Genomic DNA, 72,089 nt, shown 5'->3' with positions numbered 1-72,089 from the left:
ACAAAGGAGGCAAGAATATACAATGGGGAAAAGATAGTCTCTTCAGCAAGTGGTGTTTTGAAAGTTGGAGAGCCGTATGCAAATCAGTGAAGTCAGAACATACCCTCACACCATACACAAAAATAAACTCAAAACGGCTTATATGTTTAAATATAAGATAGGACACCTTATAACTCCTAGAAGAGAACATAAGCAAAACATTCTCTGACATAAGTCATACCAAAATTTTCCTAGGTAGTTCTCCTTAGGCAGTACAAATACAGTAAGTCACCTACATACGAACCTTCAAGTTGCAAACTTTCAAAGATGCAAACGTCCATTCGCGTGTCCAATCACGTAAGTTAGTTCACGTGTCTGGCATACATTGTCACGTGCGTGCTTCCTCTATATGTGGTTGTGCTTTTGTGTACTTTACAGTACTGTATAGAGTACAGTAGTACAGTACCTTTATTTCAAGCCCAAGATGCCTGGAAGCAAGCGTAAAAGCAGAGGTGATGTAGCTGGTACTGTTAAGAAGGGCCAAGCGATAATGACGGAAACAAAAGTGAAAGTAATTGAGAGAGTGGAGCGAGGCAAAAAGATGTTAGACATCGCTCATTCTTATAACATGAATCATTCAATCATTGGCATGAATCTAAAGAACAAGGACAAGATCATGGAACATGTGAAGTCTGCTGTGCCGACGATGTTGACAAAATATCCAAGAAGCATGGAAAAGTGATGGAGGAGATGGAGAAACTTCTCAGTGTGCGGATGCAGGATCAACATCAGCGCTGAGTCCTGCTCAACTTAACGCTGATTCAAGAGAAAGCTAAAAGCCTTTATGAAGACTTGAAGAAGAAACACGGCAAAGAATCAGAGGGCACATCTTTTAATGCCAGCCATGGCTGGTTTCATCGGTTCAAGGCTAGAGCCAGCCTTCACAATGTAAAAGTAAGTGGGGAGACAGCAAGTGCAGATAGGGTAGCTGTCCAGGAACTTCCAGAAACACTTTGAGAAATTATTGATGATGGCGTGTATTTACCCAACCAGGTTTTTAATGTGGATGAGACACAACTGTACTGGAAGAGGATGCCAGACCGAAGTTACATCAGTAAGGAGGAAAAGTTGATGCCGGGCTGTAAAGCAGTAAAGGATAGGCTAACTGTTGTTTGGTGGCAATGCTTCCGGTGAATTGAAGCTGAAACCTCTCTTAGTTTATCATTCACAGAACCCAAGAACCCTTAAAAACATAGCCAACGGCTCTCTTCCTGTTGTGTGGAAGCGTAACCCCAAATCCCGAATTACACAGGCCACGTTCCAGGACTGGTTTTGCCACCACTTTATCCCAGATGTAGAGAAATATTGCTTGGAGAAGGACGTTCCAGCAAAACATTCTTTTGCTGCTCGACTATGCTCTGGGCCACCTCCCATTCATGGATGACTTTCATCCCAACGTCAAAGTACTGCATCTGTCACCAAATACTACATTGCTCATCCAACCTATGGACCAGGGCGTTATAGCAACTTTCAAGAAATATTATTTATGTCACACTTTTTGTCAGGCAGTAAAGGTAAGTGACAAATCAGGAACAACCTAGGGACAACTTCGGAAGGACTATAACAGCTACAAGACCATAAAAAACATTGACTTTGCATGGTGTGAGGGTATGGCGGTCACCATGAATGGGGTTTGGAAGAACCTTTGCCCAAAGTTTGTTCATGATTTTTGTGGATTTGAGAAGGTAGATCAGAAGTCCAAAGAGGTCTTCAGCAACGTAGTGACCCTCAGCGAGAAGCTGGAGCTAAATCTGCAAGAGGACGATTTCGCTGAACTCCTTGCTGTGCAACATGAGGAGCTTACTGATGGAATTGGAGGACCAGAGAAAGGATGAAGAGGGACAGGAGGAAGAAAAAGTAACTGAAGAACTGAAGAGATTCACGACGCAGCAAATGGCAAGGGAATCTTCGTTATTTGAGGAAGCACTGTTAGTTTTTGAGGCACAGGACCCGAACCTAGAATGGGATCCAAAGGTGGCAGCAGCCATTCAGAATGCAATCCAGTGCTACCTTGTCATCCATGATGAGAAAAAAAGAGCTACTACCCAGACGTCAATGGATCATTCTTTCAAGAGGGTAGATAGAATTAAATCCAGCAAGGAACCAGAACCTTTGCCATCAACGTCAGGTATGAGTGAAATTGCAGCTTGCCCTCTGTCTCCTACAGCTGATAATCCTTCACCTCTACCATCTCCCACCTCCTCTCCCTCCTCCAATCAGTAACTCTTCTCGCCTGTTCCCTCGATGCCAGCCCGAGTATCCCAGCTGTTGTACTATATTACTGTACTTTTCAAGTTACTGTACTGTAAGATTAAAAAATGCTTTCTTTGTTTTTGTGCTTGTTTTTTATGTATTGTTTGCGTGAAAAGTATTATAAACCTATTACGGTACAATACCATATAGCCGACTGTGTAAGTTGGGTACCTAGCGAACTTTGTTGGACTTACAAACAAATTGGACTTACAAACGCACTCTTGGAACAGAACTTGTTCATATGTAGAGGACTTACTGTAAAAGCAAAACAGAAACAGGAACTAATCAAACTTATAAGCTTTTGCACAGCAAAGGAAACCATAATCAAAATGAAAATACAACCTATGGACTGGGAGAAAATATTAGCAAATGATGAGACTGACAAGGGCTTAATTTCCAAACTATACAAACAGCTCATACAACTCAATAACAAAATAACAAATAACTCAATGGAAAAATGGGTAGAAGACCTAAATAAACATTTCTCCAAAGAAGACATACAGAGAGCCAATAGGCACATGAAAAGATGCTCATCATCACTAATTATTAGATAAACGCAAATCCAAATTACAATGAGGTATCACTTCACCCTGATCAGAATGGCCATCATTTAAAAAAAATCTACAATTAACAAATGCTGGAGGGGGTATGGAGAAAAGGGAACCCTTCTACACTGTCGGTGGCCATGTAAGTTGGTGCAGCCACTATGGAAAACAGTATGGAGTTTCCTCAAAAAAAACTATAAAAGAGAGTTGCCATATGATCTAGCAATCCCACTTGTGGACACGTATCTAGACAAAACTATAATTCAAAAAGATACATGAAACCCTATGTTCATAGCAGCACTATTTATAACAGCCAAGACATGGAAACAACCTAAATGTTCATTGAAAAATGAGTGTATAAAGAAGGTGTGGTATACGTATACAATAGATATTACTCAGACATAAAAAAGAATGAAATAATGCCATTTGCAGCAACATGGATGGACCTAGAGATAATGATACTAAGTGAAGTAAGTCAAAGAGAGAAAGACAAATACCATATAATATCACTTATATGTGGAATCGAAAACAGGACACAAATGAGCATGTCAGTGAAACAGAAACAAACACACAGATATAGAAAAGAGAGTTGTGGTTGCCAAGGAGAGAGTGAAGGAAAGATTGGGAGTTTTGGAATAGCAGAAGCAAACTATTCTACATAGGATGGACAACCCACAAAGACCTACTGTATAGCACAGGAAACTATATTCAATATCCTGTGATAAAAAATAATGGAAAAGAATATATATAGATATAGATAGATAGATAGATAGATAGATAGATAGATATAAAACTGAATCACTTTGCTGCACAGCAGAAATTAATACAACAATGTATAAAGGCTGCAGAGGGTGTGGAGAAAAGAGAACCCTCCTGAACTGTTGGTGGGAATGTAAACTGATACAGCCACTATGGAGAACAGTATGGAGATTCCTTAAAAGCTAAAAAATAGAACTACCATATGACCCAGCAATCCCACTACTGGGCATATACCCGGAGAAAACCATAATTCAAAAAGATACATGTACCACAATGTTCACTGTAGCACTATTTACAATAGCCAGGATATAGAAGCAACCTAAATGTCCATCGACAGATGAATATATAAAGAAGATGTGGCACATCTATACAATGGAGTATTACTCAGGCATAAAAAGGAACAAAATTGAGTTATTTGCCGTGAGGTGGTTGGACCTAGAATCTGTCATACAGAGTGAAGTAAGTCAGAAAGAGAAAAACCAATACCGTACGCTAACACATATATATATGGAATCTAGAAAAATGGTACTGACGAACCTAGTGACAGGGCAGGAATAAAGACGCAGATGTAGAGAACGGACTTAAGGACACAGGGGGCAAGGGGAGACAGGGACGTAGTGAGAGAGTAGCACTGACATATATACACTACCAAATGTAAAATAGCTAGTGGTAAGCTGCCGCATAGCACAGGGAGATCAGCTCGGTGCTTTATGTCCCCCAGAGGGGTGGGATAGGGAGTGGGGGAGGGAGGCTCAAGAGGAGGGGGGATATGGGGAATATATGTATACATATAGCTGATTCACTTTGTTGTAAAGCAGAAACTAATACAGTGTTATAAAGTAAGTATACTCCAATAAACATGTATTTAAAAAACCCACAACATTGTAAATCAACTACACTTGAAAATATTTTTTAAGTGCAAACAATTTTCTGAATGTAAGTTTTACTGTGTGTGTGTACCACAGGTTCAATATATATGAATTATGTCAAATTGATTACATTGCTTTTCAAAATAAAGAATTTTTCATATTTTACATCAGCTTCATGTTATAAATGCAGAAAAACTATATTATTTTTTTCTAAAGTTCAGAAATAGCCATTTTGCTCATTCGGTATACTATAAACCATTAACTATTAAAAAGGGATTCGTGACCTCTTCCTTCCAAAGAAATATTTCTCCACTCACACAAGTTTAATAGAATGTTCCGCCATGAACTGACTTCCCACCTTAGAGACACGAGATTTGCATCCTGAAATCTCTTTCTTGCAAAAATGTCCAATTATCATCCTAGCATTACAGAAAAGAAATGCTTTTTTCCAGATCTCAAATTCCATACAACTTTAGTCAAGACATCATGTATGTTTTTTTTTCACACACACACAGACTGTATTTTATTTTTACAAGAGATAAATCAACTGACACCAAGCACTGTAACTGGATGACCACAACAAAAGCAACAATGATTGCAATTACCAAATACGAAACACACTCATACTATGTCATAATATTGACATTCAGTCCAGTAATCCTCCACTGTAACGGCTCCTTTACTTTGCAGTGAAAGACATCATGCATTTTTAAATAATCAGCACTCAACTGAGGTCTTTAAAAATCAACATAAACATAATTTTGTGTTCTCTTTCATTTACTCTGGTTCTAAGTGGTCATTTCTAAACGAAAGTATTTAAGTATGTTAACGTCATCTTATTTTTTTTTTTTATTTTTATTAACGTCATCTTATAACATCATATTTCAAATGACTACCGTGTCTCCAAAGATGAAATATGAGGAACTCACAATTAGGCTCTCCGAAGTTTTCATCTCTGAATGTGTATGACCCTTCTGCTGAACTCCACACTATTCATTATTCTCTGAGAATATTCTTTTTCTTGTATGGCCATCTCACATGCTCTTTCATTTCATGAAGTTTTTTCCTACAATGTTATGCCTAGTTTATTTCTGAGAATACGCATTATTTCAGAATGATATTTATAGACACAAAGACTTCTCTATAATTCCCTGAGAGTTTCAAGAACTCCTTCTTTTTTTTTTTTTTTTTTTTAATACCTAGAATCTGAAGCTCTCCACAAAGCATTACTAAACTTGCATTTACATAAGTATCTACATATTAATCACACATTAATGCATTCACAATTGTATTATGATTTATTGCTAATTTTGGAGCTGCCTTATTTACCACCCTCTTGGAAATCACTTTAATATTTGCACTTAGGACTTGAAAGAGAATGGATAAATAAAAACCTGAAGAATATGCAAATACAATTTATATATTTCTCATAAAATCAGGTGATTATCTAACCTTTATCCAGAAAAAAAGAAGAGCCCAGATACTCTGCAGGCATGATCCTCGAGAATGTGTGGTCTTCCAGCAGGAAAACATGCAGTAATCCATGTGGCAGAGTTTACCTGTGACCAGCTGGGGTTAGTGACCTATGCATTCCTTACATGCAACATATCAGGAGTGAAAAAAGGGAATTTGTCCGTTGTGGCAATAAGTATAATGAAGATTTGTAGCAGGTCATGCTTATATGTTCAACACAGGTACAATCAAAAGTTTGCTCAATTCTGGTAGATCTAAGTCTGTATCTGTTACCGTGTCTTTAACGAGGAAATGTCAGAACTGACTTACCAAAAAATAAGTGTTTTTTTTTTGTTTGTTTGTTTGTTTTAACTAGAGTCACGGTGAGTAAGGCAGAGTTCAGAACAGCTAATGTGACTTAGTGATTCTCTCATCAGGAAATACAGTTTCTACTTCCCTGTTTATTCTCCACATCCTGTAGTAAGTAAAGTTTCAATGAAAGATAAATCTACAGCGTGAAAAGAAAAGAAAACCTACATGTGTTGATAAGGTCATTTTGACAGGTTTTACCACGTATGTCAGTGTTTCTGGGGATGGACACAAGCCAGAGCGCCCTACTCTGACATTTTCACTGATGTCATTCCCCTTGATCCTCAATTTGAAAGTGGATAAAAATGTTTTCTATGTTTTCTTCTTTAAGAAATTAAATAAAGAATGCTTTCTAGACATGATCCTCTAATGATTTTCAGTCAGTGGTCATCAACAGAGGAAAAGCACAGAATCTCATCCCCATAGAAGGGTGACATTATTCAGTCAGGTAAGAAAATTCTCCCCGAAATCAGAGCTTCATCTTTAACATGCAATCAAAGGCTTTCACAGGTTCTTCATCACTCTGCACTCAGCCCTACCATATGGGATTGGCTCTGAGAATCTCACATCAGATGACTGACAAACATGTCATAGTACACTGATCTGGTACCAGATCCTGCCTCTCTTAATGATCTCCCACAGGGACATTGGAATATTCTAGGATATTTCCTGGAGCCCTCTATTCTACACAGGTACACTTCCAAGTAGAAGCAGAAGCTTGGATTCTCACTGGGACCCCTGCTCTGTCCAACCAACCTCTCTAGAAATATGATGTTCTAATCTCTCCTGATTAGAACATGTCAAGGTCTCTCCCTGTGCTAATTTAGTAAAGGTAAAAGAGAAACAAGAAAGAGCAAACTATGCAGGGAGCAATATATAAGATTCCTTTACTTAACGTATTTATCTGATATACCCAAATACTGAGAAATATAGATTCATTTCATAATGTTCAAGAAAAGAGGAGGAGGAACCTCCATGCCAACAGTATATATAAAATTGAATCAATATTGCATAAGCTCCAGCTTAAGCTTAGCTACGAGGTACTAACCCTTCTCATAAAGAAGCAATAGTTCTCCATCATTTGAAGCACACTGAGGACTCAGACAGCTGGACACTGAAGGTGTAGCCTCCTCACTCGAATTCTGTACCTGCATCACAGAGCAGTGAAATATTCCCAAAGAATTATTAAGGATGAGAGGGGGAGGCGAAATAAAAAAAAAGATGAATCCATAGTCTGTCCTACCGTCTGTTCTGTTGGATATTACCACCATCTTGGCCCAATATGACCTTCCCACTTTTCTCTGGGTCTCCCTACTTTCCACCTCCATCCTCTCATTATATCTTACCTACACTTGGGAACGACTCTAGTTTTTCCACTTATCTTTATCAACAAGTCATCCAAATAGCAACTGTGTATATAACTCCTTAGAAACCTCAGGTCTGACTCAGTAATAATACATGACCTTCAAAGTCCAAAGTTTTCCTAATTCCCTTTATTATTATTTTTTTCTAATTTCCATGTACTTACACTCTTAAGACCTCCACTGTTCTCAGGTTTGTCTTCCCTGCAAAATCTGTCAACCTAGACATAGACTTAAGTACCACCCTCTAATTATCTCCTAGGGAATCCAATTTTTAAAAAAGCCTCAGCAAGCCTTATGGACTTTATTAAAGACTCTTTAAGATAACCCATGGGAGATAGCAGCACACCCACAGATATCTATCTAATACACCGTCAGAGTAATTTTTTTTTTTTTTCTCTTTTATAAAGTCTCTTCTGACCAATGAAGACTCTCAGCTCTTCTTCTTCAACATATGCAGTGTCTCACCCTTCTGATTGCTCTCTGCTCTATCCCAGGTCCACTCCCTTTCCTGATATTACATTCTTTCCCAATTTTGTATGTTGGTAAATTCAAATAACATAAAATATAACATGTTAGTTATTATAAAGTGCACCGTTCAGTGATATTAAATGCATTCATATTATTGGGCGATCAACATCACCATTTATCTTTCTAATTCTTTTCTACGTTTTAAAACTGTAACTCTATATCCTTTAAATATAACTTTCCTTTTTGTTCCATAACCACCTGAAAAGCGTCATTACCCTCCCAATTTCTATGGTTTTGACTACACTAAGTACCCCCATATAATTGAAATAAGTAGTTGTATTGTTATGACTCACTAAAAGTCACAAAAATGGCATTTTTGGTAGCTAAATTTCCTCAAGATTCATCCATGTTGTAGCATATTCCTAGATCTTTTCCTTCTTAACACTGAATAATATTGTATTATATGGGTACACCACACTTTGCTTATCCAGGAACTAGTGGATGAACACTTAGGTTGCTTTCATATTTTAGCTACTGTGATTATTACTGCTCTAAACACTGGAGTACAAATATTTCTTTAAGACCCTGATTTCAATACCTTTGGGTATACCTCATAGTAAAATTCCTGGATCATGTAGTAATTCTATTTTTCAATATCTGAAAAATTGCCATACTCTTTTGCAAAGCAGCTGTATCATTCTGCATTCCCTCTGACATAGCACAATGGTTCCAACTCCCTCACATCCTCACCAATGGTTGTTTCCTGCTTGTGTATGTGTGTGCGTGCTTGTGTGTGTATGCATGCACACAAATATATAAACATGCATTTAGTGATATGGAGCATCTATTCAAGTGCTTAGTCATTTGTACATCTTTTTGAAGAACCATCTATTCAAGTCTTTTATCCATTTTTGAATCAGGGTGTTTGCTTTTTGTTCAGTTGTAGGAGTTCTCTGTATATTCTGAATAGAAATCTCTTGTCAGATAGATGGCTCTGAAATATTTTCTCCCATCTCGTGGGTTGCCATTTTATTCTGTTTACATTTCTTTGATACACATTTTTTTTTTAACTTATGTACTGCAAATTGTTTATTTTTTGTTAGCTGTACCTTTGTTGTTCCTTCGTTTCATATGGAGGAAAACACTGCCAAATCCAATATCATGAAGCTCTTGTCCTGTATCTTCTTCTAAGACTTTTTATATTATTAGGTCTTATATTTAGTTTCTTGATACGTTTTCATTAATTTTTGCATATGATGTTAGGTAAGGGTCCATCTTCCTTCTTTTGCATGTTGACCACAAGACTTCTCAGCACCATGCGTTGAAAATACTATCCTTTCTACTTTGAAAAGTCTTGGCAACTTGTCAAAAATCATTTGGCCATATATCAGGGTTTATTTCTGGGTGTTGTATTCTATTCTATTCTATTGGTCTTGAATAAGGGAGAAAATAGTATAATCTATCCATGTTGATGAAGAACATAAAGAAAGACCAGGACTGAGAATTAGGAGGGCAATATAAAACAGCAGGGAGTAAAAGACAGTGTGAGAGAAGATCTTGTATTTGCGAGTTCATGGAAAGAGGATCATGCTAAAACCACTAAACGCCTGACTTTGAACAATACGGTAAATGTGCCAGCAAGAAACATAACACTTACCCATCTCTGGGAAATATAGTATGGGCATAAAGATAAACTACACACAAATATATGAAAAAGGGAAGGGTTTTCATGGTGTGAGAATATTGTGGCATTTGAAATACAATTTACTTCTGTTCTACCATTGTCTCTAAAATTTATCAAAGTGTATATACAAGCAATTCCAATTCTGGTAATGTGCTTGACAGGTTTATATATGAACTTCAGTAGAGCAGTAAATGTACATTCATAGTAGGACTGTTCCCTAAACCAAAAAACAAAACACAAAAACTGCAAAGACTAGAGTTCACCTTGTCAACACACATACAGATGCAATGATGGTTAACGGTCCGAAAACAGAAGGTGAGCATGGGTGCAAGAGGTTAATCCCCAGGCTGGGGTGGGGTGCAGAGTTTGAGGGTAACACAAGTAGAAAAGGCTTTTGTCCTATCCTTGATTTTTGAGGTATGGAAATCACAGGTCACTACCTTCATTTCAAACTGAATGAATGCACTATTCAATTTTTTTAAACAGGCGAAGTAAACATGAGTGATAATAAATTTCAAACTGTCGCTAATCAAATAAGATACTAAGAAAACTTAAATAATATAATTTAAGAATGAAGTAGAGAGATTGTCCAACATGGTAGCATTCAAAGACCCAGAGCTTGATGCCTCTCATGGGCACACCAAAGTCACAACAGTTTACAGAACAGCAATTGATGAAAAAGGCCGGGACCTACCATAAAAGATGTTTTACAGCTAAAGATATAAGGAAGGCACCTCGACAAGACAGAAAGGAAGGGCAAAATCTCAATAGAGTCAAGACCCATACCACCAAGTGGGTGGCCCACAAATGGGAGAATAATTACAATTTCAGAGGCGCTCCCAGGTAGCAAGGGGTATGAAGCCAACATCAGGCTCCCAAGCCCAGGGATCCTGTTGTGGAAAGAAGAGTTCCTAGAAAGTTGGGCTTTGAAGACCAGTAGTGCTTATTTTCCAGAGAGCCAGAGGGTTGTGGGAAATAGAGATTCCACTCTTAAAAGATGCTCACAAAATCCCACATGATCTGAGAATCAGAACAGAAGCAGTCATTTGAAAGGATCCCGGGTCACACCTACCTCCTGATCTTGGAGAGTCTCCCAGAGAGGCAAGAGGCAACTACAGCACACAGCCTCAGGGACAGAGACACTGGCAGCAGCCATTCGGGGGAGCTCCTTCTACCTCGTGGACGCCGGTACCAGCAAGCATAATTTCAGAATCCTCCCTGTAGCTTATCAGCCTCAGGACCGAGCCCCACCCATTTCCACCAGACTACAGACACAAGTACTAGGATGCTGCAGGCCAAGCAACTAACTGAGCAGGGGCATAGCCTCATCCACCAGCAAACAGGCTGCCTTCAGATCCTCTCAGTGCACAGCTGCCCCTGGACATGGGTCCAGCCACCAAAAGCCCCAGGACCAGCCTCCACACCTCAGTGGACAGGCACCAGCCCCAGAGTCCCTGGCCCCTCTGACAAGTGAGCCTGCTCTGGCCTTGGAGTCAGCCTCACCATCGGCAGGTGGTAACTGCACAGGGACTGGATGGAGCTTGGACCTACCCAACAGCAAACCTGCTTTAGCAGTGGGATCAGCCTCATACACCAACAGGCACACACCAGCTCCAGGAATACCACAGCCCAGCAGCCTGTGTAACCAGGCCACTTAATTGCAGGCCAGAAGCAGCCATGGACTGAGCTGGGTCCTGACCCTGCCCATCAGAATGCCAACACAAGATTAGGGATACCCCCGACCCTGCAGAGAGCTGTGTCAGGAACAGTGATCCAACACCAACTCTGTGGCTCCTGGGCCCTGCAGCCAGAACGCAGAACCTGTCTCTTCCTCCCAGTAGCCAGCATAGCCCCAGAACCAGTGACTGGACACTAGCCCTGATATCACCTGGACTGCAATTCTACCCATAAGTGAACCAGCACCAGATTTGGTGTCCCCCCGAGTTGTGCAGCCAGCTGCCTTATGATTTAGTCTCACCAAGCAGCACAGACAGCCTCCATACAAGGCAGAGACTGGCAAACAAGCAGTCTGGGGGCAGCCAAGGCTACCAGACTACCCACAGTAGTCAGCCCACCACAGCAGAAGAGCCCAAGCAGCCCACATAGGGGGTACACCTAGAATATATAGCTCTAGTGACCAGGGGAGAGGGGGCTGCTGGGACCCATAGGACAGCTCCTACAAAAGGCCACTTCCCCAAGGTCAGGAAATGTAACGAACCTACTACACACATAGCAATAAAAACAGGAAGTTAAGAAAAATGAGGTGACACAGAAACACGATCCAAATGAAGGACCAAGATAAGAATTCAGAAGAAGATCTAAGTGAAGTGGAGATAGCCAATCTCCTCAACAAAGGGTTCAAGGTAATGACTGTAAAGATGATCAAAGAACTCAGGAGAAGAATGGACGACCAGAGCAAGAAGTTAGAATTTTTTTTAAAAAGAGTTAGACCATTAAAGAACAACAAAACAGAGATGAGGAATACAATAACTGAAATGAAAAATACATTAAAGGAAACTACTGTAGACTAAATGATACAGAGGAATGAATCAGAAAACTGAAGGACAGAGTACTGGCAATCACTGAAGATGAACGGTAAAACAATAGATTAAAATGAAATGAGGAAAGTTGAACAGACTTGTGAAACAACATCAAGTGTACTAATATTTGCATTATACTGGTCCCAGAAGCAAAAAGGAAAGACAAAGCAGTGTAGAACATACCTGAAGACATAAGAGTTGAAAACTTCCCTAACCCGGGAAAGAAAACAGACATCCAAGTCCAGTAAACACAGTAAGGCCAAAACAGGATCAACCCAAAGAGGACCACACCAAGACTCATTGTAATTAAAATGGAAAAAATAAATAAAGATAAAAAGACACTATTAAAAGGAGCAAAGGAAAAGCAACAAGTTACAAACATGGGAAATTGCATAGAGTTATCTGCTGACTTTTCAGGATAACCTCTGCATGCCAGAAGGGAGTGGCATGGTATATTTAAAGTCATGAAAGGGAAAAGCCTATAAGCACAAACACTCTACCCAGCAAGGCTCTCCTTCTGATTTGATGGTGAGATCTAAAGTTTTACAGAGAAGCAAAACTAAAAGAGCTCAGCATCGCCAAACCAGCTTTATGAGAAATCTTAAAGGGGCTTTTCTAAGTGAAAAAGAAAAGGTCACGATTAAAACATAAAAATTAGGAAAGGAAACTTACTAAAGGAAAAACCTCATTGGTTAAGGCAAATATTCAACAAAGGTAGTAAATCAACCATGGACACAGCTAATAGGAAGGATGAAAAAAAAACAGTAATAAAATCCTCTATATTCACAATAAGAAGTTAAGGGACACACAAAACAAGTAGATGTAAAATATAAGGTCAAATTCAGTAACTGTGGGGGAGCAGAGTAACAATGCAGGGTTGTTAGTGTCCATGTGAAATTAAGAGCTCAGCAACTTAAATAATCACACACACAGACACACACACACACACACACACACACACACACATAAACAAAACTGAAAGAAATCCAAACATAGTATTAAAGATAGTCCTCACATCACAGATGAAGGGAATAAAAGGGGAAGAAAGGAACACTGAAGAAATTAAAGAGGGATTGTAAAAATACCCAAGACAAATGAAAATGAACACACAATGATCCAAAATCTATGGGACACAGCCAACGCAGTTCACAGGGGGAAGTTATAGTGATACAAGCTTATTCTTAGGAATCAAGAAAAATATCAAATAAACAACCTAACATTACACCTGAAGGAATTAGAAAAAGAAGAAAAAACAAAACTCAAAGCTGTCAGAAAGAAAAATTAAGAAAACTATACCATATGCAATGACATCAAAACGAATAAGATACCTAGGAATAAACACACCTAAGCAGGTAAAAGACATGTGCTCAGAAATCTATCAGCCATTGGTGAAAGAAGTTGAAGACAACACAAAAAGATGGAAAAATATAGCATGTGCATCGACTGGAAGAATTAATACTGTTAAAATAACCATACTACCAAAGACAATCTACAGATTTAATGCAATCCCTATCAGAATGCCAAAGCATTTTCACAGAACTTGAAAAAGTAATTTTAAAATTTGTATAGAAACACAAAGATCCCAAATAGCCAAACATCTTGAGAAAGAACACAGCTGGAGGCATCACGCACCTTGACTTCAGACTATACTGCAAAGCGACAGTAATCAAAGAGAAAGGTACCAGAGCAAAAACAGACACAAAGATCACTGGAATAGAATAGAGATCCCAGAAATAAGCCCACACACTTATATTTAATTGATTTATGACAAAGCAGGCAATATGGAGAAAAAAACTGTCTCTTCAATAAGTGGTACTGGGAAAACTGGTCAGCTACATGGAAAATAATAAAATTAGATTATTTTAGCACACCATATATAAAATAAATGCAAAACTGAATAAAGACCTAAATGTAGGACCAGAAACCATAAAACCCCTAGAGGAAAGTATAGAACATTCTTCAACATAAATGATAGCAACAGTTTTAGGTTCAGTCTACTAAGGCAAATGAAACAAAAGCAAAAATAAACAAATGGGACTTCACTAAACTTAAAAGATTTTGCACAGCAAAGGAAACCAAAGACAAAATGAAAAGACAACCTGCTGAGGGAGAGACAATATTTGCACATGATAAGAGGTTAACATGAAAAAAGATGACCAAACAAGGGTTCATACCTAAACTACAGAAACAGCACATACAACTCAATATCAAAAAAACACCCAAAATCTTTTTTTAAAAAATGAGAAGACCTAAATAGACATTTTTTCCAAGGAAAAACTACATATAGACAGCCAGAACTCACAAAGATGCTAAACATAGCTAATCGGCAGTAAAATGCAAATCAAAACTATGAGATATATCACCTCAGTCTTGTCAGAATGGCTGTCATCCAAAAGATCACAAATAACAAAGGTTAGTGAGGATGTGGAGAAAGGGAAACTCTTGTACACTCTTGATGTGAATGTGAAGTAGTGCAGCTACTGTGGAAAGCAGAATGGAGGTTCCACAAAAAACTAAAAATAGAACTACCATAATATCCAGCAATTTCACTGTTGGGTATATCAGAAGAAAACAAAAACACTATTTCAAAAAAAAAAAAAATAACTGCACACCAATGTTCATAGCAGTGTTATTTGCCATAGACAAGATATAGAGTCAAACTAAGTGTTCATCAACAGCTTGGTGGATAAAAAAGATTTTTTATGATGACTTCGGCAAAAAATGAAATTTTGTCATTTGCAAGAACATGGATGGATTTGGAGGGTATTATGCTTAGTAAAATAAGCCACAGAGAAAACAAGCATGGCATGTTATGAGAAAAAAAGCATGGTATGGTATGAGAAAACAAGCATGGTATGTTATCACTTACACGTGGCATCTAAAAAATTGAATACAATAACAACAAAAAAACATACTCACAGATTAAAGAACAGACTAGTGGTTACCAGCAGGGAGAGATAGGGTGGAGGAGCAAAATAGTGGTAGGAGATTTTGAGGTACAATCCACTATGTATAAAATCAATAATCTACAGTGATGTGCTGTATAGCATGGGGAATATAGCCACTCTTTTATAATAACTATAAATGGAGAAGAACCTAAACATTTATGAATCACTATGCTGTACCTCTGAAACTAGTATAATAATGTAAATTAACTATAGATCAATAAAATATAAAGTAAGAAACAATAAAGAGGAGACACAGATTATTAGATAGAAATCAATTAAATAAACACAAGTTTTGGAAATCAAGGAATTAAAAAACAACACGTAAGACACAACATTGGCATTTAAAGTGTACAATCTATTCATTTAAAAGAAATCATTTAAGTGGTAAAAAATGGTACCCATTCTCACAATTTTGTATATCTAGGATAAATTATTATCTACAAAAATATGTTACAAATATTCACTCAAAAAGAAAGAGAAAATTGGGATAAACCCATTTTAGTATACAAATTTAATATCAAAGTCTCTAGGCAAAATTGATTTGAATAAGTTCTGTTAGCCACTTCTAGTTTCTTTGTGATGTAAAATCTTTTAAAGCATAAACATCAGCCTTTCTACATTATTCCATTAGACATACATAGAAGTTAAAAGAAATGAGAAGACAGAACAATCAACCAGGAAGGTGAATTTACTGAGAAACAGTCATTCATTCTCCCTCCTCCTTTTCTTTTCCTCCTTTTCCAGGTCTCTTTCGGTTCCGATCAAGAGAAATCTTGAGAGTTCTGAGAATATTTCTTTGAGGGCTTCAAATCACCATACCTACATCCTCTGCCACAACTACACACACGGGAACAAAAATAAACCTCTGCTATCTACTCACGTAGGAGGGATTCATGCAAAATAAACTCCTACATGGAGACCAACAGGTGAGTTTTCTACCTGTTCTTTCTAATGTCCTTCCATTATAGTAAATCCCACACATTAGGAGGAAGAAACGGTTATGTGAGCTTTTCCTTGAAGTCAAAAAACTTGCATTCATTTCAAGTACCTGGTGATCATAGGGTACAGCCAGGGAAGGTGCCATCCCCCTTGGGGGGAGGGGCGGTGGATGGGCTCCCGCCCCCATGCACCTCCTGATGCACAGATTCTGGAGAAACAAAGGACGGTCACACCGCAGTCAGCCTGTCAGGCTGTCGGGCCACTGGGCAACCCGACCAGCCTGGAAGTGCCCCATCAGTTTGCTGAAAGCAAAACCCTGTCCCCCCTGTGAAGCCAGGCAATTTGGGTCAGAGAGTCAGAGGAGACCGGTAATCAACTCCTCCTCTCTGCTCACCTCCTTGGGGTTACAGCAACCCCATCTCCAAACCCAAATCTGACCCTGGAGTGCCAAACTGGGAGTGGCAGGTGGGCTCTGCCGGTGCTTCAGCGCCCTCTGGAGGTTGTCTGCTCTAATGGCAACTCTCAGCCCTTCCTCCTCCTCCTTCCCTAGTCCTGGGGGCTGCCTTGGCCTCGAGCAGCTGCTGGCCTGAATTCATTCTTCTTTTTTCTCCAATTACAATGAAGTGTCTTACAGAGGTTTGGAATCTCTTGAAGAAGGAAGATCTTTTAGCCAATACACCTTAACCGTGAGAAGTTGGTTTCAAGAATGGACCTGAAATACTGTATTTTTCTCCTGATGATTCCAAGGAGAGACAGCTCAAGTTTTCTAAATCATAAGAAAAACCAAGGTAAATATGATATTCTGAGCCAGAGATGAAAAAGCAGTTTTTAGCACCCCCTCCTCATGTCATATGACCGGGATTTAAATCAATCAACTGCCACTGGTTTTTAAATCAAGTGACCCAACTTTAAATCCATCAGCTGCTTCCCTGTAACTCACGTGACTTGGCTTTGAATAGTAAGAAATGCAGAGGTATAAAAATGATGTTCTGAACAATAAATGGAAAGACAACATTTTAGAAAGTTTTTTCCTTTTCGAATGGACCATTCATTGCCTACAGAATAAAGGATTCCCTTGTGGATTTCTTGAACTGTAAACACATACATTGTCTCCGTTGGCTTGATTGACATCTACATTGTCTCCGTTGGCTTGATTGAACTGTAAACACATACATTGTCTCCGTTGGCTTGATTGACATCTTGATTGACATCCGTTGGCTTGATTGACATCTCCGTTGGCTTGATTGACATTTGGGTTTTTTGTTGTTGTTGTTGTTAACATCTTTATTGGAGTATAATTGCTTTACCTTGTTGTGTTAGCTTCTGCTGTATAACAAAGTGAATCAACTATTCGTATACATATATCCCCATATCCTCTCCCTCTTGTATCTCCCTCCCACCTTCCCTATCCCACCCCTCTAGGTGGTCACAAAGCACTGAGCTGATCTCCCTGTGCTATATGCAGCTGCTTCCCAATAGCTATCTATTTCACCTTTGGTAGTGTATATATGTCCATGCCACTCTCTAACGTCATCCCAGCTTACCCTTCCCCCTCCCTGTGTCCTCACGTCCGTTCTCTACATCTACGTCTTTATTCCTCTGCAGCGACTCCTGCTAGGGACGGATACTTCCTTTTATGCTCAGGGAAATCCCCTAGTTTGAATATGATTTGAGTTTGATCCTGTGAAACCATCAGAACTTCCCACCAGAGATAAATGAGGAGATTCTGGCCTTTATTAGTATGCACGATGAACACGGGTGTCCTGGCTGTACTTGCCAACCCTCCTATTTTACCCACCTATTTTTATCCATCTTCCTCCCTGTGAGTACCTTTGACAAACCCTGAGTTCAGACTCCTGACCTATTACAGTGACTTTGTCAGCCTTTCTTTAAAAATGGACAGGTAATAAAACGAATTTAACCTAGAAGCAGCAGCTCAGTAAGGGAAAGAAAATCATCAGAAGTTATCTAATCACAGCCACAGCCATCCAGGGCTCTGTCTTACCTGCTGGGTCATAAGAATGGGACCTTCCTAAACTTGAAGGGCATCCAATCAAATAAGTAAAGGTCTGCTCACCTCTGGCTCTTGGAGGGATTGCTAGGCACTCTACCCAGTGTATACTAACTGCAAAACACTGTCATGGTTGTGAAACACTTATGTTCCAGGAAAGCTTTTTGGGGTGCATGGGGAAGGTTTCTTTTTGACATCAAGCAAAACATAAATCACCAAGCTCTTTGAGCACAGGGGTTCTTAAGAGGGCAGTAGAAGGAAGGAATGGGCAGAAAAGACGATCTCCAGTGAAGTGAAGGCCGTTTTTCCAAAAGAGTAGGATTTAGTCTGTTTAAGGAGAACACTTTTAAATAGCTGGGACAGCTCCAAACTGCAGTTTAGGGAACGAGTGCTTCAAAAGAACAGTGCTTTAAAAGTCCTGGCAAGGCAGCAAGAGGATGAAGAGTTGGTTTTGCATAGTTTTGAACACAGGAGTAAAGAAGCAGAGGCATCTCTGACTAAAAGGCCCTGAGATCCTATGGCATCAATGGGTCAGTTGCAGGGGCAGGGGGTGTGGGGGGAGATATTTCTCTCTCAACGTCTCCCAGGGCAGCCACCCCTCCCGACCCCACCCCCCACTCCCTTCACCCTTGCTCCCTCCACTGTTGGGTCCCCAGGGACAGCACTTTTCAAGCTGGAACCCTCAGGCACCATCTCTGCTGTCTGGATTCTTCCTGGAGCCTGGCAAGTTCTGGGACAGGAAGGCGGGTCTGCAAGGCCGCTGCGGTGCAGTCGGACCTGGAGGCCTGGAGGGGAACTGGACTTCTGAAGCCCACCCACGTCCTTGAAGCCGAGGGAGGAACACATCCTCCTAACAGTACTTCTCAGGGGTCAGCGTGCTCCCCACCCGACGGTGATCCATACTCACTTGAGGCAGCAAGGACTGCCTCTAACTGGCCCCCTCGATTCCGCCTTAAGGGTCTTCGCACATGCGTGATAGCGCAGGCCCCGGATCTCTTTAGTCAGCTGAGGCCAGTGCTGCCGGCATCCCTCCAGTCCCATCCCCCAGCCCCTCCCTCTGGGACTGTATCTAATAGAAGAAAGAGCACAGAGGAATTGGCTGAATCAAGGGACCTGGGAGCCTGGGGATGAGTTTGAAGACCGAGAACCTAAGGCGCAATTACATATTATTGGAAACTCTTGTGGAGTGTGTGGGGGGGGGAGGTTAGGAGGCTGAGAGGCTGAGTCGACCTGGTGAGTCCAGCCCCAGGACACCACACAGCCCTGTCCCCCTTTCCCTGCCATCAGACAAGCGGTGCCGCAACTCCAGCCGGGACTCTGCACTTCCCCCTCCCTGATTCTCCAGAAGAGCAGGTGGCCCCCCTCTGAGGGCAGGGGCAAGACAACGGACCAAGTCCCCCTGCACTAAGGCGCTACTGGAATCTCTTCCTGAACAGCAGTGCTGGCTTGGAGCGAACCCGTGCACCGCCAAAGTTGGTCTCGTCCTGCAGCTGAGGGACGCAGGCTTTAAGTCAGCTGCCTTGGCTTTAAATCAATCAGTCCCCCCTTTAAGTCAGGTGACCCGACTTTAAATCACTGTGTGCCCCTCAAGCCTGCCACTTCAAAAGTTGGGAACTTCACCTTGATCCCAGCACCTCACACAGCTGAATGCACACTGTAGTCACCCCCAAGCCTGGCTTAGAGGCAGGCTATAAGGTAAGGGGATGGGCTGCACACATGGTGAGGAGGGTGCACTTCATGTACCAGAAGGGTCCAGGTACTCTGGGTACAGCAAGCAGTGCACGATACAGCAGCTCCCTGGCAAAGCAGGTGATGCACAGGGGGAGCAGGCACACCCAGGCACGCAGAGGTTCCAGGCCGGGAGCTGGGCACAGCCAGCCGGGAGGGTGTGAAAGCCAAGGATCTGAGCCTTCTTGAGAAAGGCAGACACAGAGGATGGATGAGAAACAAAGACCAGATGAAACATGGATTTGAAAAGCACACCCTGCTCTTGAAATTGGGGTGGGGGTCACCACAGATTTGAGTCTTCTTACGCCCCGGTACCTAGTGCTTTGGCATTTGCCCAATTACTTATAAAATGTGACTGATAATATCTAAACCATAGAATACTGCATTTGGAGTGGTTTTGCGTGTTTATGTTTCTATAGTGGAATAATCTTTTCTACAAGAAAAATGTACACAATCTGAAATAAATTCAAACCCCTCTTTAAAAAGTACTATATCGGACTTCCCTGGTGGCGCAGTGGTTAGGAATCTGCCTGCCAAGGCAGGAGACATGGGTTCGAGCCCTGGTCAGGGAAGATCCCACATGCTGCGGAGCAGCTAAGCCCATGGGCCACAACGACTGAGCCTGCAGACCACAACTACTGAAACCCGCGCGCCTAGAACCGGTGCTCCACAACAAGCGCAGCAAGAGAAGCCACCGCAATGAGAAGCCCGCGCACCACAACAAAGAGTAGCCCCCGCTTGCCGCAACTAGAGAAAGCCTGCGCATAGCAACGAAGACCCAACGCAGCCAAAAACAAATTAATTAATTAATTAGTTAACTATTTTTTAAAAAAGTACTATATCCTTCTGTACAGCTTCTCTGGGAAGAACAGAGAGATGGCGTAGGAGAGTGAGAAAGACCAATATTTAGTGCACATCTCTCATGCAGGTGCTCTGCTGGCTCAGATAGATTTATCCCCACTTTACAAAGGAGGAAATAATCTCAGAGAGGTTTAGTAATTTTCCCAAAGCCAAACAGCTATGGAGTGGCAGAACCAAGATCTGAACCAAGTCTGTTACCTTCAAAGCCTAAGTCCTCATCACAACAAAACTCAATTAATATTTACATTTATCGTATTACATTGCAACCTGGGGAGTTCTTGGCACAATCCTGAATAAGAGTGAGAAAGAAAGAAACAGCATTGTTCCTACAGTCAACCCAAATTTTTGGAGCAGCTGGTACATGCCTGGCCCTTGTTGGGGTTCAGCAGTGATCAAGACAGGAAGAGTCCTGCTTTCATGAACCACGTAGTGGGGAGGAGAGACGGTTGCAACTTGGGTGAGGGATTTCACCTTGCTGGACCTCTGGTTTGTCATCTGGAAAATGGGATGGGTGTTCCTCATTTTCTGGGGTTGTCCAGCCCTCACATTCTCTGATTCCATAAGAAGCATTTGTTTTCCTGTTTCTTTAAAATTCATTCAGGCAGTGAGCTGTGATGAAGGTTGTTAGCTGCTCCCCAAAGCACTCTATTCCCACCCTTTTCCTGTGATCAGGTCTTTCCCGAAACATGACTCACAGTCAGTCAGTCAAGTCACAGAACCTAAGGGGCACCCAGCAGAAAAATCCCAACCCTTGCTTCCCAGGAGCTCTGCGGTCTACCTGCCAGGTAAACTGAACTCACCTGGCACAAGGTGGCCATCCCTGGTTTCACATCAACATGATCTCAGGCACAAACCTCCTTGTTTTTCCATTTTGTCTCTAAGTTACTTGTTGAAGCAACTGCACAAATATGGCAAAGGCATAAAATCAGGCATCTTCTGCCCCCAGTGCCTACTAATAAATGATTTTCTGCCACTTTAATGATAAAGAAAGAACATTTCAACATTCTGCTACCCTTATTATTTGTCATTTTTGTTGATATTTCTATTGAATACATCTTTCAATATTTTAACAATGGAACATTTATTTAGGTTGTTCCAGACCCAGCCTTTAGTGGTAAAGGTTTTGTTGTTATATTTCTATTATGTTTCCTTTAAAAAATCATTATCCTATTTAAATGGATTAAGTCAATTCTATAGGCATTTATCTTATGATATTGATGAAATTGATACATAGAGGGCAGTAGTACAAGTTGATTGGACTTGAGAACCTCTATTAGCACAGTTAAGTATAAATATTGTCTATATGTAAACCAAAGTACATGACGAGTGAGATTCTCTGACGTTTTTTCACTGTCTGCCCCTCAAGCCTGTGAGAAATGGAATATTTCTTGCCCTATCAGTAAACAAAGGATGTCACAGTCTTCAGCACTTGCAGCCCTCCGATGTGAGCCGGCGGGCCCTGAGGCACTCAGGATATGCAAATACAGAATGCAGGCCCCAGAGAGCTGAGGTGCATATCAAAGGAAGGATTTCAGTGAGCCCAGGCAAAGAAAAGCGCTGCATTCCTCACCTTGGGAGAGCTGGTTTTCCTTAGTTAACAATCACCTTTGGATGTTCCCCATTACCTGAGCCAGTCCCCTGCCGTGTCCCCTCCCCCCAGTACTTTAGCTCAGGGAGGAAGGAGCGCAGAGGGACTTGGCTGAATAAGGGGCCTGCGCGCCTCGGGAGGAGTTTTCAGCCGCTTTCCCCGCAGTCGGGAGGAGGGGCGCTGACGCCGCAGCCGGACCCTGCGCCTCCCTTGCCCCGTTTCCCCTCAGGACGCTCAGGCCGACCCCCTCCCCACGCCCACCAGGCCTCGCGAGCCAGGCCGAGGGCAGGGGCGAGAGGAGGGACCGAAGTTCCCGGGGACCAGACGCTGGAGGCCGCTCTTTCTGCACAGCAGCGGCGGGTGGCAGCGAACCCCTGCCCCTCAGAAGCTGGTCTTGTGCTGCCGCCCGGGCACCGGACCAGGCGGAGGGTCGGCGCCCACTTACCCGGCCCGCCGTCCCCGCGACTGTCACGGCTTCGGCCGCCGGGGCGCCTCCAGAGCCGGCAGCCTCAGTGAGGTCGCCCTCCCCTCGGGCTCCGGGGCAGTTCCGTGAAGGCGGAGGGAAGAGACCCCGCCCGAGCGGGGAGTTCCAGCTCTGAGGAAACGCGGGCTCTTTTCAGCGCGCAGTGGGTGGGACCGCTCTGCCCCGAGGCCTTCCGGGAGGGAGCGGGGCGGCGGGGGAGGGAGCCGCCAGGAGCGCAGGGCCCCGTCGGGGGTCCTGGAGGGGCGGCCCGGCCTGGGGGCCACGCCCACTGTGGCCGCAGCCCAGGTCTTTTTCCTGGAATCCTACACGAAAAAGTTAGAAAGATACACAGTCTATAGTAAATATTCACAAATGATTGTTGCTGCTGTGCTCACTATTCTATTAAAGGTGTAAAATCCATAAAACACTTTAAGTTCAAAATTAAATATGAATTTTTACCTTTCTAATTATGTCTCTGATATTCACAGTTGTGGTTAATGAATCAGAGACTGTGGCATCACTAATTAAAAATGAGCTTGTTAAAAAAATAGAACTCAGGCCCACCGGACCTACTGAATCACAATCTGCACTTTTACAATCTCCCCAGTGTACTTGTGTACCCATGAAGAGTTGAAAGGTCCATTTCTACGTCGACATGTCTTTACTGTATGAGAAATACACATTTTATCCAGTTTGATATAAAGAAAACACTCAAAAATGCATATGCCTGTGTTGAAACCATCATTTTATCATTTCTTTTCCAGACAAGTATAGTCTCCATACTGGTTTTGTGGATCACATGCCATACTCTTTTCTTGTAGTTAGAAATAAGGTAGAGAAAGTTACTTTGTAAAAAAAAATATATATATATATATATGTGTGTGTGTGTGTGTGTGTGTGTGTGTGTGTGTGTGTGGATAATTGAAGACACTCTTCTAAATGAAAGGCGGTTCTCTTAACTTGCTGTTTTCTTCTTGGGTCACATTATGAACTCTTCCCGTGGCCACATGGCGTGTGTACTTTTAATTTCAGGGACTGCTGACATTCCAGGAAGTGGCCATAGATTTCTCTCAAGAGGAGTGAGAATGCCTGGACCAAGATCAATGGGAATTGTACAGGGATGTGATGTTAGAGAAGTATAGGAACCTGCTCTCCTTGGGTGAGGATACCTTCCTTCCAGAATTCCTTATCCAACCACAGGGTTTGGAGTCCTTCATTTGTAGAATGTCTCCTGAAATCGTCTGCTTCCTACAATAGGGTTTCAGATTGCAACGTTTCAGGAAAGATTGGGAGTTTGTGGGTATAATTTTTCTTATTCTTTTAAAATTGCAGCCTCCCTTTTCATATACTTTGTAACTGCTTGGGATGTGTCTATATGAACTGTGTACTATATGCTTCTGTTATAGTCCTTACAATATTTTATTGTCTTATTTTCTGTTAACCATTTTCCATGGATTCTTTGGGCTTAAGGTATATTAAAAGGGAGACTGCGATTCTGGGACTTCCCTGGTGATGCAGTGATTAAGAATTCGCCTGCCAATGCAGGGGACCCGGTTCGATCCCCGGTCCGGGAAGATCTCACGTGCCACGGAACAACTAAGCCAGTGGGCCACAACTACTGAGTCTGCACGCCACAACTACTGAAGCCGGTGTGTCTTGAGCCCGTGCGCCATTTATTTTTTGGAGAATAAAACCACTTCTGAGTGATTACAATTTAGGCCAGCTAGTCAAAATGCTTTATCACCTGTTCTTCTAAAACACTGATCAATGGAACAAGTTTTACTAGGGATAACAGTGTAATTGTATTCTGGAGTTCATATGGGCAATATGGTTTATGACCTTGATGCTGGATCACGACATTTCAATGGTATAACTGCTATTAATTGTCTGTTTGTTCAACGATTAAAGTCTCACGTGATCTGAGTTCAGACTGGAGTCATCCTGGTTGGTTTCTGTCTATTGCAGATTTCTTCCAGTATGAAAGAAAGGACAAGAGCAATAGGGCTTACTTTACAAAATGTCTTCAAAGTAAATGATGATATAATCTACATTCAATTAATTTATACATACCCTACTGTAGAACAGGGTTCGTTACGGTGGCAGAGCCCGGTAATTATGTAAAACTGAAACTTTTTCTGCACTGGTTCAAGTCCTCTTCCTAAGAATATGTTTATAATCAACATTCTTTCACAAATTACCCAATTTAATTCACCATAGCCTTCCTCATATTAACTAAATGGAAAATCCTAGGCTATATACAAATCCAGAAAGGGCCAAAAATCATCAGCCCCCATGGATTATTACAACCCATTGCTGAGGCATTCAAATTACTTATTAAAGAACCACTATGTCCATCAACATCATCAATTTATATATTATTGCCCCAATGCTAGCCTTAACCCTGGCTCTCACAACATGAATTCCTCTTCCCATATCTTATCCACTAATTAGTAAAAATGTAGGCATATTATTTATATTAGCCATATCACACCTAGCCATTTATTCCATCCTCAGATCTGGATGAACTTCACATTCAAAATACTCACTCACTGGAGCTCTAGGAACAATAGCACAGACAATCATCTCATATGAAGTAATGTAGCAGTTATTCTATTCTCAGTCTTACTGATAAATGGATCATTTACACTTTCAACAGTAATTATTACACAAGAACACCTATGACTAATTTTCTCCTGACCCCTACCCAGAATTTGATTATCTCCGCAGTAGCAGAAATCCAATGAAGCCCCACTTGATTTAACAGAAGTAGCATCAAAACCTGTATATGTCCTCAATGTAGAAAATGTAGCAGGCCCATTCACCCCGTCCCTCCTAGAGAATATGTCAATTTCCCTATAATAAACATTTCCACAGCAATCTATTTTTAGGAGCATTCGACAATCCCTAGGTGCCAGAATTATAGATTCTTTCATCTTGTAAATATAGTTTTTTTTTGAAAAAATAATTTTTATAGTTTTACTACCTTTAAACATAATGTACTCCATTGCTGTGGAATATTCCTTCATAGGAGCGTGCATGGTTCGTTTCTGCATCCACCTGTGATGGCCTTCAGGTTCTTTCAGGTTTGGCTCCTGTGGCTGCGAGTCCATGTCCGTGTGTCCTGGTGCAGGGCTGGTGGGTTTGTGTTCAACTGGGAGGAGCACTGTGGGTCTCTGTGCAAGGACTTCGCTATCTGAGGCCCGATAGTTTCAGAAGTGGTTGCATTCCCCCGTTGCCTACCAGGCTTTCCATTGCTCCACATCCTGCTGATATTTGATACTATGTCTTTCATGTCTGCCATTCTGGTAGGTGTATGCACGGTATTTTTCTTATGGCTTTAATCCCTCTGTTGTTAGTGAAGTTGTGCATCTTGTGGTATTCATGGACTATTTCCTGTTGTTTTTTAAAAAGTTTTAAAAATTGTGGTCAGGTATACATAACATAAAATTTACTATCTTAACCATTTTTAAGTGCACATTTCAGGGTCAAGAAGTAATTCACACTGTTGTGCAAACCTGACCACCATCATCCTCCAGAACTTTTTCATCCTGCAAAATTGAAACAGTCCCCATTAAACACTCACTCCCCATTGTCCCTCCCTCAGCCCCTGGCACTCAACATCCTACTTTATGTCTCTATGTTTCCGACTGCTCTAGGTGCCTTGTATGAGTGGATCAAGCACTGTTTGTTTTTTTTTTTGTGTGTGTGTGTGTGTGTGTGTGTGTGTCTAGCTTACATCACTGAGCATAATGCCCTCAAGGTTCATCCCTGCTGCAGCCTGTGTCAGAATTGCCTTCCTTTTTAGGCTGAATAGCCTCCCCTTGTATTGATGGACCGTGTTTTTCTTCTCCATTCATCCATTAGTGGACACATGTAATATCTACATTCATTTCTACTGTCATAATATTTGTGGAATAACATCAGAAAGTCCTATGAATCAAAAGTCATTTGCCAGTAACTTTTTTCTTAAACTTTTTGTTGTGGAAAACATCAAGGCTAAGAAAAGGGAAAAATACATGTCAGCTTCACTTGTGTTCAGGAGTTAATGCTTTACGGATTCACTTTATTCCCTGTGTGTGTGCTTTGCCTGTGCATGTGCCTGTTTGCATACATATGATGTGCATAGGTATGTGCACTTGCACACATTAGTGTGTGCATGGGCATATGCGTGCATGTGTGTTCACATGCTAGTGTGTGAATATATTTGTGCTGTGCACGTGCATATGTTTGTGTGTGTGCTGTGCCTGCCTGTGCGCACACCTGTGTGTTTGCGGGAAGCACTTGCAAGTTGCCTGCAGACTGAATTGTGCCCCAGATATATCCGCACGCAGCTGCTCTAACAATCCTGCGTAGCCACGTAAAGGTCACAGATCTCAGGGATTTAAATGGATGGAGCAGGTTATCCTGACACAGAGTTTGTCTTCCAATGACTGTCACTGTCTCAGTAACATCCTTCACACCTTCTTTAAGCCCCATTCAGGGTCCAGTTTAGACTCCCATTACATTCAGTCACCTGTCCCAGGTCCCCTAAAGCAACAATGTCACCGTTGGAGAGCCCGGCCAAGGCTGGGGGTGCCCCTCCTGTTGGCCTGGTCTCCAGGCCCTGCCCTTGGCTCCTGTTTTCTCATATCTCAGCCAGGCCCCGACTTAGATGGGGCCGCCACCTCTTTCCTCACAGGGTCCCATCGCCCAGTCAAGGGGGTTCATTCTCCCCAAACACAGCATCAGGAGTCGGGGGGTGACAGCCCCCAATGGGTCTCCTTCATGTGAGACCCTGTGCTGTTGAAAGAGCAGGCACCCTGCCCTCGGGGGTGGGGGACTGGGGGGCGACATGCGGCCCACGATGGGCAGGAGGGTCTCCGGGTGGGGCGAGCCAGTGTGCAAGGAGTTCCGCGGTGGGTTCTCCTCTCCAACGGCTTCTGTGCCCCTACCTCTCCCCGTGCCTCCCCTCGAAGACAGCGCGGTGCCCGGGACGGGAACCATGGGACACGTCAGCCACCGCCCCCTCTACGCACACACACACACACACACACACACACAAGCACACGCACACGCACACGCTGCAGGGAAGCAGGACCTGAGTGCAGGGCTCTCAGCGGCCCTGAGCGCCCCGCCCGGAATCGGCCTGCCGAATGGACAGACCGGATCTCCCGGCCCGGACCATGCAGGACTCTCCTGCCTGGGCTTCCAGTGTGGCCGCCTCCTTCTGGAAGCCTGGGAGGCTGGAACCAGGCCACTTCTTGTCTGTCCTGGCAGCAGACTGGGCTGCACTCTAAGAAGTCCGTGGCTCGCCCGTGGATCCTGACCATCAGGCGGCCAGAGAAATTGGGAACATTTCTGTTTTGCCTGTTGAAATGTTTAATGACAAAGATTTTGTTCAGTTTCCTGATGTGGGTGTCCAAAGATGAGAGACCCATGTCTGTGATCTGTACCTCCTATGAGATCACCCCTAAGCTAGTTTAAACATGATCAAGTTCTGTCTACATGGTAGATTTAGACCTCTGCATGTCCTGTCTACTGATTATGTTTAGAGCTAACCATGTGTTGTCTATAATAAGAAGATTTAGACCTGACCATGTTCTGTGTACGCTAGGACTATGGGGACCTGGGTAGAGACCCGGCCTGGCCTCAGAACTGGGAAGCTCCGTGCCTGCATCTGAATGTCAGTGCTCAGATGTCTGGGGTCTGGAGCTGAGCTGGGCTTGTCTACGTAACAGCCTCTCTTCTGAGTGTGGTGACCTGGTCCTCCCAAGGGTCAGTGCTATGGTCGGGGCCTTAGTCTTAATCCCTGCAAGGTTCACCTTCCCTGGGGCTCATGGAGAATCCTCAGGAGGACTACCTGGCAATAATTCCAATTTACCATGCACGTGCATGGTGCATAGGGAAGCAGGTTTAGCTGGTCAATTGATTGCAGGGCACGCAGATCGGGCAAAAGGCCGATGGGTGACAGCTGAGGCTGCTGCTGAGCTCTCCCTCCAGTCTACCGTCCCTACTCAGCAGAGTCCAGAGCTGCCCCTCGGCTTTCAGCCCTGCTGTCCTGTCAGTTTTCTCAACATGTAAGTGAGACGAGAAAGGACTGAGCATGCCAGCACCAGGGTCGTGTGTTCAACTCTAGTATGAAAGCTTTAAAAACAGTTAAAATCACACAGAACCAAAGTGAGAAGAGGAGGACTCCTCTGGGACAAGTGTGGGGAAAGGAGACCCACCTGACGCTTTTTCCCATCCCGGGAGGTCCCAGGGACCCAGCTTGTTTCCACATTGGGGGAGCCCCCTGCAGAGCCATGGTGTCCTGACCAAGGGGACGTGTGACCCCAGGTGCAGGGTCTGGGGAGGTGAGGTCACCTTGGGACTGTGGACATGTGACCCAGGTGGAGGGGTCTGGGGAGGTGGGTCACCCTGGTGAGTGTGGATGTGTGGCCCCAGGTATAGGGTGCGGGGACTGTGTGGGTCTCACCATACCTGCATGGGTCAGGATCACATGTATGGGGAGACCGCATATGCGCTCTTTGCCTGCAGTGTGTCCTGTCCCCTTTGAGATTTCCAACCTCTGCATTAAGGGTGTTGTCCTGATTAACCTGTGGTTCCTTTTCTTCTCTTAATCTTGTCACAATCATATGAGGTCAGGCATGTTTGAGTGGGTTGCTGCTCTGTGTTCCGGTGAGTGACAACACTTGGTGGTATCATATTAATACTATAGCATATCCTATGTCTAATCTATGGGGGTCACCACTGCCTGGGTCCCCCTGGACAGAGGTCAGGTGAGCACAGACTAGCCCCCCCCCCCCAAGAATGGTCTCCCACGTGCTCTGTGAGGGTACCGTGATGGCCCCTAAGGTAGGGGACTGTGTCTGGGCCTCCGACATTTGTGATGAAGGGGAGTCGAAATGGAATCTCAGTTAACAAGACATTATTTTAAGAATTTATTTTAAGTGAAATAAAACACACGTCACATACCCTTTACCATCATCACCATTTTAAGTGCACGTTTCTGAGGCATCAGATATATTCACTTTCTCGTGGAGCCATCACCACCATCCCTAGAACTTTTCATCTTGCAAAACCAAAATTCCACAACCATGAAAGTCTCATTCCCCATTCCCTCCCACTGCCCCTGGCACCGATATCCACTTCAGTCCCTGAGTTGTCGACTCCAGGGCACCCACTGGAGTGGAATCCTGCAGTGTTTGCTGACGGGTCATTTTGGAAGAGCTGACTTTCAGTCTGAAGCTCTGCCTGTTTGCATCTGAAGAATCTGCATTTAAGGAGAGGGTGTATGAGGAAGGGGGTGTATGCGGGACAAAGGTGTCCGGGGTGCAGGTGAGCCAGGACCTGACCAGCTGCCTTTTGGGTCCTCTGGTCCCATCTCTTGGTCTGTGCCTCATCTGCATCATCACTGTCCCCGCTGGCACCGCTGGGGTGTTGTTGTCTGAGTGAGATTCCCCTGGTGCCCCTGCTCTCCTCCCCTCCTCCTGCTGGTTGGGGAGGGAACTGCTTGCTGTGTGGTCTCTACTCCTGAGGCATGAAGGACCCTGTAGCATGGACCTGCAGAGTGTGGGGTGTGGTCCCAAGAGCATGGGGCCCACATAGGACACGACATCGGGGCGTGACAAGTGCTAGGGCTGCCTCATCACTGACAGGGAATGTTGCCCAGATCCTGCTCGAGAGGGCGTGGTGGGTGGCCTGGGACCCTAGAGGCCCCATTCCTATACTGGAGCTTGGAGAGTGCATCCCCATGGGCTCCAGATTCACCCCATATCTCAGCCATATCCCTCTGTCCTGTCTTTGAACTCAGGAAAACGAGCTCTCTTGTCCACAACATAGGCCTGGTCCTGCTGATATTAGGATTCTTTAAGTTAGGCGTCCTGGGATAGCAGCTCTATTTAGGCCTGAGAAGGAACAACTCCGGAGTGTACAACAATTTCAGATGAAACTAATATTCAATGACTATCCCTAACTACTCGGTTGTTGACTTCTATTAGTCATTATTCTCCTGGTTTTAGCTCTGATGTGGGGATTACAGAGGAGTCAACATTTAAATCTTCATAATCTGTGTATTTGTAGCTTCAGTATCATTACTGACCCATAGTTTTTTTATGGTTTGGGAAGAGTTATTGATTTCATGTATCATGTAAAGGATTCACAATGATGATAGGGCCATTAAGATTACAATAATAGCTAGTAAATTGTTCACATTTTCTCTACCTGTGCATCTATTGTATGCATATGTGTTTAGATGTCAATATTAGTGAAATGATATAGAGGACTAGAGAACTTATTTTAAAAATCACTATTAATGTGTGATGAAGAAAATGTAAAAGTTCTTCCATAATCGGTGATGTTGTATCTTGAGAGCCTAGATGAAATTGATATGCCTTAGTGATATACAGGATTTTAGCCTATCATTTAACTTTGACAAAGCTACATCACTTTTTATTTTTATCTCATTTATTGAGGAAGACATAATTGTTATGGTGTTGGCTTGAAACTGGTTGAAAAGGACTTGAGTCCTTCCTTATTTTACGTTTACATAGGTAGGATCTTGAAACATAGGATATGGTGGAGGACATCCGTGTAACCATTCTAGGTTAGGAGTAGCAATTTCCACTGCTAAGACTTCTTGTTTAGACACAAATGCTTTTCAAAGTATGAAGATTATTAGCATTACTGCTGCTACTGAGATGAATGAGCCTAAAGACAAAATATTTCATGGTGTGCGTCCCTCAGGGTACTCAGACTAACGTAGTGACATCCCTGAGAGGCCACGAAAGTGCTGCAGGAAGTCATATTTACTACTACAAATATACTTGTGAAGTGAATTTTTGCTCATGCTGAGTTAACTGTATAACCTGAGAATAGTGGGAATCAGTGTAGGAAGCCTCCTATAATAGTGAAGACTGCTCCCGTGGACATTAGGTCATGGAAGCGTGCTACTACATAGAATGTATCCTGGAGGACAATGTCTGGGGATGAGTTGGCTAAGATGATTCCTGTCAAACCACCTACTGTAAAAAGAAAAACTAAAGCCTAAAACTCATAATATAGTGGGAGGTCATATAGTATTACCTCCGTGAACAGTTGCTAACCAGGGACTTCCCTGGTGACGCAGTGGTGAAGAATTCGCCTGCCAATGCAGGGGACACGGGTTCGAGCCCTTGTCTGGGACGATTCCACATGCCGCGGAGCAAAAAGCCCGTGTGCCACAACTACTGAGCCTGCCCTCTAGTTGTGGCCCGCCAGCCACAACTAGTGAAGCCCACGCGCCTAGCGGCCGTGCTCTGCAACAAGAGAAGCCACTGCAATGAAAGGGCCGCACACCGCAACGAAGAGTAGCTGCCGCTCACCGCAACCAGAGAAAGCCCATGCGCAGCAACCAAGACCCAACTCAGCCAAAAAAAAAAAAAATGAAAGGAAAAGGAAAAATTAAATAAAGAGTTGCTAATCAGCTAGATACTTCTACTCCTGTAGGGATAGAAGTAATTACGGTAGCTGATGCAAAGTGTGCTCCTGAGTCCACAGCTATCCCTATGGTAAACATATGATGGGCCCACAAGAGAACTCCTAAAAAACCAGGGGACATGACTCATACTATTCCCAGATAGCTGAAAGGCAATTTTTGTCCTAAATAGTAGGTAATGATATGTGAGTTTATAACAAACCCTGTTAGGCCATGAATACAGACTTCAGGGTGAGCAAAGTATCAAAATAAGTGTTGGTATAGGATTCGGTCTCCTCCTGCAGGGTCAAAGAAAGTAGTGTTTAGATTTCTATCTCTTAACAGCATGGCAATTCTGGCTGCTTGGACTGAGATTGGTAATTATAGTAATATGGCTATAGTTGGAGAAGATTAAACAAATAATGGTGTTTGGTATTGGGATATGACTGCTGGTTTTGTATTAAAGACTATAGTAATAAAAGTAATAATACCAAGAATTGAGGAGACACCTGCTAAATGTAAGGAGAAAACAGTTAGGTCGACAGAGGCTCCTGCATGGGCCAGATTGCAGGCTAGAGCTGAATACACGGTTCCACTGGTACCAGAACCAGCTTCTACTATTGGTGATATGAGTAGGAGTAAGAATGATGGGGGAAGTAGTCAAAAGTTTATATGATTTATTGGGGGAAATGCTACTTCAGCTGTCCGAGTTATTAGTGGCCCAAGTCAGTTTTCAAAGCCTGCAATCATAATGGGTACAGCTATAAAGAAAATTATTACAAGTGCAGGGACTGTTATGACTACTTTACAGATTTGGGCATCTCCAAGTAGCGGTCCAGGTCAGCATAGCTCAGCCTGGATTAATATAATTAAGGTGCTGCCTGCTACTCCAGCTCAAGCACCAAATAGTAAATATAAAATGCCGATATCTTTGTGATTTGTTGAAAATAATCAGCAGTGTATGAACAGAGGTAAAATGACTGAGTTAGCATTAGACTGTAAATCTAAAGACAGAGATTGAGCCCTCTTTCTGGCAAACCCTGTGGTGAATCAACAAATTGAATTGTAACTTCAGAGAAGCAGATTCAATTCTGCCAGTGATTTTCCTGCCTTTTTTTTTTTTTTTTTTTCTTTTTTTCTTTCTCAAATGAAGGAGAAGTAGACTGAAGCCAGTTGACCAGAGGATTTGCCTGTTAACTAAAGTTGCCTGGGGTTAAAACTCATCAATCTCGTAAAGATTTGGCTTAAATACAGTGTTTGCTTTACATTCAATTGATGTAGAATAAAGTCTTGCAATCCTTATTTTTAGGAATTAAGTAAATTTCACTTGTTTAGGGTTTTGAAAGCTCTTGGTCTGAACTAACCTAAATTCCTAGTCCAGCACCGATAGAATGGGTGTTGTGTGTAGTAATCGTGTGGGTATTATGATTGGTAATGATAGGAAGGTTATTTCTTTGTATGTTCAAATTGTTTTGTGTTTGTGTTGTTTAATGAAGGGAATATAGTTAGTGATGTGGAGTATGTTAGCTGCAAGTAGAAATATGTGCTGAGGACTGCTATGATGGCTATTAGTGTTGGTAGAATGATGTTGTCATTTTTGTTATCTCTTGGATAATTATTCATTTGGGTAGAACCAATTATTCATTGGGTAGAACCCAAATGATGGGTAGAACCCAAATGATGGGCGATGTCCTAATGATACTATAATGTCCTAATGATACTATAATGGTGAGGAAAATGATTGTGATGGGAGGTGTTTTATCTCATGTGTGTGATAATGATACTCTTGTAGTACATGATCTGGGCATAAATAAGAAGAAGATAGTGTTGTTATGATATAAATTAGTATGTTTAGGATTGTTATAATCTGAATATACATTATAATAGCTGTTAATCATCCTATATGGGCAATTGATGAGGAGGGTGTAATATTTTCCAGGTGAGTATGGAGAAGTCTGCCTCAGCCTCCAGCTATGATTTATAATATCACTATGATTAATAGTATATTTAGGTTGATGGATGGTGACATGTGGTATAAAACTGATAGGGGTGCAATTTTGTCATGTTGATAGCATCAGGTCTGCTGTTCATGGGATGCCTTGTGTGACTTCAGGCACTCAGAAGTGAAATGGGGAAAGTCCTACTTTTGTGACAAGGGTGATTGTCATGAGGGTGGGTGCTGCTGTATTAAACATTTTTGTTATTCATTGTGCTCTTTGACCAGAGTATATTAGATTAATGATAATAGCCATTATAAGTAGTATTGATGTGGTGGACTGTTTTAGGAAATATTTGTTGGATGCTTCTGTAGCTTATGGGTTCATGTTTTTTTTTTATTAGAATGGGGATACCATTAACCAGTGTGAGCTTGTTATACAATTATATTTCCTGAGAAAATGGTCAGTAGAATGATGGTAAAAACAATGAGAGTTTATTAGCACAGGAAGGATATACAAAAATATTTTGGGGCTATGGGCCTGAAGCTTACTTAGAGAACTTTACTATATAGCATGTGGTGTAATGTGGTAGGTAGCGTGGAGAATGTAAAATTATTAGGAAGAATTCAATTCCAGGAATAAGAGCCTTGAAACCTCTATGATTTACTCTATCAAAGTAACTCTTTTCTCAGACATATTTCTTAAATTTGTGGTGGGTTGCCTGGTATGATGACAAGTAGTGAAAACTCTCATATACATAGGGTTAATGTTAGTGGTAAAAAAAAACTTTTTATAAGAGATGTATGCGTTGATCATATCAAAATTGTAGGTAGGAGGCTCAAATTCATAGAAAGGAGATTGTTAGATGTGTTTTAATGATGACTTGGGCTGTATATAATTCTGGCACCTAGGGATTGTCGAATGCTCCTAAAAATAGATTGCTGTGGAAATGTTTATTATAGGGAAATTGACATATTCTCTAGGAGGGACGGGGTGAATGGGCCTGCTACATTTTCTACATTGAAGACATATACAGGTTTTGATGCTACTTCTGTTAAATCAAGTGGGGCTTCATTGGATTTCTGCTACTGCGGAGATAATCAAATCCGGGTAGGGGTCAGGAGAAAATTAGTCATAGGTGTTCTTGTGTAATAATTACTGTTGAAAGTGTAAATGATCCATTTATCAGTAAGACTGAGAATAGAATAACTGCTACATTACTTCATATGAGATGATTGTCTGTGCTATTGTTCCTAGAGCTCCAGTGAGTGAGTATTTTGAATGTGAAGTTCATCCAGATCTGAGGATGGAATAAATGGCTAGGTGTGATATGGCTAGTATAAATAATATGCCTACATTTATACTAATTAGTGGATAAGATATGGGAAGAGGAATTCATGTTGTGAGAGCCAGGGTTAAGGCTAGCATTGGGGTTAAGGCTAGCAAGAGAAGCCACCGCAATGAGAAGCCCGCGCACCGCAACAAAGAGTAGCCCCCGCTTGCCGCAACTAGAGAAAGCCTGCGCATAGCAACGAAGACCCAACGCAGCCAAAAACAAATTAATTAATTAATTAGTTAACTATTTTTTTTAAAAGTACTATATCCTTCTGTACAGCTTCTCTGGGAAGAACAGAGAGATGGCGTAGGAGAGTGAGAAAGACCAATATTTAGTGCACATCTCTCATGCAGGTGCTCTGCTGGCTCAGATAGATTTATCCCCACTTTACAAAGGAGGAAATAATCTCAGAGAGGTTTAGTAATTTTCCCAAAGCCAAACAGCTATGGAGTGGCAGAACCAAGATCTGAACCAAGTCTGTTACCTTCAAAGCCTAAGTCCTCATCACAACAAAACTCAATTAATATTTACATTTATCGTATTACATTGCAACCTGGGGAGTTCTTGGCACAATCCTGAATAAGAGTGAGAAAGAAAGAAATAGCATTGTTCCTACAGTCAACCCAAATTTTTGGAGCAGCTGCTAGATGCCTGGCCCTTGTTGGGGTTCAGCAGTGATCAAGACAGGAAGAGTCCTGCTTTCATGAACCACGTAGTGGGGAGGAGAGACGGGTGCAACTTGGGTGAGGGATTTCACCTTGCTGGACCTCTGGTTTGTCATCTGGAAAATGGGATGGGTGTTCCTCATTTTCTGGGGTTGTCCAGCCCTCACATTCTCTGATTCCATAAGAAGCATTTGTTTTCCTGTTTCTTTAAAATTCATTCAGGCCGTGAGCTGTGATGAATGTTGTTAGCTGCTCCCCAAAGCACTCTATTCCCACCCTTTTCCTGTGATCAGGTCTTTCCCGAAACATGACTCACAGTCAGTCAGTCAAGTCACAGAACCTAAGGGGCACCCAGCAGAAAAATCCCAACCCTTGCTTCCCAGGAGCTCTGCGGTCTACCTGCCAGGTAAACTGAACTCACCTGGCACAAGGTGGCCATCCCTGGTTTCACATCAACATGATCTCAGGCACAAACCTCCTTGTTTTTCCATTTTGTCTCTAAGTTACTTGTTGAAGCAACTGCACAAATATGGCAAAGGCATAAAATCAGGCATCTTCTGCCCCCAGTGCCTACTAATAAATGATTTTCTGCCACTTTAATGATAAAGAAAGAACATTTCAACATTCTGCTACCCTTATTATTTGTCATTTTTGTTGATATTTCTATTGAATACATCTTTCAATATTTTAACAATGGAACATTTATTTAGGTTGTTCCAGACCCAGCCTTTAGTGGTAAAGGTTTTGTTGTTATATTTCTATTATGTTTCCTTTAAAAATCATTATCCTATTTAAATGGATTAAGTCAATTCTATAGGCATTTATCTTATGATATTGATGAAATTGATACATAGAGGGCAGTAGTACAAGTTGATTGGACTTGAGAACCTCTATTAGCACAGTTAAGTATAAATATTGTCTATATGTAAACCAAAGTACATGACGAGTGAGATTCTCTGACGTTTTTTCACTGTCTGCCCCTCAAGCCTGTGAGAAATGGAATATTTCTTGCCCTATCAGTAAACAAAGGATGTCACAGTCTTCAGCACTTGCAGCCCTCCGATGTGAGCCGGCGGGCCCTGAGGCACTCAGGATATGCAAATACAGAATGCAGGCCCCAGAGAGCTGAGGTGCATATCAAAGGAAGGATTTCAGTGAGCCCAGGCAAAGAAAAGCGCTGCATTCCTCACCTTGGGAGAGCTGGTTTTCCTTAGTTAACAATCACCTTTTGATGTTCCCCATTACCTGAGCCAGTCCCCTGCCGTGTCCCCTCCCCCCAGTACTTTAGCTCAGGGAGGAAGGAGCGCAGAGGGACTTGGCTGAATAAGGGGCCTGCGCGCCTCGGGAGGAGTTTTCAGCCGCTTTCCCCGCAGTCGGGAGGAGGGGCGCTGACGCCGCAGCCGGACCCTGCGCCTCCCTTGCCCCGTTTCCCCTCAGGACGCTCAGGCCGACCCCCTCCCCACGCCCACCAGGCCTCGCGAGCCAGGCCGAGGGCAGGGGCGAGAGGAGGGACCGAAGTTCCCGGGGACCAGACGCTGGAGGCCGCTCTTTCTGCACAGCAGCGGCGGGTGGCAGCGAACCCCTGCCCCTCAGAAGCTGGTCTTGTGCTGCCGCCCGGGCACCGGACCAGGCGGAGGGTCGGCGCCCACTTACCCGGCCCGCCGTCCCCGCGACTGTCACGGCTTCGGCCGCCGGGGCGCCTCCAGAGCCGGCAGCCTCAGTGAGGTCGCCCTCCCCTCGGGCTCCGGGGCAGTTCCGTGAAGGCGGAGGGAAGAGACCCCGCCCGAGCGGGGAGTTCCAGCTCTGAGGAAACGCGGGCTCTTTTCAGCGCGCAGTGGGTGGGACCGCTCTGCCCCGAGGCCTTCCGGGAGGGAGCGGGGCGGCGGGGGAGGGAGCCGCCAGGAGCGCAGGGCACCGTCGGGGGTCCTGGAGGGGCGGCCCGGCCTGGGGGCCACGCCCACTGTGGCCGCAGCCCAGGTCTTTTTCCTGGAATCCTACACGAAAAAGTTAGAAAGATACACAGTCTATAGTAAATATTAACAAATGATTGTTGCTGCTGTGCTCACTATTCTATTAAAGGTGTAAAATCCATAAAACACTTTAAGTTCAAAATTAAATATGAATTTTTACCTTTCTAATTATGTCTCTGATATTCACAGTTGTGGTTAATGAATCAGAGACTGTGGCATCACTAATTAAAAATGAGCTTGTTAAAAAAATAGAACTCAGGCCCACCGGACCTACTGAATCACAATCTGCACTTTTACAATCTCCCCAGTGTACTTGTGTACCCATGAAGAGTTGAAAGGTCCATTTCTACGTCGACATGTCTTTTCTGTATGAGAAATACACATTTTATCCAGTTTGATATAAAGAAAACACTCAAAAATGCATATGCCTGTGTTGAAACCATCATTTTATCATTTCTTTTCCAGACAAGTATAGTCTCCATACTGGTTTTGTGGATCACATGCCATACTCTTTTCTTGTAGTTAGAAATAAGGTAGAGAGTTACTTTGTAAAAAAAAAATATATATATATATATATGTGTGTGTGTGTGTGTGTGTGTGTGTGTGTGGATAATTGAAGACACTCTTCTAAATGAAAGGCGGTTCTCTTAACTTGCTGTTTTCTTCTTGGGTCACATTATGAACTCTTCCCGTGGCCACATGGCGTGTGTACTTTTAATTTCAGGGACTGCTGACATTCCAGGAAGTGGCCATAGATTTCTCTCAAGAGGAGTGAGAATGCCTGGACCAAGATCAATGGGAATTGTACAGGGATGTGATGTTAGAGAAGTATAGGAACCTGCTCTCCTTGGGTGAGGATACCTTCCTTCCAGAATTCCTTATCCAACCACAGGGTTTGGAGTCCTTCATTTGTAGAATGTCTCCTGAAATCGTCTGCTTCCTACAATAGGGTTTCAGATTGCAACGTTTCAGGAAAGATTGGGAGTTTGTGGGTATAATTTTTCTTATTCTTTTAAAATTGCAGCCTCCCTTTTCATATACTTTGTAACTGCTTGGGATGTGTCTATATGAACTGTGTACTATATGCTTCTGTTATAGTCCTTACAATATTTTATTGTCTTATTTTCTGTTAACCATTTTCCATGGATTCTTTGGGCTTAAGGTATATTAAAAGGGAGACTGCGATTCTGGGACTTCCCTGGTGATGCAGTGATTAAGAATTCGCCTGCCAATGCAGGGGACCCGGTTCGATCCCCGGTCCGGGATGATCTCACGTGCCACGGAACAACTAAGCCAGTGGGCCACAACTACTGAGTCTGCACGCCACAACTACTGAAGCCGGTGTGTCTTGAGCCCGTGCGCCATTTATTTTTTGGAGAATAAAACCACTTCTGAGTGATTACAATTTAGGCCAGCTAGTCAAAATGCTTTATCACCTGTTCTTCTAAAACACTGATCAATGGAACAAGTTTTACTAGGGATAACAGTGTAATTGTATTCTGGAGTTCATATGGGCAATATGGTTTATGACCTTGATGCTGGATCACGACATTTCAATGGTATAACTGCTATTAATTGTCTGTTTGTTCAACGATTAAAGTCTCACGTGATCTGAGTTCAGACTGGAGTCATCCTGGTTGGTTTCTGTCTATTGCAGATTTCTTCCAGTATGAAAGAAAGGACAAGAGCAATAGGGCTTACTTTACAAAATGTCTTCAAAGTAAATGATGATATAATCTACATTCAATTAATTTATACATACCCTACTGTAGAACAGGGTTCGTTACGGTGGCAGAGCCCGGTAATTATGTAAAACTGAAACTTTTTCTGCACTGGTTCAAGTCCTCTTCCTAAGAATATGTTTATAATCAACATTCTTTCACAAATTACCCAATTTAATTCACCATAGCCTTCCTCATATTAACTAAATGGAAAATCCTAGGCTATATACAAATCCAGAAAGGGCCAAAAATCATCAGCCCCCATGGATTATTACAACCCATTGCTGAGGCATTCAAATTACTTATTAAAGAACCACTATGTCCATCAACATCATCAATTTATATATTATTGCCCCAATGCTAGCCTTAACCCTGGCTCTCACAACATGAATTCCTCTTCCCATATCTTATCCACTAATTAGTAAAAATGTAGGCATATTATTTATATTAGCCATATCACACCTAGCCATTTATTCCATCCTCAGATCTGGATGAACTTCACATTCAAAATACTCACTCACTGGAGCTCTAGGAACAATAGCACAGACAATCATCTCATATGAAGTAATGTAGCAGTTATTCTATTCTCAGTCTTACTGATAAATGGATCATTTACACTTTCAACAGTAATTATTACACAAGAACACCTATGACTAATTTTCTCCTGACCCCTACCCAGAATTTGATTATCTCCGCAGTAGCAGAAATCCAATGAAGCCCCACTTGATTTAACAGAAGTAGCATCAAAACCTGTATATGTCCTCAATGTAGAAAATGTAGCAGGCCCATTCACCCCGTCCCTCCTAGAGAATATGTCAATTTCCCTATAATAAACATTTCCACAGCAATCTATTTTTAGGAGCATTCGACAATCCCTAGGTGCCAGAATTATAGATTCTTTCATCTTGTAAATATAGTTTTTTTTTGAAAAAATAATTTTTATAGTTTTACTACCTTTAAACATAATGTACTCCATTGCTGTGGAATATTCCTTCATAGGAGCGTGCATGGTTCGTTTCTGCATCCACCTGTGATGGCCTTCAGGTTCTTTCAGGTTTGGCTCCTGTGGCTGCGAGTCCATGTCCGTGTGTCCTGGTGCAGGGCTGGTGGGTTTGTGTTCAACTGGGAGGAGCACTGTGGGTCTCTGTGCAAGGACTTCGCTATCTGAGGCCCGATAGTTTCAGAAGTGGTTGCATCCCCCCGTTGCCTACCAGGCTTTCCATTGCTCCACATCCTGCTGATATTTGATACTATGTCTTTCATGTCTGCCATTCTGGTAGGTGTATGCACGGTATTTTTCTTATGGCTTTAATCCCTCTGTTGTTAGTGAAGTTGTGCATCTTGTGGTATTCATGGACTATTTCCTGTTGTTTTTTAAAAAGTTTTAAAAATTGTGGTCAGGTATACATAACATAAAATTTACTATCTTAACCATTTTTAAGTGCACATTTCAGGGTCAAGAAGTAATTCACACTGTTGTGCAAACCTGACCACCATCATCCTCCAGAACTTTTTCATCCTGCAAAATTGAAACAGTCCCCATTAAACACTCACTCCCCATTGTCCCTCCCTCAGCCCCTGGCACTCAACATCCTACTTTATGTCTCTATGTTTCCGACTGCTCTAGGTGCCTTGTATGAGTGGATCAAGCACTGTTTGTTTTTTTTGTGTGTGTGTGTGTGTGTGTGTGTGTGTGTCTAGCTTACATCACTGAGCATAATGCCCTCAAGGTTCATCCCTGCTGCAGCCTGTGTCAGAATTGCCTTCCTTTTTAGGCTGAATAGCCTCCCCTTGTATTGATGGACCGTGTTTTTCTTCTCCATTCATCCATTAGTGGACACATGTAATATCTACATTCATTTCTACTGTCATAATATTTGTGGAATAACATCAGAAAGTCCTATGAATCAAAAGTCATTTGCCAGTAACTTTTTTCTTAAACTTTTTGTTGTGGAAAACATCAAGGCTAAGAAAAGGGAAAAATACATGTCAGCTTCACTTGTGTTCAGGAGTTAATGCTTTACGGATTCACTTTATTCCCTGTGTGTGTGCTTTGCCTGTGCATGTGCCTGTTTGCATACATATGATGTGCATAGGTATGTGCACTTGCACACATTAGTGTGTGCATGGGCATATGCGTGCATGTGTGTTCACATGCTAGTGTGTGAATATATTTGTGCTGTGCACGTGCATATGTTTGTGTGTGTGCTGTGCCTGCCTGTGCGCACACCTGTGTGTTTGCGGGAAGCACTTGCAAGTTGCCTGCAGACTGAATTGTGCCCCAGATATATCCGCACGCAGCTGCTCTAACAATCCTGCGTAGCCACGTAAAGGTCACAGATCTCAGGGATTTAAATGGATGGAGCAGGTTATCCTGACACAGAGTTTGTCTTCCAATGACTGTCACTGTCTCAGTAACATCCTTCACACCTTCTTTAAGCCCCATTCAGGGTCCAGTTTAGACTCCCATTACATTCAGTCACCTGTCCCAGGTCCCCTAAAGCAACAATGTCACCGTTGGAGAGCCCGGCCAAGGCTGGGGGTGCCCCTCCTGTTGGCCTGGCCTCCAGGCCCTGCCCTTGGCTCCTGTTTTCTCATATCTCAGCCAGGCCCCGACTTAGATGGGGCCACCACCTCTTTCCTCACAGGGTCCCATCGCCCAGTCAAGGGGGTTCATTCTCCCCAAACACAGCATCAGGAGTCGGGGGGTGACAGCCTCCAATGGGTCTCCTTCATGTGAGACCCTGTGCTGTTGAAAGAGCAGGCACCCTGCCCTCGGGGGTGGGGGACTGGGGGGCGACATGCGGCCCACGATGGGCAGGAGGGTCTCCGGGTGGGGCGAGCCAGTGTGCAAGGAGTTCCGCGGTGGGTTCTCCTCTCCAACGGCTTCTGTGCCCCTACCTCTCCCCGTGCCTCCCCTCGAAGACAGCGCGGTGCCCGGGACGGGAACCATGGGACACGTCAGCCACCGCCCCCTCTACGCACACACACACACACACACACACACACACACACAAGCACACGCACACGCACACGCTGCAGGGAAGCAGGACCTGAGTGCAGGGCTCTCAGCGGCCCTGAGCGCCCCGCCCGGAATCGGCCTGCCGAATGGACAGACCGGATCTCCCGGCCCGGACCATGCAGGACTCTCCTGCCTGGGCTTCCAGTGTGGCCGCCTCCTTCTGGAAGCCTGGGAGGCTGGAACCAGGCCACTTCTTGTCTGTCCTGGCAGCAGACTGGGCTGCACTCTAAGAAGTCCGTGGCTCGCCCGTGGATCCTGACCATCAGGCGGCCAGAGAAATTGGGAACATTTCTGTTTTGCCTGTTGAAATGTTTAATGACAAAGATTTTGTTCAGTTTCCTGATGTGGGTGTCCAAAGATGAGAGACCCATGTCTGTGATCTGTACCTCCTATGAGATCACCCCTAAGCTAGTTTAAACATGATCAAGTTCTGTCTACATGGTAGATTTAGACCTCTGCATGTCCTGTCTACTGATTATGTTTAGAGCTAACCATGTGTTGTCTATAATAAGAAGATTTAGACCTGACCATGTTCTGTGTACGCTAGGACTATGGGGACCTGGGTAGAGACCCGGCCTGGCCTCAGAACTGGGAAGCTCCGTGCCTGCATCTGAATGTCAGTGCTCAGATGTCTGGGGTCTGGAGCTGAGCTGGGCTTGTCTACGTAACAGCCTCTCTTCTGAGTGTGGTGACCTGGTCCTCCCAAGGGTCAGTGCTATGGTCGGGGCCTTAGTCTTAATCCCTGCAAGGTTCACCTTCCCTGGGGCTCATGGAGAATCCTCAGGAGGACTACCTGGCAATAATTCCAATTTACCATGCACGTGCATGGTGCATAGGGAAGCAGGTTTAGCTGGTCAATTGATTGCAGGGCACGCAGATCGGGCAAAAGGCCGATGGGTGACAGCTGAGGCTGCTGCTGAGCTCTCCCTCCAGTCTACCGTCCCTACTCAGCAGAGTCCAGAGCTGCCCCTCGGCTTTCAGCCCTGCTGTCCTGTCAGTTTTCTCAACATGTAAGTGAGACGAGAAAGGACTGAGCATGCCAGCACCAGGGTCGTGTGTTCAACTCTAGTATGAAAGCTTTAAAAACAGTTAAAATCACACAGAACCAAAGTGAGAAGAGGAGGACTCCTCTGGGACAAGTGTGGGGAAAGGAGACCCACCTGACGCTTTTTCCCATCCCGGGAGGTCCCAGGGACCCAGCTTGTTTCCACATTGGGGGAGCCCCCTGCAGAGCCATGGTGTCCTGACCAAGGGGACGTGTGACCCCAGGTGCAGGGTCTGGGGAGGTGAGGTCACCTTGGGACTGTGGACATGTGACCCAGGTGGAGGGGTCTGGGGAGGTGGGTCACCCTGGTGAGTGTGGATGTGTGGCCCCAGGTATAGGGTGCGGGGACTGTGTGGGTCTCACCATACCTGCATGGGTCAGGATCACATGTATGGGGAGACCGCATATGCGCTCTTTGCCTGCAGTGTGTCCTGTCCCCTTTGAGATTTCCAACCTCTGCATTAAGGGTGTTGTCCTGATTAACCTGTGGTTCCTTTTCTTCTCTTAATCTTGTCACAATCATATGAGGTCAGGCATGTTTGAGTGGGTTGCTGCTCTGTGTTCCGGTGAGTGACAACACTTGGTGGTATCATATTAATACTATAGCATATCCTATGTCTAATCTATGGGGGTCACCACTGCCTGGGTCCCCCTGGACAGAGGTCAGGTGAGCACAGACTAGCCCCCCCCCCCCAAGAATGGTCTCCCACGTGCTCTGTGAGGGTACCGTGATGGCCCCTAAGGTAGGGGACTGTGTCTGGGCCTCCGACATTTGTGATGAAGGGGAGTCGAAATGGAATCTCAGTTAACAAGACATTATTTTAAGAATTTATTTTAAGTGAAATAAAACACACGTCACATACCCTTTACCATCGTCACCATTTTAAGTGCACGTTTCTGAGGCATCAGATATATTCACTTTCTCGTGGAGCCATCACCACCATCCCTAGAACTTTTCATCTTGCAAAACCAAAATTCCACAACCATGAAAGTCTCATTCCCCATTCCCTCCCACTGCCCCTGGCACCGATATCCACTTCAGTCCCTGAGTTGTCGACTCCAGGGCACCCACTGGAGTGGAATCCTGCAGTGTTTGCTGACGGGTCATTTTGGAAGAGCTGACTTTCAGTCTGAAGCTCTGCCTGTTTGCATCTGAAGAATCTGCATTTAAGGAGAGGGTGTATGAGGAAGGGGGTGTATGCGGGACAAAGGTGTCCGGGGTGCAGGTGAGCCAGGACCTGACCAGCTGCCTTTTGGGTCCTCTGGTCCCATCTCTTGGTCTGTGCCTCATCTGCATCATCACTGTCCCCGCTGGCACCGCTGGGGTGTTGTTGTCTGAGTGAGATTCCCCTGGTGCCCCTGCTCTCCTCCCCTCCTCCTGCTGGTTGGGGAGGGAACTGCTTGCTGTGTGGTCTCTACTCCTGAGGCATGAAGGACCCTGTAGCATGGACCTGCAGAGTGTGGGGTGTGGTCCCAAGAGCATGGGGCCCACATAGGACACGACATCGGGGCGTGACAAGTGCTAGGGCTGCCTCATCACTGACAGGGAATGTTGCCCAGATCCTGCTCGAGAGGGCGTGGTGGGTGGCCTGGGACCCTAGAGGCCCCATTCCTATACTGGAGCTTGGAGAGTGCATCCCCATGGGCTCCAGATTCACCCCATATCTCAGCCATATCCCTCTGTCCTGTCTTTGAACTCAGGAAAACGAGCTCTCTTGTCCACAACATAGGCCTGGTCCTGCTGATATTAGGATTCTTTAAGTTAGGCGTCCTGGGATAGCAGCTCTATTTAGGCCTGAGAAGGAACAACTCCGGAGTGTACAACAATTTCAGATGAAACTAATATTCAATGACTATCCCTAACTACTCGGTTGTTGACTTCTATTAGTCATTATTCTCCTGGTTTTAGCTCTGATGTGGGGATTACAGAGGAGTCAACATTTAAATCTTCATAATCTGTGTATTTGTAGCTTCAGTATCATTACTGACCCATAGTTTTTTTATGGTTTGGGAAGAGTTATTGATTTCATGTATCATGTAAAGGATTCACAATGATGATAGGGCCATTAAGATTACAATAATAGCTAGTAAATTGTTCACATTTTCTCTACCTGTGCATCTATTGTATGCATATGTGTTTAGATGTCAATATTAGTGAAATGATATAGAGGACTAGAGAACTTATTTTAAAAATCACTATTAATGTGTGATGAAGAAAATGTAAAAGTTCTTCCATAATCGGTGATGTTGTATCTTGAGAGCCTAGATGAAATTGATATGCCTTAGTGATATACAGGATTTTAGCCTATCATTTAACTTTGACAAAGCTACATCACTTTTTATTTTTATCTCATTTATTGAGGAAGACATAATTGTTATGGTGTTGGCTTGAAACTGGTTGAAAAGGACTTGAGTCCTTCCTTATTTTACGTTTACATAGGTAGGATCTTGAAACATAGGATATGGTGGAGGACATCCGTGTAACCATTCTAGGTTAGGAGTAGCAATTTCCACTGCTAAGACTTCTTGTTTAGACACAAATGCTTTTCAAAGTATGAAGATTATTAGCATTACTGCTGCTACTGAGATGAATGAGCCTAAAGACAAAATATTTCATGGTGTGCGTCCCTCAGGGTACTCAGACTAACGTAGTGACATCCCTGAGAGGCCACGAAAGTGCTGCAGGAAGTCATATTTACTACTACAAATATACTTGTGAAGTGAATTTTTGCTCATGCTGAGTTAACTGTATAACCTGAGAATAGTGGGAATCAGTGTAGGAAGCCTCCTATAATAGTGAAGACTGCTCCCGTGGACATTAGGTCATGGAAGCGTGCTACTACATAGAATGTATCCTGGAGGACAATGTCTGGGGATGAGTTGGCTAAGATGATTCCTGTCAAACCACCTACTGTAAAAAGAAAAACTAAAGCCTAAAACTCATAATATAGTGGGAGGTCATATAGTATTACCTCCGTGAACAGTTGCTAACCAGGGACTTCCCTGGTGACGCAGTGGTGAAGAATTCGCCTGCCAATGCAGGGGACACGGGTTCGAGCCCCTGTCTGGGACGATTCCACATGCCGCGGAGCAAAAAGCCCGTGTGCCACAACTACTGAGCCTGCCCTCTAGTTGTGGCCCGCCAGCCACAACTAGTGAAGCCCACGCGCCTAGCGGCCGTGCTCTGCAACAAGAGAAGCCACTGCAATGAAAGGGCCGCACACCGCAACGAAGAGTAGCTGCCGCTCACCGCAACCAGAGAAAGCCCATGCGCAGCAACCAAGACCCAACTCAGCCAAAAAAAAAAAAAATGAAAGGAAAAGGAAAAATTAAATAAAGAGTTGCTAATCAGCTAGATACTTCTACTCCTGTAGGGATAGAAGTAATTACGGTAGCTGATGCAAAGTGTGCTCCTGAGTCCACAGCTATCCCTATGGTAAACATATGATGGGCCCACAAGAGAACTCCTAAAAAACCAGGGGACATGACTCATACTATTCCCAGATAGCTGAAAGGCAATTTTTGTCCTAAATAGTAGGTAATGATATGTGAGTTTATAACAAACCCTGTTAGGCCATGAATACAGACTTCAGGGTGAGCAAAGTATCAAAATAAGTGTTGGTATAGGATTCGGTCTCCTCCTGCAGGGTCAAAGAAAGTAGTGTTTAGATTTCTATCTCTTAACAGCATGGCAATTCTGGCTGCTTGGACTGAGATTGGTAATTATAGTAATATGGCTATAGTTGGAGAAGATTAAACAAATAATGGTGTTTGGTATTGGGATATGACTGCTGGTTTTGTATTAAAGACTATAGTAATAAAAGTAATAATACCAAGAATTGAGGAGACACCTGCTAAATGTAAGGAGAAAACAGTTAGGTCGACAGAGGCTCCTGCATGGGCCAGATTGCAGGCTAGAGCTGAATACACGGTTCCACTGGTACCAGAACCAGCTTCTACTATTGGTGATATGAGTAGGAGTAAGAATGATGGGGGAAGTAGTCAAAAGTTTATATGATTTATTGGGGGAAATGCTACTTCAGCTGTCCGAGTTATTAGTGGCCCAAGTCAGTTTTCAAAGCCTGCAATCATAATGGGTACAGCTATAAAGAAAATTATTACAAGTGCAGGGACTGTTATGACTACTTTACAGATTTGGGCATCTCCAAGTAGCGGTCCAGGTCAGCATAGCTCAGCCTGGATTAATATAATTAAGGTGCTGCCTGCTACTCCAGCTCAAGCACCAAATAGTAAATATAAAATGCCGATATCTTTGTGATTTGTTGAAAATAATCAGCAGTGTATGAACAGAGGTAAAATGACTGAGTTAGCATTAGACTGTAAATCTAAAGACAGAGATTGAGCCCTCTTTCTGGCAAACCCTGTGGTGAATCAACAAATTGAATTGTAACTTCAGAGAAGCAGATTCAATTCTGCCAGTGATTTTCCTGCCTTTTTTTTTTTTTTTTTTTCTTTTTTTCTTTCTCAAATGAAGGAGAAGTAGACTGAAGCCAGTTGACCAGAGGATTTGCCTGTTAACTAAAGTTGCCTGGGGTTAAAACTCATCAATCTCGTAAAGATTTGGCTTAAATACAGTGTTTGCTTTACATTCAATTGATGTAGAATAAAGTCTTGCAATCCTTATTTTTAGGAATTAAGTAAATTTCACTTGTTTAGGGTTTTGAAAGCTCTTGGTCTGAACTAACCTAAATTCCTAGTCCAGCACCGATAGAATGGGTGTTGTGTGTAGTAATCGTGTGGGTATTATGATTGGTAATGATAGGAAGGTTATTTCTTTGTATGTTCAAATTGTTTTGTGTTTGTGTTGTTTAATGAAGGGAATATAGTTAGTGATGTGGAGTATGTTAGCTGCAAGTAGAAATATGTGCTGAGGACTGCTATGATGGCTATTAGTGTTGGTAGAATGATGTTGTCATTTTTGTTATCTCTTGGATAATTATTCATTTGGGTAGAACCAATTATTCATTGGGTAGAACCCAAATGATGGGTAGAACCCAAATGATGGGCGATGTCCTAATGATACTATAATGTCCTAATGATACTATAATGGTGAGGAAAATGATTGTGATGGGAGGTGTTTTATCTCATGTGTGTGATAATGATACTCTTGTAGTACATGATCTGGGCATAAATAAGAAGAAGATAGTGTTGTTATGATATAAATTAGTATGTTTAGGATTGTTATAATCTGAATATACATTATAATAGCTGTTAATCATCCTATATGGGCAATTGATGAGGAGGGTGTAATATTTTCCAGGTGAGTATGGAGAAGTCTGCCTCAGCCTCCAGCTATGATTTATAATATCACTATGATTAATAGTATATTTAGGTTGATGGATGGTGACATGTGGTATAAAACTGATAGGGGTGCAATTTTGTCATGTTGATAGCATCAGGTCTGCTGTTCATGGGATGCCTTGTGTGACTTCAGGCACTCAGAAGTGAAATGGGGAAAGTCCTACTTTTGTGACAAGGGTGATTGTCATGAGGGTGGGTGCTGCTGTATTAAACATTTTTGTTATTCATTGTGCTCTTTGACCAGAGTATATTAGATTAATGATAATAGCCATTATAAGTAGTATTGATGTGGTGGACTGTTTTAGGAAATATTTGTTGGATGCTTCTGTAGCTTATGGGTTCATGTTTTTTTTTTATTAGAATGGGGATACCATTAACCAGTGTGAGCTTGTTATACAATTATATTTCCTGAGAAAATGGTCAGTAGAATGATGGTAAAAACAATGAGAGTTTATTAGCACAGGAAGGATATACAAAAATATTTTGGGGCTATGGGCCTGAAGCTTACTTAGAGAACTTTACTATATAGCATGTGGTGTAATGTGGTAGGTAGCGTGGAGAATGTAAAATTATTAGGAAGAATTCAATTCCAGGAATAAGAGCCTTGAAACCTCTATGATTTACTCTATCAAAGTAACTCTTTTCTCAGACATATTTCTTAAATTTGTGGTGGGTTGCCTGGTATGATGACAAGTAGTGAAAACTCTCATATACATAGGGTTAATGTTAGTGGTAAAAAAAAACTTTTTATAAGAGATGTATGCGTTGATCATATCAAAATTGTAGGTAGGAGGCTCAAATTCATAGAAAGGAGATTGTTAGATGTGTTTTAATGATGACTTGGGCTGTATATAATTCTGGCACCTAGGGATTGTCGAATGCTCCTAAAAATAGATTGCTGTGGAAATGTTTATTATAGGGAAATTGACATATTCTCTAGGAGGGACGGGGTGAATGGGCCTGCTACATTTTCTACATTGAAGACATATACAGGTTTTGATGCTACTTCTGTTAAATCAAGTGGGGCTTCATTGGATTTCTGCTACTGCGGAGATAATCAAATCCGGGTAGGGGTCAGGAGAAAATTAGTCATAGGTGTTCTTGTGTAATAATTACTGTTGAAAGTGTAAATGATCCATTTATCAGTAAGACTGAGAATAGAATAACTGCTACATTACTTCATATGAGATGATTGTCTGTGCTATTGTTCCTAGAGCTCCAGTGAGTGAGTATTTTGAATGTGAAGTTCATCCAGATCTGAGGATGGAATAAATGGCTAGGTGTGATATGGCTAGTATAAATAATATGCCTACATTTATACTAATTAGTGGATAAGATATGGGAAGAGGAATTCATGTTGTGAGAGCCAGGGTTAAGGCTAGCATTGGGGTTAAGGCTAGCAAGAGAAGCCACCGCAATGAGAAGCCCGCGCACCGCAACAAAGAGTAGCCCCCGCTTGCCGCAACTAGAGAAAGCCTGCGCATAGCAACGAAGACCCAACGCAGCCAAAAACAAATTAATTAATTAATTAGTTAACTATTTTTTTTAAAAGTACTATATCCTTCTGTACAGCTTCTCTGGGAAGAACAGAGAGATGGCGTAGGAGAGTGAGAAAGACCAATATTTAGTGCACATCTCTCATGCAGGTGCTCTGCTGGCTCAGATAGATTTATCCCCACTTTACAAAGGAGGAAATAATCTCAGAGAGGTTTAGTAATTTTCCCAAAGCCAAACAGCTATGGAGTGGCAGAACCAAGATCTGAACCAAGTCTGTTACCTTCAAAGCCTAAGTCCTCATCACAACAAAACTCAATTAATATTTACATTTATCGTATTACATTGCAACCTGGGGAGTTCTTGGCACAATCCTGAATAAGAGTGAGAAAGAAAGAAATAGCATTGTTCCTACAGTCAACCCAAATTTTTGGAGCAGCTGCTAGATGCCTGGCCCTTGTTGGGGTTCAGCAGTGATCAAGACAGGAAGAGTCCTGCTTTCATGAACCACGTAGTGGGGAGGAGAGACGGGTGCAACTTGGGTGAGGGATTTCACCTTGCTGGACCTCTGGTTTGTCATCTGGAAAATGGGATGGGTGTTCCTCATTTTCTGGGGTTGTCCAGCCCTCACACTCTCTGATTCCATAAGAAGCATTTGTTTTCCTGTTTCTTTAAAATTCATTCAGGCCGTGAGCTGTGATGAAGGTTGTTAGCTGCTCCCCAAAGCACTCTATTCCCACCCTTTTCCTGTGATCAGGTCTTTCCCGAAACATGACTCACAGTCAGTCAGTCAAGTCACAGAACCTAAGGGGCACCCAGCAGAAAAATCCCAACCCTTGCTTCCCAGGAGCTCTGCGGTCTACCTGCCAGGTAAACTGAACTCACCTGGCACAAGGTGGCCATCCCTGGTTTCACATCAACATGATCTCAGGCACAAACCTCCTTGTTTTTCCATTTTGTCTCTAAGTTACTTGTTGAAGCAACTGCACAAATATGGCAAAGGCATAAAATCAGGCATCTTCTGCCCCCAGTGCCTACTAATAAATGATTTTCTGCCACTTTAATGATAAAGAAAGAACATTTCAACATTCTGCTACCCTTATTATTTGTCATTTTTGTTGATATTTCTATTGAATACATCTTTCAATATTTTAACAATGGAACATTTATTTAGGTTGTTCCAGACCCAGCCTTTAGTGGTAAAGGTTTTGTTGTTATATTTCTATTATGTTTCCTTTAAAAATCATTATCCTATTTAAATGGATTAAGTCAATTCTATAGGCATTTATCTTATGATATTGATGAAATTGATACATAGAGGGCAGTAGTACAAGTTGATTGGACTTGAGAACCTCTATTAGCACAGTTAAGTATAAATATTGTCTATATGTAAACCAAAGTACATGACGAGTGAGATTCTCTGACGTTTTTTCACTGTCTGCCCCTCAAGCCTGTGAGAAATGGAATATTTCTTGCCCTATCAGTAAACAAAGGATGTCACAGTCTTCAGCACTTGCAGCCCTCCGATGTGAGCCGGCGGGCCCTGAGGCACTCAGGATATGCAAATACAGAATGCAGGCCCCAGAGAGCTGAGGTGCATATCAAAGGAAGGATTTCAGTGAGCCCAGGCAAAGAAAAGCGCTGCATTCCTCACCTTGGGAGAGCTGGTTTTCCTTAGTTAACAATCACCTTTTGATGTTCCCCATTACCTGAGCCAGTCCCCTGCCGTGTCCCCTCCCCCCAGTACTTTAGCTCAGGGAGGAAGGAGCGCAGAGGGACTTGGCTGAATAAGGGGCCTGCGCGCCTCGGGAGGAGTTTTCAGCCGCTTTCCCCGCAGTCGGGAGGAGGGGCGCTGACGCCGCAGCCGGACCCTGCGCCTCCCTTGCCCCGTTTCCCCTCAGGACGCTCAGGCCGACCCCCTCCCCACGCCCACCAGGCCTCGCGAGCCAGGCCGAGGGCAGGGGCGAGAGGAGGGACCGAAGTTCCCGGGGACCAGACGCTGGAGGCCGCTCTTTCTGCACAGCAGCGGCGGGTGGCAGCGAACCCCTGCCCCTCAGAAGCTGGTCTTGTGCTGCCGCCCGGGCACCGGACCAGGCGGAGGGTCGGCGCCCACTTACCCGGCCCGCCGTCCCCGCGACTGTCACGGCTTCGGCCGCCGGGGCGCCTCCAGAGCCGGCAGCCTCAGTGAGGTCGCCCTCCCCTCGGGCTCCGGGGCAGTTCCGTGAAGGCGGAGGGAAGAGACCCCGCCCGAGCGGGGAGTTCCAGCTCTGAGGAAACGCGGGCTCTTTTCAGCGCGCAGTGGGTGGGACCGCTCTGCCCCGAGGCCTTCCGGGAGGGAGCGGGGCGGCGGGGGAGGGAGCCGCCAGGAGCGCAGGGCCCCGTCGGGGGTCCTGGAGGGGCGGCCCGGCCTGGGGGCCACGCCCACTGTGGCCGCAGCCCAGGTCTTTTTCCTGGAATCCTACACGAAAAAGTTAGAAAGATACACAGTCTATAGTAAATATTCACAAATGATTGTTGCTGCTGTGCTCACTATTCTATTAAAGGTGTAAAATCCATAAAACACTTTAAGTTCAAAATTAAATATGAATTTTTACCTTTCTAATTATGTCTCTGATATTCACAGTTGTGGTTAATGAATCAGAGACTGTGGCATCACTAATTAAAAATGAGCTTGTTAAAAAAATAGAACTCAGGCCCACCGGACCTACTGAATCACAATCTGCACTTTTACAATCTCCCCAGTGTACTTGTGTACCCATGAAGAGTTGAAAGGTCCATTTCTACGTCGACATGTCTTTTCTGTATGAGAAATACACATTTTATCCAGTTTGATATAAAGAAAACACTCAAAAATGCATATGCCTGTGTTGAAACCATCATTTTATCATTTCTTTTCCAGACAAGTATAGTCTCCATACTGGTTTTGTGGATCACATGCCATACTCTTTTCTTGTAGTTAGAAATAAGGTAGAGAAAGTTACTTTGTAAAAAAAAAATATATATATATATATATGTGTGTGTGTGTGTGTGTGTGTGTGTGTGTGTGTGTGTGTGGATAATTGAAGACACTCTTCTAAATGAAAGGCGGTTCTCTTAACTTGCTGTTTTCTTCTTGGGTCACATTATGAACTCTTCCCGTGGCCACATGGCGTGTGTACTTTTAATTTCAGGGACTGCTGACATTCCAGGAAGTGGCCATAGATTTCTCTCAAGAGGAGTGAGAATGCCTGGACCAAGATCAATGGGAATTGTACAGGGATGTGATGTTAGAGAAGTATAGGAACCTGCTCTCCTTGGGTGAGGATACCTTCCTTCCAGAATTCCTTATCCAACCACAGGGTTTGGAGTCCTTCATTTGTAGAATGTCTCCTGAAATCGTCTGCTTCCTACAATAGGGTTTCAGATTGCAACGTTTCAGGAAAGATTGGGAGTTTGTGGGTATAATTTTTCTTATTCTTTTAAAATTGCAGCCTCCCTTTTCATATACTTTGTAACTGCTTGGGATGTGTCTATATGAACTGTGTACTATATGCTTCGGTTATAGTCCTTACAATATTTTATTGTCTTATTTTCTGTTAACCATTTTCCATGGATTCTTTGGGCTTAAGGTATATTAAAAGGGAGACTGCGATTCTGGGACTTCCCTGGTGATGCAGTGATTAAGAATTCGCCTGCCAATGCAGGGGACCCGGTTCGATCCCCGGTCCGGGAAGATCTCACGTGCCACGGAACAACTAAGCCAGTGGGCCACAACTACTGAGTCTGCACGCCACAACTACTGAAGCCGGTGTGTCTTGAGCCCGTGCGCCATTTATTTTTTGGAGAATAAAACCACTTCTGAGTGATTACAATTTAGGCCAGCTAGTCAAAATGCTTTATCACCTGTTCTTCTAAAACACTGATCAATGGAACAAGTTTTACTAGGGATAACAGTGTAATTGTATTCTGGAGTTCATATGGGCAATATGGTTTATGACCTTGATGCTGGATCACGACATTTCAATGGTATAACTGCTATTAATTGTCTGTTTGTTCAACGATTAAAGTCTCACGTGATCTGAGTTCAGACTGGAGTCATCCTGGTTGGTTTCTGTCTATTGCAGATTTCTTCCAGTATGAAAGAAAGGACAAGAGCAATAGGGCTTACTTTACAAAATGTCTTCAAAGTAAATGATGATATAATCTACATTCAATTAATTTATACATACCCTACTGTAGAACAGGGTTCGTTACGGTGGCAGAGCCCGGTAATTATGTAAAACTGAAACTTTTTCTGCACTGGTTCAAGTCCTCTTCCTAAGAATATGTTTATAATCAACATTCTTTCACAAATTACCCAATTTAATTCACCATAGCCTTCCTCATATTAACTAAATGGAAAATCCTAGGCTATATACAAATCCAGAAAGGGCCAAAAATCATCAGCCCCCATGGATTATTACAACCCATTGCTGAGGCATTCAAATTACTTATTAAAGAACCACTATGTCCATCAACATCATCAATTTATATATTATTGCCCCAATGCTAGCCTTAACCCTGGCTCTCACAACATGAATTCCTCTTCCCATATCTTATCCACTAATTAGTAAAAATGTAGGCATATTATTTATATTAGCCATATCACACCTAGCCATTTATTCCATCCTCAGATCTGGATGAACTTCACATTCAAAATACTCACTCACTGGAGCTCTAGGAACAATAGCACAGACAATCATCTCATATGAAGTAATGTAGCAGTTATTCTATTCTCAGTCTTACTGATAAATGGATCATTTACACTTTCAACAGTAATTATTACACAAGAACACCTATGACTAATTTTCTCCTGACCCCTACCCAGAATTTGATTATCTCCGCAGTAGCAGAAATCCAATGAAGCCCCACTTGATTTAACAGAAGTAGCATCAAAACCTGTATATGTCCTCAATGTAGAAAATGTAGCAGGCCCATTCACCCCGTCCCTCCTAGAGAATATGTCAATTTCCCTATAATAAACATTTCCACAGCAATCTATTTTTAGGAGCATTCGACAATCCCTAGGTGCCAGAATTATAGATTCTTTCATCTTGTAAATATAGTTTTTTTTTGAAAAAATAATTTTTATAGTTTTACTACCTTTAAACATAATGTACTCCATTGCTGTGGAATATTCCTTCATAGGAGCGTGCATGGTTCGTTTCTGCATCCACCTGTGATGGCCTTCAGGTTCTTTCAGGTTTGGCTCCTGTGGCTGCGAGTCCATGTCCGTGTGTCCTGGTGCAGGGCTGGTGGGTTTGTGTTCAACTGGGAGGAGCACTGTGGGTCTCTGTGCAAGGACTTCGCTATCTGAGGCCCGATAGTTTCAGAAGTGGTTGCATCCCCCCGTTGCCTACCAGGCTTTCCATTGCTCCACATCCTGCTGATATTTGATACTATGTCTTTCATGTCTGCCATTCTGGTAGGTGTATGCACGGTATTTTTCTTATGGCTTTAATCCCTCTGTTGTTAGTGAAGTTGTGCATCTTGTGGTATTCATGGACTATTTCCTGTTGTTTTTTAAAAAGTTTTAAAAATTGTGGTCAGGTATACATAACATAAAATTTACTATCTTAACCATTTTTAAGTGCACATTTCAGGGTCAAGAAGTAATTCACACTGTTGTGCAAACCTGACCACCATCATCCTCCAGAACTTTTTCATCCTGCAAAATTGAAACAGTCCCCATTAAACACTCACTCCCCATTGTCCCTCCCTCAGCCCCTGGCACTCAACATCCTACTTTATGTCTCTATGTTTCCGACTGCTCTAGGTGCCTTGTATGAGTGGATCAAGCACTGTTTGTTTTTTTTTTTTTTTGTGTGTGTGTGTGTGTGTGTGTGTGTCTAGCTTACATCACTGAGCATAATGCCCTCAAGGTTCATCCCTGCTGCAGCCTGTGTCAGAATTGCCTTCCTTTTTAGGCTGAATAGCCTCCCCTTGTATTGATGGACCGTGTTTTTCTTCTCCATTCATCCATTAGTGGACACATGTAATATCTACATTCATTTCTACTGTCATAATATTTGTGGAATAACATCAGAAAGTCCTATGAATCAAAAGTCATTTGCCAGTAACTTTTTTCTTAAACTTTTTGTTGTGGAAAACATCAAGGCTAAGAAAAGGGAAAAATACATGTCAGCTTCACTTGTGTTCAGGAGTTAATGCTTTACGGATTCACTTTATTCCCTGTGTGTGTGCTTTGCCTGTGCATGTGCCTGTTTGCATACATATGATGTGCATAGGTATGTGCACTTGCACACATTAGTGTGTGCATGGGCATATGCGTGCATGTGTGTTCACATGCTAGTGTGTGAATATATTTGTGCTGTGCACGTGCATATGTTTGTGTGTGTGCTGTGCCTGCCTGTGCGCACACCTGTGTGTTTGCGGGAAGCACTTGCAAGTTGCCTGCAGACTGAATTGTGCCCCAGATATATCCGCACGCAGCTGCTCTAACAATCCTGCGTAGCCACGTAAAGGTCACAGATCTCAGGGATTTAAATGGATGGAGCAGGTTATCCTGACACAGAGTTTGTCTTCCAATGACTGTCACTGTCTCAGTAACATCCTTCACACCTTCTTTAAGCCCCATTCAGGGTCCAGTTTAGACTCCCATTACATTCAGTCACCTGTCCCAGGTCCCCTAAAGCAACAATGTCACCGTTGGAGAGCCCGGCCAAGGCTGGGGGTGCCCCTCCTGTTGGCCTGGCCTCCAGGCCCTGCCCTTGGCTCCTGTTTTCTCATATCTCAGCCAGGCCCCGACTTAGATGGGGCCGCCACCTCTTTCCTCACAGGGTCCCATCGCCCAGTCAAGGGGGTTCATTCTCCCCAAACACAGCATCAGGAGTCGGGGGGTGACAGCCCCCAATGGGTCTCCTTCATGTGAGACCCTGTGCTGTTGAAAGAGCAGGCACCCTGCCCTCGGGGGTGGGGGACTGGGGGGCGACATGCGGCCCACGATGGGCAGGAGGGTCTCCGGGTGGGGCGAGCCAGTGTGCAAGGAGTTCCGCGGTGGGTTCTCCTCTCCAACGGCTTCTGTGCCCCTACCTCTCCCCGTGCCTCCCCTCGAAGACAGCGCGGTGCCCGGGACGGGAACCATGGGACACGTCAGCCACCGCCCCCTCTACGCACACACACACACACACACACACACACACACACAAGCACACGCACACGCACACGCTGCAGGGAAGCAGGACCTGAGTGCAGGGCTCTCAGCGGCCCTGAGCGCCCCGCCCGGAATCGGCCTGCCGAATGGACAGACCGGATCTCCCGGCCCGGACCATGCAGGACTCTCCTGCCTGGGCTTCCAGTGTGGCCGCCTCCTTCTGGAAGCCTGGGAGGCTGGAACCAGGCCACTTCTTGTCTGTCCTGGCAGCAGACTGGGCTGCACTCTAAGAAGTCCGTGGCTCGCCCGTGGATCCTGACCATCAGGCGGCCAGAGAAATTGGGAACATTTCTGTTTTGCCTGTTGAAATGTTTAATGACAAAGATTTTGTTCAGTTTCCTGATGTGGGTGTCCAAAGATGAGAGACCCATGTCTGTGATCTGTACCTCCTATGAGATCACCCCTAAGCTAGTTTAAACATGATCAAGTTCTGTCTACATGGTAGATTTAGACCTCTGCATGTCCTGTCTACTGATTATGTTTAGAGCTAACCATGTGTTGTCTATAATAAGAAGATTTAGACCTGACCATGTTCTGTGTACGCTAGGACTATGGGGACCTGGGTAGAGACCCGGCCTGGCCTCAGAACTGGGAAGCTCCGTGCCTGCATCTGAATGTCAGTGCTCAGATGTCTGGGGTCTGGAGCTGAGCTGGGCTTGTCTACGTAACAGCCTCTCTTCTGAGTGTGGTGACCTGGTCCTCCCAAGGGTCAGTGCTATGGTCGGGGCCTTAGTCTTAATCCCTGCAAGGTTCACCTTCCCTGGGGCTCATGGAGAATCCTCAGGAGGACTACCTGGCAATAATTCCAATTTACCATGCACGTGCATGGTGCATAGGGAAGCAGGTTTAGCTGGTCAATTGATTGCAGGGCACGCAGATCGGGCAAAAGGCCGATGGGTGACAGCTGAGGCTGCTGCTGAGCTCTCCCTCCAGTCTACCGTCCCTACTCAGCAGAGTCCAGAGCTGCCCCTCGGCTTTCAGCCCTGCTGTCCTGTCAGTTTTCTCAACATGTAAGTGAGACGAGAAAGGACTGAGCATGCCAGCACCAGGGTCGTGTGTTCAACTCTAGTATGAAAGCTTTAAAAACAGTTAAAATCACACAGAACCAAAGTGAGAAGAGGAGGACTCCTCTGGGACAAGTGTGGGGAAAGGAGACCCACCTGACGCTTTTTCCCATCCCGGGAGGTCCCAGGGACCCAGCTTGTTTCCACATTGGGGGAGCCCCCTGCAGAGCCATGGTGTCCTGACCAAGGGGACGTGTGACCCCAGGTGCAGGGTCTGGGGAGGTGAGGTCACCTTGGGACTGTGGACATGTGACCCAGGTGGAGGGGTCTGGGGAGGTGGGTCACCCTGGTGAGTGTGGATGTGTGGCCCCAGGTATAGGGTGCGGGGACTGTGTGGGTCTCACCATACCTGCATGGGTCAGGATCACATGTATGGGGAGACCGCATATGCGCTCTTTGCCTGCAGTGTGTCCTGTCCCCTTTGAGATTTCCAACCTCTGCATTAAGGGTGTTGTCCTGATTAACCTGTGGTTCCTTTTCTTCTCTTAATCTTGTCACAATCATATGAGGTCAGGCATGTTTGAGTGGGTTGCTGCTCTGTGTTCCGGTGAGTGACAACACTTGGTGGTATCATATTAATACTATAGCATATCCTATGTCTAATCTATGGGGGTCACCACTGCCTGGGTCCCCCTGGACAGAGGTCAGGTGAGCACAGACTAGCCCCCCCCCCCCAAGAATGGTCTCCCACGTGCTCTGTGAGGGTACCGTGATGGCCCCTAAGGTAGGGGACTGTGTCTGGGCCTCCGACATTTGTGATGAAGGGGAGTCGAAATGGAATCTCAGTTAACAAGACATTATTTTAAGAATTTATTTTAAGTGAAATAAAACACACGTCACATACCCTTTACCATCATCACCATTTTAAGTGCACGTTTCTGAGGCATCAGATATATTCACTTTCTCGTGGAGCCATCACCACCATCCCTAGAACTTTTCATCTTGCAAAACCAAAATTCCACAACCATGAAAGTCTCATTCCCCATTCCCTCCCACTGCCCCTGGCACCGATATCCACTTCAGTCCCTGAGTTGTCGACTCCAGGGCACCCACTGGAGTGGAATCCTGCAGTGTTTGCTGACGGGTCATTTTGGAAGAGCTGACTTTCAGTCTGAAGCTCTGCCTGTTTGCATCTGAAGAATCTGCATTTAAGGAGAGGGTGTATGAGGAAGGGGGTGTATGCGGGACAAAGGTGTCCGGGGTGCAGGTGAGCCAGGACCTGACCAGCTGCCTTTTGGGTCCTCTGGTCCCATCTCTTGGTCTGTGCCTCATCTGCATCATCACTGTCCCCGCTGGCACCGCTGGGGTGTTGTTGTCTGAGTGAGATTCCCCTGGTGCCCCTGCTCTCCTCCCCTCCTCCTGCTGGTTGGGGAGGGAACTGCTTGCTGTGTGGTCTCTACTCCTGAGGCATGAAGGACCCTGTAGCATGGACCTGCAGAGTGTGGGGTGTGGTCCCAAGAGCATGGGGCCCACATAGGACACGACATCGGGGCGTGACAAGTGCTAGGGCTGCCTCATCACTGACAGGGAATGTTGCCCAGATCCTGCTCGAGAGGGCGTGGTGGGTGGCCTGGGACCCTAGAGGCCCCATTCCTATACTGGAGCTTGGAGAGTGCATCCCCATGGGCTCCAGATTCACCCCATATCTCAGCCATATCCCTCTGTCCTGTCTTTGAACTCAGGAAAACGAGCTCTCTTGTCCACAACATAGGCCTGGTCCTGCTGATATTAGGATTCTTTAAGTTAGGCGTCCTGGGATAGCAGCTCTATTTAGGCCTGAGAAGGAACAACTCCGGAGTGTACAACAATTTCAGATGAAACTAATATTCAATGACTATCCCTAACTACTCGGTTGTTGACTTCTATTAGTCATTATTCTCCTGGTTTTAGCTCTGATGTGGGGATTACAGAGGAGTCAACATTTAAATCTTCATAATCTGTGTATTTGTAGCTTCAGTATCATTACTGACCCATAGTTTTTTTATGGTTTGGGAAGAGTTATTGATTTCATGTATCATGTAAAGGATTCACAATGATGATAGGGCCATTAAGATTACAATAATAGCTAGTAAATTGTTCACATTTTCTCTACCTGTGCATCTATTGTATGCATATGTGTTTAGATGTCAATATTAGTGAAATGATATAGAGGACTAGAGAACTTATTTTAAAAATCACTATTAATGTGTGATGAAGAAAATGTAAAAGTTCTTCCATAATCGGTGATGTTGTATCTTGAGAGCCTAGATGAAATTGATATGCCTTAGTGATATACAGGATTTTAGCCTATCATTTAACTTTGACAAAGCTACATCACTTTTTATTTTTATCTCATTTATTGAGGAAGACATAATTGTTATGGTGTTGGCTTGAAACTGGTTGAAAAGGACTTGAGTCCTTCCTTATTTTACGTTTACATAGGTAGGATCTTGAAACATAGGATATGGTGGAGGACATCCGTGTAACCATTCTAGGTTAGGAGTAGCAATTTCCACTGCTAAGACTTCTTGTTTAGACACAAATGCTTTTCAAAGTATGAAGATTATTAGCATTACTGCTGCTACTGAGATGAATGAGCCTAAAGACAAAATATTTCATGGTGTGCGTCCCTCAGGGTACTCAGACTAACGTAGTGACATCCCTGAGAGGCCACGAAAGTGCTGCAGGAAGTCATATTTACTACTACAAATATACTTGTGAAGTGAATTTTTGCTCATGCTGAGTTAACTGTATAACCTGAGAATAGTGGGAATCAGTGTAGGAAGCCTCCTATAATAGTGAAGACTGCTCCCGTGGACATTAGGTCATGGAAGCGTGCTACTACATAGAATGTATCCTGGAGGACAATGTCTGGGGATGAGTTGGCTAAGATGATTCCTGTCAAACCACCTACTGTAAAAAGAAAAACTAAAGCCTAAAACTCATAATATAGTGGGAGGTCATATAGTATTACCTCCGTGAACAGTTGCTAACCAGGGACTTCCCTGGTGACGCAGTGGTGAAGAATTCGCCTGCCAATGCAGGGGACACGGGTTCGAGCCCCTGTCTGGGACGATTCCACATGCCGCGGAGCAAAAAGCCCGTGTGCCACAACTACTGAGCCTGCCCTCTAGTTGTGGCCCGCCAGCCACAACTAGTGAAGCCCACGCGCCTAGCGGCCGTGCTCTGCAACAAGAGAAGCCACTGCAATGAAAGGGCCGCACACCGCAACGAAGAGTAGCTGCCGCTCACCGCAACCAGAGAAAGCCCATGCGCAGCAACCAAGACCCAACTCAGCCAAAAAAAAAAAAAATGAAAGGAAAAGGAAAAATTAAATAAAGAGTTGCTAATCAGCTAGATACTTCTACTCCTGTAGGGATAGAAGTAATTACGGTAGCTGATGCAAAGTGTGCTCCTGAGTCCACAGCTATCCCTATGGTAAACATATGATGGGCCCACAAGAGAACTCCTAAAAAACCAGGGGACATGACTCATACTATTCCCAGATAGCTGAAAGGCAATTTTTGTCCTAAATAGTAGGTAATGATATGTGAGTTTATAACAAACCCTGTTAGGCCATGAATACAGACTTCAGGGTGAGCAAAGTATCAAAATAAGTGTTGGTATAGGATTCGGTCTCCTCCTGCAGGGTCAAAGAAAGTAGTGTTTAGATTTCTATCTCTTAACAGCATGGCAATTCTGGCTGCTTGGACTGAGATTGGTAATTATAGTAATATGGCTATAGTTGGAGAAGATTAAACAAATAATGGTGTTTGGTATTGGGATATGACTGCTGGTTTTGTATTAAAGACTATAGTAATAAAAGTAATAATACCAAGAATTGAGGAGACACCTGCTAAATGTAAGGAGAAAACAGTTAGGTCGACAGAGGCTCCTGCATGGGCCAGATTGCAGGCTAGAGCTGAATACACGGTTCCACTGGTACCAGAACCAGCTTCTACTATTGGTGATATGAGTAGGAGTAAGAATGATGGGGGAAGTAGTCAAAAGTTTATATGATTTATTGGGGGAAATGCTACTTCAGCTGTCCGAGTTATTAGTGGCCCAAGTCAGTTTTCAAAGCCTGCAATCATAATGGGTACAGCTATAAAGAAAATTATTACAAGTGCAGGGACTGTTATGACTACTTTACAGATTTGGGCATCTCCAAGTAGCGGTCCAGGTCAGCATAGCTCAGCCTGGATTAATATAATTAAGGTGCTGCCTGCTACTCCAGCTCAAGCACCAAATAGTAAATATAAAATGCCGATATCTTTGTGATTTGTTGAAAATAATCAGCAGTGTATGAACAGAGGTAAAATGACTGAGTTAGCATTAGACTGTAAATCTAAAGACAGAGATTGAGCCCTCTTTCTGGCAAACCCTGTGGTGAATCAACAAATTGAATTGTAACTTCAGAGAAGCAGATTCAATTCTGCCAGTGATTTTCCTGCCTTTTTTTTTTTTTTTTTTCTTTTTTTCTTTCTCAAATGAAGGAGAAGTAGACTGAAGCCAGTTGACCAGAGGATTTGCCTGTTAACTAAAGTTGCCTGGGGTTAAAACTCATCAATCTCGTAAAGATTTGGCTTAAATACAGTGTTTGCTTTACATTCAATTGATGTAGAATAAAGTCTTGCAATCCTTATTTTTAGGAATTAAGTAAATTTCACTTGTTTAGGGTTTTGAAAGCTCTTGGTCTGAACTAACCTAAATTCCTAGTCCAGCACCGATAGAATGGGTGTTGTGTGTAGTAATCGTGTGGGTATTATGATTGGTAATGATAGGAAGGTTATTTCTTTGTATGTTCAAATTGTTTTGTGTTTGTGTTGTTTAATGAAGGGAATATAGTTAGTGATGTGGAGTATGTTAGCTGCAAGTAGAAATATGTGCTGAGGACTGCTATGATGGCTATTAGTGTTGGTAGAATGATGTTGTCATTTTTGTTATCTCTTGGATAATTATTCATTTGGGTAGAACCAATTATTCATTGGGTAGAACCCAAATGATGGGTAGAACCCAAATGATGGGCGATGTCCTAATGATACTATAATGTCCTAATGATACTATAATGGTGAGGAAAATGACTGTGATGGGAGGTGTTTTATCTCATGTGTGTGATAATGATACTCTTGTAGTACATGATCTGGGCATAAATAAGAAGAAGATAGTGTTGTTATGATATAAATTAGTATGTTTAGGATTGTTATAATCTGAATATACATTATAATAGCTGTTAATCATCCTATATGGGCAATTGATGAGGAGGGTGTAATATTTTCCAGGTGAGTATGGAGAAGTCTGCCTCAGCCTCCAGCTATGATTTATAATATCACTATGATTAATAGTATATTTAGGTTGATGGATGGTGACATGTGGTATAAAACTGATAGGGGTGCAATTTTGTCATGTTGATAGCATCAGGTCTGCTGTTCATGGGATGCCTTGTGTGACTTCAGGCACTCAGAAGTGAAATGGGGAAAGTCCTACTTTTGTGACAAGGGTGATTGTCATGAGGGTGGGTGCTGCTGTATTAAACATTTTTGTTATTCATTGTGCTCTTTGACCAGAGTATATTAGATTAATGATAATAGCCATTATAAGTAGTATTGATGTGGTGGACTGTTTTAGGAAATATTTGTTGGATGCTTCTGTAGCTTATGGGTTCATGTTTTTTTTTATTAGAATGGGGATACCATTAACCAGTGTGAGCTTGTTATACAATTATATTTCCTGAGAAAATGGTCAGTAGAATGATGGTAAAAACAATGAGAGTTTATTAGCACAGGAAGGATATACAAAAATATTTTGGGGCTATGGGCCTGAAGCTTACTTAGAGAACTTTACTATATAGCATGTGGTGTAATGTGGTAGGTAGCGTGGAGAATGTAAAATTATTAGGAAGAATTCAATTCCAGGAATAAGAGCCTTGAAACCTCTATGATTTACTCTATCAAAGTAACTCTTTTCTCAGACATATTTCTTAAATTTGTGGTGGGTTGCCTGGTATGATGACAAGTAGTGAAAACTCTCATATACATAGGGTTAATGTTAGTGGTAAAAAAAAACTTTTTATAAGAGATGTATGCGTTGATCATATCAAAATTGTAGGTAGGAGGCTCAAATTCATAGAAAGGAGATTGTTAGATGTGTTTTAATGATGACTTGGGCTGTATATAATTCTGGCACCTAGGGATTGTCGAATGCTCCTAAAAATAGATTGCTGTGGAAATGTTTATTATAGGGAAATTGACATATTCTCTAGGAGGGACGGGGTGAATGGGCCTGCTACATTTTCTACATTGAAGACATATACAGGTTTTGATGCTACTTCTGTTAAATCAAGTGGGGCTTCATTGGATTTCTGCTACTGCGGAGATAATCAAATCCGGGTAGGGGTCAGGAGAAAATTAGTCATAGGTGTTCTTGTGTAATAATTACTGTTGAAAGTGTAAATGATCCATTTATCAGTAAGACTGAGAATAGAATAACTGCTACATTACTTCATATGAGATGATTGTCTGTGCTATTGTTCCTAGAGCTCCAGTGAGTGAGTATTTTGAATGTGAAGTTCATCCAGATCTGAGGATGGAATAAATGGCTAGGTGTGATATGGCTAGTATAAATAATATGCCTACATTTATACTAATTAGTGGATAAGATATGGGAAGAGGAATTCATGTTGTGAGAGCCAGGGTTAAGGCTAGCATTGGGGTTAAGGCTAGCAAGAGAAGCCACCGCAATGAGAAGCCCGCGCACCGCAACAAAGAGTAGCCCCCGCTTGCCGCAACTAGAGAAAGCCTGCGCATAGCAACGAAGACCCAACGCAGCCAAAAACAAATTAATTAATTAATTAGTTAACTATTTTTTTTAAAAGTACTATATCCTTCTGTACAGCTTCTCTGGGAAGAACAGAGAGATGGCGTAGGAGAGTGAGAAAGACCAATATTTAGTGCACATCTCTCATGCAGGTGCTCTGCTGGCTCAGATAGATTTATCCCCACTTTACAAAGGAGGAAATAATCTCAGAGAGGTTTAGTAATTTTCCCAAAGCCAAACAGCTATGGAGTGGCAGAACCAAGATCTGAACCAAGTCTGTTACCTTCAAAGCCTAAGTCCTCATCACAACAAAACTCAATTAATATTTACATTTATCGTATTACATTGCAACCTGGGGAGTTCTTGGCACAATCCTGAATAAGAGTGAGAAAGAAAGAAATAGCATTGTTCCTACAGTCAACCCAAATTTTTGGAGCAGCTGCTAGATGCCTGGCCCTTGTTGGGGTTCAGCAGTGATCAAGACAGGAAGAGTCCTGCTTTCATGAACCACGTAGTGGGGAGGAGAGACGGGTGCAACTTGGGTGAGGGATTTCACCTTGCTGGACCTCTGGTTTGTCATCTGGAAAATGGGATGGGTGTTCCTCATTTTCTGGGGTTGTCCAGCCCTCACATTCTCTGATTCCATAAGAAGCATTTGTTTTCCTGTTTCTTTAAAATTCATTCAGGCCGTGAGCTGTGATGAATGTTGTTAGCTGCTCCCCAAAGCACTCTATTCCCACCCTTTTCCTGTGATCAGGTCTTTCCCGAAACATGACTCACAGTCAGTCAGTCAAGTCACAGAACCTAAGGGGCACCCAGCAGAAAAATCCCAACCCTTGCTTCCCAGGAGCTCTGCGGTCTACCTGCCAGGTAAACTGAACTCACCTGGCACAAGGTGGCCATCCCTGGTTTCACATCAACATGATCTCAGGCACAAACCTCCTTGTTTTTCCATTTTGTCTCTAAGTTACTTGTTGAAGCAACTGCACAAATATGGCAAAGGCATAAAATCAGGCATCTTCTGCCCCCAGTGCCTACTAATAAATGATTTTCTGCCACTTTAATGATAAAGAAAGAACATTTCAACATTCTGCTACCCTTATTATTTGTCATTTTTGTTGATATTTCTATTGAATACATCTTTCAATATTTTAACAATGGAACATTTATTTAGGTTGTTCCAGACCCAGCCTTTAGTGGTAAAGGTTTTGTTGTTATATTTCTATTATGTTTCCTTTAAAAATCATTATCCTATTTAAATGGATTAAGTCAATTCTATAGGCATTTATCTTATGATATTGATGAAATTGATACATAGAGGGCAGTAGTACAAGTTGATTGGACTTGAGAACCTCTATTAGCACAGTTAAGTATAAATATTGTCTATATGTAAACCAAAGTACATGACGAGTGAGATTCTCTGACTTTTTTTCACTGTCTGCCCCTCAAGCCTGTGAGAAATGGAATATTTCTTGCCCTATCAGTAAACAAAGGATGTCACAGTCTTCAGCACTTGCAGCCCTCCGATGTGAGCCGGCGGGCCCTGAGGCACTCAGGATATGCAAATACAGAATGCAGGCCCCAGAGAGCTGAGGTGCATATCAAAGGAAGGATTTCAGTGAGCCCAGGCAAAGAAAAGCGCTGCATTCCTCACCTTGGGAGAGCTGGTTTTCCTTAGTTAACAATCACCTTTTGATGTTCCCCATTACCTGAGCCAGTCCCCTGCCGTGTCCCCTCCCCCCAGTACTTTAGCTCAGGGAGGAAGGAGCGCAGAGGGACTTGGCTGAATAAGGGGCCTGCGCGCCTCGGGAGGAGTTTTCAGCCGCTTTCCCCGCAGTCGGGAGGAGGGGCGCTGACGCCGCAGCCGGACCCTGCGCCTCCCTTGCCCCGTTTCCCCTCAGGACGCTCAGGCCGACCCCCTCCCCACGCCCACCAGGCCTCGCGAGCCAGGCCGAGGGCAGGGGCGAGAGGAGGGACCGAAGTTCCCGGGGACCAGACGCTGGAGGCCGCTCTTTCTGCACAGCAGCGGCGGGTGGCAGCGAACCCCTGCCCCTCAGAAGCTGGTCTTGTGCTGCCGCCCGGGCACCGGACCAGGCGGAGGGTCGGCGCCCACTTACCCGGCCCGCCGTCCCCGCGACTGTCACGGCTTCGGCCGCCGGGGCGCCTCCAGAGCCGGCAGCCTCAGTGAGGTCGCCCTCCCCTCGGGCTCCGGGGCAGTTCCGTGAAGGCGGAGGGAAGAGACCCCGCCCGAGCGGGGAGTTCCAGCTCTGAGGAAACGCGGGCTCTTTTCAGCGCGCAGTGGGTGGGACCGCTCTGCCCCGAGGCCTTCCGGGAGGGAGCGGGGCGGCGGGGGAGGGAGCCGCCAGGAGCGCAGGGCCCCGTCGGGGGTCCTGGAGGGGCGGCCCGGCCTGGGGGCCACGCCCACTGTGGCCGCAGCCCAGGTCTTTTTCCTGGAATCCTACACGAAAAAGTTAGAAAGATACACAGTCTATAGTAAATATTCACAAATGATTGTTGCTGCTGTGCTCACTATTCTATTAAAGGTGTAAAATCCATAAAACACTTTAAGTTCAAAATTAAATATGAATTTTTACCTTTCTAATTATGTCTCTGATATTCACAGTTGTGGTTAATGAATCAGAGACTGTGGCATCACTAGTTAAAAATGAGCTTGTTAAAAAAATAGAACTCAGGCCCACCGGACCTACTGAATCACAATCTGCACTTTTACAATCTCCCCAGTGTACTTGTGTACCCATGAAGAGTTGAAAGGTCCATTTCTACCTCGGCATGTCTTTTCTGTATGAGAAATACACATTTTATCCAGTTTGATATAAAGAAAACACTCAAAAATGCATATGCCTGTGTTGAAACCATCATTTTATCATTTCTTTTCCAGACAAGTATAGTCTCCATACTGGTTTTGTGGATCACATGCCATACTCTTTTCTTGTAGTTAGTAATAAGGTAGAGAAAGTTACTTTGTAAAAAAAAAAAAATATATATATATATATGTGTGTGTGTGTGTGTGTGTGTGTGTGTGTGTGTGTGGATAATTGAAGACACTCTTCTAAATGAAAGGCGGTTCTCTTAACTTGCTGTTTTCTTCTTGGGTCACATTATGAACTCTTCCCGTGGCCACATGGCGTGTGTACTTTTAATTTCAGGGACTGCTGACATTCCAGGATGTGGCCATAGATTTCTCTCAAGAGGAGTGAGAATGCCTGGACCAAGATCAATGGGAATTGTACAGGGATGTGATGTTAGAGAAGTATAGGAACCTGCTCTCCTTGGGTGAGGATACCTTCCTTCCAGAATTCCTTATCCAACCACAGGGTTTGGAGTCCTTCATTTGTAGAATGTCTCCTGAAATCGTCTGCTTCCTACAATAGGGTTTCAGATTGCAACGTTTCAGGAAAGATTGGGAGTTTGTGGGTATAATTTTTCTTATTCTTTTAAAATTGCAGCCTCCCTTTTCATATACTTTGTAACTGCTTGGGATGTGTCTATATGAACTGTGTACTATATGCTTCTGTTATAGTCCTTACAATATTTTATTGTCTTATTTTCTGTTAACCATTTTCCATGGATTCTTTGGGCTTAAGGTATATTAAAAGGGAGACTGCGATTCTGGGACTTCCCTGGTGATGCAGTGATTAAGAATTCGCCTGCCAATGCAGGGGACCCGGTTCGATCCCCGGTCCGGGAAGATCTCACGTGCCACGGAACAACTAAGCCAGTGGGCCACAACTACTGAGTCTGCACGCCACAACTACTGAAGCCGGTGTGTCTTGAGCCCGTGCGCCATTTATTTTTTGGAGAATAAAACCACTTCTGAGTGATTACAATTTAGGCCAGCTAGTCAAAATGCTTTATCACCTGTTCTTCTAAAACACTGATCAATGGAACAAGTTTTACTAGGGATAACAGTGTAATTGTATTCTGGAGTTCATATGGGCAATATGGTTTATGACCTTGATGCTGGATCACGACATTTCAATGGTATAACTGCTATTAATTGTCTGTTTGTTCAACGATTAAAGTCTCACGTGATCTGAGTTCAGACTGGAGTCATCCTGGTTGGTTTCTGTCTATTGCAGATTTCTTCCAGTATGAAAGAAAGGACAAGAGCAATAGGGCTTACTTTACAAAATGTCTTCAAAGTAAATGATGATATAATCTACATTCAATTAATTTATACATACCCTACTGTAGAACAGGGTTCGTTACGGTGGCAGAGCCCGGTAATTATGTAAAACTGAAACTTTTTCTGCACTGGTTCAAGTCCTCTTCCTAAGAATATGTTTATAATCAACATTCTTTCACAAATTACCCAATTTAATTCACCATAGCCTTCCTCATATTAACTAAATGGAAAATCCTAGGCTATATACAAATCCAGAAAGGGCCAAAAATCATCAGCCCCCATGGATTATTACAACCCATTGCTGAGGCATTCAAATTACTTATTAAAGAACCACTATGTCCATCAACATCATCAATTTATATATTATTGCCCCAATGCTAGCCTTAACCCTGGCTCTCACAACATGAATTCCTCTTCCCATATCTTATCCACTAATTAGTAAAAATGTAGGCATATTATTTATATTAGCCATATCACACCTAGCCATTTATTCCATCCTCAGATCTGGATGAACTTCACATTCAAAATACTCACTCACTGGAGCTCTAGGAACAATAGCACAGACAATCATCTCATATGAAGTAATGTAGCAGTTATTCTATTCTCAGTCTTACTGATAAATGGATCATTTACACTTTCAACAGTAATTATTACACAAGAACACCTATGACTAATTTTCTCCTGACCCCTACCCAGAATTTGATTATCTCCGCAGTAGCAGAAATCCAATGAAGCCCCACTTGATTTAACAGAAGTAGCATCAAAACCTGTATATGTCCTCAATGTAGAAAATGTAGCAGGCCCATTCACCCCGTCCCTCCTAGAGAATATGTCAATTTCCCTATAATAAACATTTCCACAGCAATCTATTTTTAGGAGCATTCGACAATCCCTAGGTGCCAGAATTATAGATTCTTTCATCTTGTAAATATAGTTTTTTTTTGAAAAAATAATTTTTATAGTTTTACTACCTTTAAACATAATGTACTCCATTGCTGTGGAATATTCCTTCATAGGAGCGTGCATGGTTCGTTTCTGCATCCACCTGTGATGGCCTTCAGGTTCTTTCAGGTTTGGCTCCTGTGGCTGCGAGTCCATGTCCGTGTGTCCTGGTGCAGGGCTGGTGGGTTTGTGTTCAACTGGGAGGAGCACTGTGGGTCTCTGTGCAAGGACTTCGCTATCTGAGGCCCGATAGTTTCAGAAGTGGTTGCATCCCCCCGTTGCCTACCAGGCTTTCCATTGCTCCACATCCTGCTGATATTTGATACTATGTCTTTCATGTCTGCCATTCTGGTAGGTGTATGCACGGTATTTTTCTTATGGCTTTAATCCCTCTGTTGTTAGTGAAGTTGTGCATCTTGTGGTATTCATGGACTATTTCCTGTTGTTTTTTAAAAAGTTTTAAAAATTGTGGTCAGGTATACATAACATAAAATTTACTATCTTAACCATTTTTAAGTGCACATTTCAGGGTCAAGAAGTAATTCACACTGTTGTGCAAACCTGACCACCATCATCCTCCAGAACTTTTTCATCCTGCAAAATTGAAACAGTCCCCATTAAACACTCACTCCCCATTGTCCCTCCCTCAGCCCCTGGCGCTCAACATCCTACTTTATGTCTCTATGTTTCCGACTGCTCTAGGTGCCTTGTATGAGTGGATCAAGCACTGTTTGTTTTTTTTTTTTGTGTGTGTGTGTGTGTGTGTGTCTAGCTTACATCACTGAGCATAATGCCCTCAAGGTTCATCCCTGCTGCAGCCTGTGTCAGAATTGCCTTCCTTTTTAGGCTGAATAGCCTCCCCTTGTATTGATGGACCGTGTTTTTCTTCTCCATTCATCCATTAGTGGACACATGTAATATCTACATTCATTTCTACTGTCATAATATTTGTGGAATAACATCAGAAAGTCCTATGAATCAAAAGTCATTTGCCAGTAACTTTTTTCTTAAACTTTTTGTTGTGGAAAACATCAAGGCTAAGAAAAGGGAAAAATACATGTCAGCTTCACTTGTGTTCAGGAGTTAATGCTTTACGGATTCACTTTATTCCCTGTGTGTGTGCT

Source organism: Eschrichtius robustus, chromosome 1 (assembly GCF_028021215.1).
Source record: "Eschrichtius robustus isolate mEscRob2 chromosome 1, mEscRob2.pri, whole genome shotgun sequence".
NCBI classification, from domain to species: Eukaryota; Metazoa; Chordata; class Mammalia; order Artiodactyla; family Eschrichtiidae; genus Eschrichtius; species Eschrichtius robustus.
This window is presented reverse-complemented; position numbering follows the sequence as displayed.